Source organism: Cornus florida, unplaced genomic scaffold, assembly GCF_030987335.1.
Source record: "Cornus florida cultivar Cherokee Brave unplaced genomic scaffold, ASM3098733v1 CherokeeBrave_3.0.0_Hap2_Chr01, whole genome shotgun sequence".
Classification (NCBI taxonomy): domain Eukaryota; kingdom Viridiplantae; phylum Streptophyta; class Magnoliopsida; order Cornales; family Cornaceae; genus Cornus; species Cornus florida.
This window is the reverse complement of record NW_026775571.1, coordinates 65160113-65232201: the sequence shown is the minus strand read 5'-3', so window position 1 is coordinate 65232201 and position 72089 is coordinate 65160113. Positions and strand designations below refer to the sequence as shown.

Here is a 72089-nt window from a genome sequence, read left to right as displayed (position 1 = left end):
TTCAAAACCCTAGAACCCAATATTTCTGTCTAGAAATATCTTCCCCAAAATGTGATATATGATAATGATGGTATAATTCAGGAAAATAAAATAAAATAAAATGATGGTATATGGAGTATATATCTCCAAATGTGTGGTCAAGGAGCTCCAAAATCGTGCACCAAGGGCTTGCAACCAGATCCATAATTTTAGGGGTCAAAGTTGCTTTTCAACAATCTTTTCAATTAAGCTTCTTAAAGTCGTACGACTGGTCGCCCATGGGTGACAACTGGTCGTCGCATGTCAAGGCCTTTGCTGCACACGCTGTGGCTTCTTGTGCGGCAATGAGTAACCGGTCACCCTTAGGGACGTTCGGTCAGCGAGATAGGGAACTTTTGTTTTGGGGCTCAACTTCTGGGATTAATGAGGGCAACCGGTCATCGCCAATAAGCTGTGACTGGCGATTGGTCATAGGTTGATGGATGGCCCTCTTTGCTCTTGGGCTTGGATTGAGCTTTGGCCAGTCTTTAATTAGGTCCAGAATTGACCATGGTCTTGGTCCAAGTAACTTAAAGTCTTCATTGGAAATTGGCTTGAATAGAGGCATCATTTGACGGCTCGGAATTCCCGCTTTACTTGATTTGAGGATGCTTACCTGAAAATAGCAAAAACACGGAAATGACATAAAAGCATAAAATAAATCTAGGGTAAAGTACAATGACACCTCCTGAGGTTTGGGGTAAGGACAGATAGATACAAGTTGGTCTATTTTTGGACAATGACACCCCCTAATGAGATTTGTAATCCAAACAGAGCCTAAAAACATGTGAAAAGTCTACTTTACCCTTCATTTGATTAATTTTAATGGTAAGATATCAAAATAATTAGAGGACCAAATTACCCTTTTCCTATATATATATATTATACGCTGGACAAAAACAACCACACTAGACCATGCCTCATCATAAAACATATGGGCACTAATGTATAATCTTAAAGCACTGCCCCCAATCTGAATTCCCAAAACCCAATTTCATCTCTCTCAACATTTTCTCTCTCTGCTCTAAATCATCGTAACTATGGGGATGGCGGCGGTGGTTGTCTGCTATGGGTGGAGGTGGTTGTCAACTATGGGGATAGCGATTGTTAATAGGGATGATGGTTGTGGTGGTGGGGAATGGCAGTGGCGAAGGCGACGATTGCAACCCCACGACATTAGGGCCGTACCCTTCATTCTATGTTGACCCCGCTCGGGCTAGCTTTTTGGGAAGCCCGTTCGCACCGCGGTCACGGCCCAGCTGGCCTGCCAACAGTAGTGGGAATTCCCTCGTTCCCTTGTAAAAGACTTGGTTGGATGCGAGATCTACTCCATGAGGAGCGGTACAGACGTAGATGATATCATCACGACCTCTCTTTTCATACCGCTAGGGATGCTTAACGCCATTTCGCCAACTGGTGTTCCACCGAAAGACATCAACATGACGCCGACGCCATCGTTAACGGCCTTCTCCACCGCCATCAGTTGTCGGACCTGAAACAGCCTTCGACCTAGCATCCCTTGAAATGGAAACCCTTGTGCGCGTCACCAAAGTACCCAACGGAAAGCTTCGGTAACCCTCAGTTTCAATTCCGGCGACCCATCTCAGTTCTTCAATCTCCACCTCCATGCTATCTTCGATGACCCTTGCTCGTGATCGAACCCCAAAGATCCCTCAGAAATTTTGCTCGCCCCTTCATTGCCGTACACTCTTGCTCGTCAGAACTGCTAAGGGGCACTTTTGTGGTCGATCCGTGCGTGTGGATTTGATCAGCCTCCATTTTTTTGGTGGCGGTGGCAGCTCTCTCATCGTCGTGGTGGCGGCAATAGTGAAGACACAATGGTGGGTGGTTTTGGGGATGGAGACGATGGCGGGTTTGAGGGAGAGGCAATGGTGGCTTGTTTGGGCTAGGGTTAGTGTTTGGGCTAGGGGAAAGAGAAGAAGAGAGTGAGGAGAGAGAAAAAATGGGGTTTTCAGATGGGTTGTACCCGGCAACCCATTTACACCTATTAGATCCAAGGGTATTTATGTCAATTGAAAATGGTTGTATTCCTTACCCCAAACTTCAGGGGGTGTCATTGTACTTTACCCATAAATCTAACTAGAGAGCTAACATATGCAAATAAAAGGGCTTGAATGCACAACATTCGGCACTTATCACATGGAGTGGGCTTCAGCCCAACCCAAGAATAGGCACTAGACATGGTTTTAAAAGGAAAGATGGCATGCAGCAGATGGGCCAATGGTTTGATGCTCAGGTGAGTGAACCTAGCAATGAACATTCTTCCTTCCTCACATCTTCCATTGGCCTGTCGGCGGCGACTTCAGGAGTAGGCAATTCTGTGGAGCTTGTTGCCAGGGTGATCGACCACTGTCGATATTGGCGGAGGGCAGTAAAATCCCGTTTTCCACTCTGACAGCAACTTCCAGCTCATTTTTGACCAAGTTAGAGCTGGGTTCACAAAAATTAGTGAACTTCAAACTTAAGCTACTCTGAATCGTCTTTGCAGGTCTTCAAATGGGAGCTCTATCTGATTTTTCAGTCAAAAGTTACAGCCAAATGAATGTGACAGCTCTGATATTGTCTTTCCAGATTTTTGTGTTTTGCTGTCCATTTCCCAATTAATTTTGACCCATTTAGAGTTTGATTCATGAAATGCACAAAACTACAAAGTTATAGTTCTCTAAGTCTTCTTTCACATATATAATTTTCTCATCAATCTGATTTCTGAGTTGAAAGTTATGGCCAAACAACTGTAACAGCTTTGATGTTGAGTTCCAGATTTGTCTATTTTTCTGCTTCCAGCTAATATTTGACCAATTTGGAGCCGGATTCATGAAATTGACAAAACTACAAAGTTGTTGTTCATTGAATCAGCTTTCCAGGGATATAAAGTACAGCTCAATCAGACATATGTAGCAACTGACTTCACTACTACTATTAGGGTGATAATATTGCAACTGAGGCTGAATGCGGTCTTCGATTACTCTGTTAAATATGTTTTTCCTCAATTAAATAAGATTCAATGTGCTCAGATATGTGAAAGATTTTGAGATGCAATTGTCTGGAAAGTAAGTGAATATGGTTTTTCTCTTTTAGATACAGTTATCAGAAATTGGCGAGCTTTTGGGAAAATTAATTTACCTGGACTAGTGGTTACACTTCTTATATTCTAGGAAGTGCCTTTCATCGCATGGTTGGAGTGAAGGATAAATGTTGGAGGGTGGATTATTTGAGAAGTAGAACATAGTCTATGCTGATTATTTGTGAATCATTTTTTGCACTGGTAGTAGTGTGGATCTTTTGTCAATATTTAAGAATTTTTGGGTGAGGCGTAAAACGGTTTTTGATATTATTCTTGTGTCTGAGCCTTGGTTTGGTCAATAAGTACTTGAAGGGTATGGGTGGAGACCCTCATACCCCCTGCCGGAGCATTTGGAAGGAGTGGAATAGAAGAATATTTGAAGATAAGGACCTTTTGCAGTTCCAAGTTTCCAACTGAAATACTCATTTGGAAACTTTTTTTCCTTTCAGTATCTTTTAAGTTGAGAATAGCCGCACCTCAATGGAGCTCTTTAATTCTCAGTGTGTGTGTGTGTGTGGTCTGTTTTTTTGCTTCTCTTTGGCTCTTTTGTTTTACCTTTCAAGAAAGGATTCTGGGGCATGCTTAAACAAATCCATGGTGTGGAGCAAGAATGAAACCTGCTTTCATCCATTTTATAATTCGGTGCTCCAGTTTCATTGATCAGCCTATCTATCTTCCCTCAATAATAGTTTTAAAACTGGTGAACAAAATTATCTCATAGCTTTTTCCAGCCTGATAAGGTGGTGGTTGACAGTGTGTCTGTGATTGAGAAAGTTTTGAAAATCATGCAATGTCATAGATTTTTGGCTTCATAGTTCATAATCTCATAATTGAATTCATAATATATTTTGCTTGTGAAAAAAAAAGAAAACCTCATAATGGGATTTGTAATTTCTGCTTTAGCACCAGATATTTTGATATAATCTGTTGAGATAATAATAATAATTTGAATAATAGATATATCTGGCTGAGACTTCATATATCAATTGCTCTCATAATTTCTTACTTCAGAAAGTTCTAGGACCATAGGTTGCAAATATATAGTTTTGAAAATTTTCAAGAGGCCTTGGAAGTTCCATTATTTGGTATTTTATAGTTTATGCAAATTCATATTATATCTTATTTACGCCAATCTTCTGTCAAGTTACTGTTGGAGGTTAATGCGTGAGATAGAAGCCAACATTTATCCTTTCTGTTTCTCTTACTGCAGTGCATATCGAGCATTGTACATTTTAAACTGGATTTATCGATACTTCACTGAGCCTCATTATATACATTGGATAAGTAAGTATCTCTCTCTCTCTCTCTCTTGTTTGTGCGTGCATGCATTGCATTGTGTGCTCATGCTCACGCATTTAATGCTAACTTGATGAATCTCTATGTTTCATTTAATGCATCTAAGTATTTATTCATTTATGTAATGGTTCTGCTATTGCAGCTTGGATATCAGGGCTTATTCAGACATTACTTTATGCTGATTTCTTCTACTATTACTTCCAAAGGTATACGCTTTGATGTTCGAAAGTAAATGGAAGCATAAATTTTTTCTTTGCATAAAACATGACTCGTTTTATTGTAATGGTTTGCAGCTGGAAGAACAATGTTAAGCTTCAGTTACCAGCTTGAGCTTGTATTTTGACAAGTTGGCAGGCTAAGGATTCCAAGAAGCATGCAAGACTATGAATTTTTTGTATCACAGGTGCTTGGTTTTCTGGTCTTATCACCCCATCATTTTGAGTGCTCTAATTGGCATGTTAAGCACAACATGTGTTGCTGCTACTACTATTATTTTTTTCATCAAGCGGGGTTTTTTTTCACCCCTTATATCAGATGTTTGATTTACTGTGTAGCCTAGCAGGGATTTTAGGGTTTTCTTTATTTGAAAATTTGGTATTGGAAGTACAACAAATTCATATGGTTATGTTGATTCTCTGTTAAGACTGGTATTCCTTGTTATTTGATACAGAATTGATGTATTGACTTAGAAGGACGGTCCAAATTTTTTGATAGTTTTGAGACAAGAAGTTGCAGCTTCCATTGCAAGCTGGGTTAACCCCTTTGCGCAGATCGACAAGTTCCTTTGCAGTGAATTGTGTGTGTGTGTGTGTGTGTGAGAGAGAGAGAGAGAGAGAGAGAGGGAGAGAGAGAGTGAGAGAGAGAGATTGGTGTCTATAGTTCAAACAAAAGACATGACATTAACTCCCATTGGAAGTGTATTTGTATGGACTAAAGACTTGCATGCTAGCCTCATAACAAGTCCTAAATTTGAGCTCCATAGAACCACTTGGTCCACTTTCTTAGGCTTGAGCTCCATAGAACCACTTTCTTAGGGCTAGCAAAGATTGTGTATGGCACATCAGGCTTATGTCTAGGTCATGACATGTAGGGAATAATCAGTTTACCTACCTACCCAGTAATTTCTGCTAATCAGTTCCTACCATTAATTTTGTAAAAAATCTTAGCTATCCTGCCATCAAGCCTTTTCATTTTTGGCTGTTTAAGAGTATTTTTGGCTGTTTGAGGAGAAATTTTTACATAGTCCCCCTAAGCCAATCACTAACAGACAAGCAAGTTAATGTGTCAAGACTTTGTTCAATTTTGTTTTGCTCAATTTTGGTCGGGACTCTGCAATAATTGCTCAATTTTGAAAATTTTATGACTTGCAATTGATATTTTTCATTACTTGATAAAACTATCTTGTCAGTATCAGTATAAACAATGTTTCTCTCGTGTTCGGCTATAGCTAGAGCCCCTGAATCTAGAGCCGCTTGGCGTTCCAACCCAGTTCCAAATCCTCCTATTTTAAATCCAAGATTAGTGGAGTGCTAGTTTCTGGTACTCTTGTATTATTCTTGCTTGGACAAACGTATTGATCTTTAGGTATGTGATTTGATTTTCAAAGCATATCGTCAAAAATTATTTCTTTTAAATTGGATTGGTGATGTTTATATGCTTGTGATTGGCCACCATCCCTTCCAAGTACCGAGAATTGTTAAAATTTGAAGTCTTGGTCACCAAGGCATTGTTAATGTACTTCCAATGATGACCCAAGTACTCCTTATACCATACACGATAGTTTAGTTGATTCACAATTTGTATGAGGAGTTCACATCATCACATTTTGTTCGTGTGAGGAGTTCACATCATCACATTTTGTTCGTGCAAGTGCTTTGTCTTGCTGTTGTAGTGAGTGCCTATTCATCAAAAGAGGCAAATATTTTGTTTGTTTGACCATGGTCCAATGAAAATGAATCTATTGTACATATAAAATAATATAAATATGGGTTTTAAATATTATGTAGTATTATATTATTATAAAGTAAAAAATAAATTTTCTGTTGCCATCCTTGGGAACTCCAATTCCAATTGTTAAAATAAGTGTGTCACATATAAATTGTGTTCCGTTCCTATATAAGAAAAAAATAAATAAACAAAAGTCCTGCTTAATAGCAAGAGAAGAATGAATGAGCAAATACCTGAACCAGTCATTCCAAATGCCCTTGGTGTTGATGTTGGTGGTGTTGCTGCACGTAACAATGTCGATTGGCCAGTGCTAGTAATCGAATTTTGCTTCCAATGGGCAGTTGCAGTCGCTCTTCAATCCTTCCAAACTATTGCCCCGATCTCACTGTCTGTGAGCTTCCACTTGCTATGTCTCGCAATGGTGGTCGCTGTGGCTGCGCTGTTTGTGTCCAAGTACATCTCTCCCAAGTTCCCGAATCGAGCCCGAGTGCTAGAGCATGTTGGGGTCCTATTTGGTGTCACGGCCGCCTTCTTAGCCATCACTGTACCTTTCCCGCTCGGCCTTAAGCTCATTTACTGGACCATCTATGCTCTTTCTCTGCTAGTCATTTTCCTCTGTATTCACAATTAGCTTTGTGTTTTCTTGTCTCAATTACTTTCATTAGGCACCAAGGTTTATGACGATACTTTCTCGCGTAGGTCGAGGGTTGAAGTCCCCATAGGAGCAATTGGAAGTGAGTAAAAAAGTTAGGGCAAGTCAATGAAAAATGTATAGTTTATAATTAAATGAAAATGAAAAATGTCTAGTTTATAATTAAATGAAAATGAAAAATTAAATGAAGCATGATTTCTTTAATATTTTCTAAAATGAACAGTACCAGTTACAATATAGTCTTAGGGAGGGAGGACTCGAGATAGATAGACCCAACCTTGGGTATTTCACAACATGGCTACTCAAGGCTTGAATTTTGAATCGATCCTTTGAATTTGGAATTTAAAAACATTCAATGCTCCCGAACACAAACATTATCGATTTTTATTATTTTCATTTATGTTAAACCATATGGTATCTCTCAAATGGGAAACTGATATTGGCTATAATTATGTTCTTGACATAAAATGGTAAAATGAATTTAGGAAAGGGGTGCAGATTATATCATGGTTTTCTAATTCTCTTTTAATATGGAGACAGAAAATGGTGTGTTTATACGTTTGGCGGCATCGAATCAAAGCCTTGAATTTGGGATTGAAAAAGCATGACACGAGATACAAATATTTAAGTTCCACTCCAAATTCTAAATGCCATTATATTTATTGAAAAATAAATAAATAAATAAATAACACTCTAAGCGCCTTATATACTGAAGTATAAGAGAATACCAAATAGAGTTTGCAACCTGTATGCGAAAAATGAGTTAAAAAATATTATTGGGTTGCGAAACAATAATTCCCGCCACAACATCACATGAATGTATTTTATGCGATTAAGAGCTAGTACACATTTGTTTAAACACTAAAATGATTCACCAAAAAGCATCAAGTGTATATATAATCAAACTCTCCAGTTGAATGAGTTTCCTAAGTCCTACCAGCACAAAGAATTGAGCATACCCTCCGGATCAAACTCTCTTTGCATGTCTCTAATAGTTGGTGACCTGATGATATATACTATATACACCATCTGTCTCTCTCTCTCACTCTATGTCTCTATATATAGAGAGAGAGACACAGAGAGAGAGAGGGAGAGAGAGGGGAGGAAGTTGTTGGAATAGCTCTACATTTCTCACAAATTAACAATTCAAGTCATGGGTTTGCATCTACTGAGCTTCTTTATGATAGTTCTGGTGGGGAAAATACTAGCACAACAGTCCAGCTAGGATGAAAACTACAATGTTGCATTTGGAGCTGATCGTGTCTGGTCTCAACACGAGGGCAAGGATGTTCAGCTCTCCCTTGACCAATCCTCTGGTCATTCTTAATTCCCTACCTTCCACCTCTCTTATTTATATGTTCTTTTTCCCCGAAAGTTCAAGCAAACGCGCACACACCCACAATATTGCCCCTTGTAGGGCTCAACTTATACCATTTTGAGCTAATGCCCATTGGTTCTTATTTATATGTATTTCATTTATGGTTTTTTCTTCTTTTTTTTTTTTTCTTTTTTTTTTCAGGGCATTTTATCATTTACAAGAATCATATTTCTTGTAGTAACTTTTTCTATTAGAAACTCTGTCAATGCTTAGTGTACCATACACCATATGATCCAATAAAGAAAGCTTCAATAATCAATAAGGCTTTATGGCAACAAAAATGAAATTACAAGAAAAGGCCTAAGTTTGATTATATATATTGCAGTTTCACCAATCATACATTAAAGAGTTTTATAGTGCTTGAAACTATAAGACCATATTAGACTCTCTATTTGGCATGATAGTTCTAGTGGGATTCAATTTTCATTGATGTTCGATGGTGAACAGGATCTGGAATTCAATCCAAGATGAGTTATAGCTCTGGGTTCTTCCATTTCAGGATAAAGTTACCTGACAAAGACTCTGCAGGCGTCGTAACAGCTTTCTATGTAAGATAGTATGTGATTTTATGCCATAAAAGAATAACCATTCGAGAGTTGAAGTAGTGACTGAAACTAATGCTATTTTTTTATCTTTTGGCAGATGACTTCGCACAATGGCGACGAATTGGACTTTAAGATTCTGGGTAACAGAGAAGGGAAGCCCTACTTAGTCCAGACTAATGTCTTTACAAATGGAGTAGGAGGTAGAGAGCAGAGGATCCATCTATGGTTTGATCCCACTGCAAGCTTCCATACTTACAGAATCTTATGGAACCAACACCAGATAGTGTAAGATAACACTACTTACTACTAATTTCAAATCATGAGTTCACATGGCCTATGTTCCAAACTTCCAACTTTCTTGAACCTAAATAGTACTAAACAAACAAACAAAGAAGTAAAATGGTATACACTAATTCATCTTCTTCTCATGGTACAACAAAACAACAAAACAATGTTTTAAGAACTCAATATGGTTTTTTACATGCCCCGCGGCACCCGCCGGGCGGGGGGGGGGGGGGGGGTGGGCGGGGGCGCGTTATTGTTGAGTTTTGGCTGCAAACATAATTCATTATAATTCTTGAAACTTTTTACCTACTGATTTTGAAGGCGATTAAAATGAGCCAAATGATTAGTTACTGTATGTTTCCAGAAAATGTAAAAGAATAAGGAAAGCCTGGTGTAATTGTAATGAGAATCATTGCATTACTGGATTCACTGCTTCTTTTCTGGCTCCCATCGAGCAATAAGGCATCTAGGGTATTAAACGAGGGGAAGAGGAATTGGGGTGAGATGTAATGACCCGGTCATTTTCATTCCTTTCATTTTCTTAGATTTTCACGATTTTTTTTTTTTTTTTCGTTGATCTTTTCCTTTCTGAGTTCGGTTTCTCGTTACTTAGTGTCATCTTGAGTGTTCGGGGATGGTTTCCAAGACTCTTTTCCGTGGATTAACGACTTCCTTTGAGAACCGAGTCATTTTCACATTTTCACTTTTGTGACACTTTTCACTTTTCGTCTTTTTCTCGGTTGTCACTTTGTTGGCATAACCTCACTTTTCGTGTTCGGATTTGATTCCGGTTTTGCATGCATCCACAATATTTAAATTCCATGCTATGTGTATTTTTATTTTTGTAGAAAAGTATGCTAATTGTGTACTTTCTTCCTTGGGGGGGGGGGGGGGGGGGGGGGGGGGGCTTATTTTCTTTTGTTATTGTTGAGTTTTGGTTGCAAACATAATTCATTATAATTCTTGAAACTTTTTACCTACTGATTTTCAAGGCGATTAAAATGAGCCAAATGATTAGTTATTGTATTTTTCCAGAAAATGTAAAAGAATAAGGAAAGCCTTGTGTAATTGTAGTGAGAGTCATTGCATTACTGGATTCACTGCTTCTTTTCTGGCTCCCATGGAGCAATGAGGCATCTAGGGTATTAAACGAGGGGAAGAGGAATTGGGGTGAGGTATAATGACCCGGTCATTTTCATTCCTTTCATTTTCTCAGATTTTCACGATTTTTTTTTTTTTTTTCGTTGATCTTTTCCTTTCTGAGTTCGGTTTCTCGTTACTTAGTGTCATCTTGAGTGTTCGGGGATGGTTTCCAAGACTTTTTTCCGTGGATCGACGACTTCCTTTGAGAACCGAGTCATTTTCACATTTTCACTTTTGTGACACTTTTCACTTTTCGTCTTTTTCTCAGTTGTCACTTTGTTGGCATAACCTCACTTTTCGTGTTTGGATTTGATTCCGGTTTTGCATGCATCCACGATATTTAAATTCCATGCTATGTGTATTTTTATTTTTGTAGAAAAGCATGCTAGTTGTGTACTTTCTTCCTTAAGGGGTGGGGGCTTATTTTCTTTTGTTATTGTTGAGTTTTGGCTGCAAACATAATTCATTATAATTCTTGAAACTTTTTACCTACTGATTTTGAAGGCGATTAAAATGAGCCAAATGATTAGTTACTGTATGTTTCCAAAAAATGTAAAAGAATAAGGAAAGCCTTGTGTAATTGTAATGAGAGTCATTGCATTACTGGATTCACTGCTTCTTTTCTGGCTCCCATCGAGCAATGAGGCATCTAGGGTATTAAACGAGGGGAAGAGGAATTGGGGTGAGGTGTAATGACCCTGTCATTTTCATTCCTTTCATTTTCTCAGATTTTCACGATTTTTTTTTTTTTTTCGTTGATCTTTTCCTTTCTGAGTTCGGTTTCTCATTACTTAGTGTCATCTTGAGTGTTCGGGGATGGTTTCTAAGACTCTTTTCCATAGATCGACGACTTCCTTTGAGAACCGAGTCATTTTCACATTTTCACTTTTGTGACACTTTTCACTTTTCGTCTTTTTCTCGGTTGTCACTTTGTTGGCATAACCTCACTTTTCGTATTCGGATTTGATTCCGATTTTGCATGCATCCACGATATTTAAATTCCATGCTATGTGTATTTTTATTTTTGTAGAAAAGCATGCTAGTTGTGTACTTTCTTCCTTAGGAGTGTGGATGCACATTTCTTTGGAATTTTCCTTTCTTTTGGGGTCATTTGTGTAATTACTGTAAAGTAATTATTTTTCGTCTTAGGGACCATTTTGTAATTTAATCTGGAAGATATTTTCGAAAGGACCTTTTTGCAATTTTCGGAAAGTGTGACAAGTGTCACACTTTCATTGGTCCACTTGTTGACATTTGTGTGGAAACACTTTGATGCCTTGGATGACGACATGTGGAGGGTGGAGATTCACTCACTTGTTGACCTAGGATAGGTGCACTTATTAGCTTAGATGGTTGACAAGTGTAGGCTTGAGATTAAGCCTAGGAAGGAACCTTGGATTTGTGACAAGTGTAGGTTCACAATTAAGTCTTGCAATTAATTTTTGGGCCACTTTGGGATTATGGTTTTAAAGAAGGGTTTTTGTGCAATTGACCATAGATGTGTGTGTTGACCATGGTGTAGGATCACCTAGTGAGTGGAGGATTTCTAATTCCTCCACTCACACTTTTTCACATTATGTCATTAGCTTCCTTACCACAAACCCTAGCCTCCATGGATGGAGCTTAAAGCCTTAAGCTTTGACCTTGATTTTTGATAGCCTTCCATTGATTTCCAAGATTATCCTTGGGAATACTTTTTGTTCCCCTCATCCTTCTCTTCATAACCCTTGAAGGGTTTGCCATCTTGTGTTGATTTGCCTTGGATTCTAGAGAGACACTTCTCTAGTGAGGTAGGGGGTGCTATAATTTATTTTCCAAGTTGTTTTACTTGCTCTTGTATAAAATATAAGTTGTATGCATGACTTTTGTTAATTTGAGAAATTAGTGATTTATCATAACTTGCATATAACTCATTTTAGACTTGGTAAATGGCATGGCCATGAGTTGATCTTTGATATATATTAATTTGGGATGATTTAGATGAGTTTTCAAATCTAAAGATTAAATGGATTTTATTTGATTTAAATTCTAGTAAATTGTGTTTGGCTTGTATTCCATTTTAGACTTGATATATGGTATGACCATGACTTAGTGCTTGATATATATTAATTTGAGATCATTTGAATAACTTTTGAAATCTAGAGATTTAATTGATTAAATTAATTAAATTTTATTTGATGATATCTTGCTCATCTTACACTTTCGTTTTGATATATGTAAAGACCATGATATGTTGCTTAACATATATTAATTTGAGGTTATTTGAAATCTAGAGAATTTAATCATCTTGTTTAATTAAATTCTATCTAATGGCTCCATGGATCTATTTGTGTTTTAGAAGTTGTTTCTATATTCAAATCATGGACTTGGACTTGATGTGTATTCACTTAGTTGTGTTTGGAGCATTTGATAACATTGTTGTTATATTTATATACATGAGAACATGTTTTCTTTATAAAATATATTGTTGCCTTGCGTAAGGAATTGCACACTTTATAATTGACATTATGTATGCTATTTTAGAATTGAAACTCTAAGGCATGGATTGTATAGTTTCAACCTACTTGTGCATGGAAGGTGGTTTCGTGCATTATATAAATTATGTATTAGTTATGAACTTATTTGGTTTATTTTGGAGTCTTGGGACATTGTTACAAGTGATATGGTTAGAGTTTGGCTTTAGTGCGGGAGGTATGAGTTCTCCCCAATTGAGATAGTGCACACTAGGGTGGTCTTCCCAGCGGGTTAATGCCCGGAATAACCATTTTGATCTTGGTTTAGTCCGAGACGTGATGTCCAAGTTTTCCACTATTTGATTTCGCATTCAATTCTATTGATAATCATGTTTAATTGTGACTTGTGGTTTTGGCTATTGGCGAATTGATGTTGTTAAGTACATCTATGCTAAATTGTTATATTTAGTTGTTTTTCGCACTTTTAGATTTCAAGTCGATAACTTTAAGAATCTATGTCTTGATGTGTTGTGTTAAAAATTCTAATTATGCTAAATTGTTATATTTAGTTGTTTTTCGCACTTTTAGATTTCAAGTCGATAACTTTGAGATTCTATGTCTTGATGCGTTTTGTTAGAAATTCTAATTATGCTAAATTGTTATATTTGGTTGTTTTTGTATTTTAGATTTCAAGTTGATAATTTTGAGAATCTATATCTTATTGCTTTGTATATCATGTTCTTATGTTGTTTAGAATTGCATGCATGATGTGATTTATGTTAGAAATGTTCAAATGTAGCTTAGGAATGATCCTATAGATTCATTTGGAACATAGATGTTAGGTGGCATGACCCACTTTTGTCGTTTTCGTATTTTAGATTTCAAGTTGATAACCTTGAGAATCTATATCTTGTTGCTTTGTATAGCATGTCCTTATGTTGTTTGGAATTGCATGAAGGGTGTGAGTTATGCTAGAAATGAGCTAAGGTAGCTTAGGATGCTCCCTAAATCTCACATTCGACATAGACGTTAGGTGGCATGATCCTTTTGAACTGTTTCATGTTAGTCTAAAAATCTCTAAAGAAATCGAGTCTATGCATGCTCATTCTCTACGAGTAAACTTGTTTACTCACCCCGAAGTTACTGGGGGGCTGTTTCAGGTACGAAGACTTGGTGCGTGATGTTCATCATTGCTTGGATGATAGTTGACTTGAAGGCTTTAATTTTTTTTGTAAAGGTTGGCTTGAAATGCCACTTGTAGCCTCAGTTGTCAAAATGTGTATATTTGATTCCATATATGTAGTGTGTACATGAGTACACTTTTTACAATGTATTTGACATGTATGAGATGAGGCCGGAGGCCAATGATATGTATTTTGTATCCTATGTAATTTATGACTTCATGAAATATTATGAAATTATTGAAAAATGTTAAGTTATTGTCTCCCTATGTTTGCATCAGGTGTGGGAATTCCATTTTAATTCTTCCGTAGGATCTCATTAGTCATGTATGAGGTGTGGCCAAGGGACAAACAGTCATTTGATGTTATTTGTTACTTTTGGATTTCAAAATTTCCATTTCAAGTTCATTTTCGCCTTTTTGGCCGTTAAAGGGGTCGGATTTTGACCCGGCCATTTCCGGGAGCTGCGGATCATTCCTGCGCGTTCAAAATCACTATTTACGTTTGCGTGCATGATAGTTTTCATGAAAACCCTTTCGTTTCTGTTTTGAGCCTCCTATGGACTCATTTCACCCATTTGTTAAAAAATCTGAACTTAAGGGCATTTTGGGAATTTCCTTTGGGAAATAAATTCCGTTCTCAACTCCGTCACATAAAAAATGTGATTTTAGGGGGAGTTTCTTCTTCGTGTTTTTCCGAAAAATGTCATCTTGACCTCATAAACCGCGCTCCAAGTTCAATTTTCTACTAAAAACACTGTTTTTGCATTTTTGGATGTTCCAGCCCACGCCATTGCCGCATTTGGCAGGCCCCCGCAGTTTTTGGGTGGGCGCCCATGGGTTTCTGCCATAATTGGCGGGCCCCCGCAGCTTTTGGGCGGGCGCCCACGAGTACTGTTCCTGCTCTAGATACCTTTTTTCAATGGGCCATATCTTACTCGTTTTAACTCCGAATTGGTCCATTCTTGAGTCTAAACTAACCGTGTCAAAATAAGCTTTCCAATGGTACCAATTAGAGCTTTAGATTCCATTTTTAGCTCAAGTTATTAATGTTTTACTGAAGTAGTGTAAGGATTTGGTTCGAACTGGGATAGGGTTTTCCTTCCTTTGACTTCGGGACTTGATATCTTTTCCGTCCGGACTTTGAATTAGGTGATTCTTGAGTCTAAATTCATTAATTTTTTGTTGTCTTTCCAATGGTATGCTTGGTTGCATCCATTTCTCTATGAAATGATCATTTTGCCCCAGGTTCATTCTTATCCGTTTTTTAAACGTCGCTTCCGCATTTGTTATCTTTGGGTTTCGTGAACTCATTGAGGATCACATTGGTGTCCTAGAGATGTGTTGCATCTCTAGAGACCATGGTTTTATCTTTTGCTTCCACATTCTGTATTCATCAACAGGTCTGTGTTCGGTTCATCACAAGACGCACTAGCCGAAAAACTAGGGTCGTCACATGAGGCATTGTTGAAGCTCGACGTGTGGCCTCTCAGGGTAGGGTGCTCTAGTATAATGAAGAAAAGGAATGAGAGATGTATCTTGCTTTATGGGTTACCCCTACACTTAATGGTGTCAAGAGCTATTTGTAGTAGTGGGGGATTTGTGTGGGGAATATCAAAGTGTGGAGGCTGACGAGCTTCTGGATTCGGAGGAAGTTGTCACCACCATCGCAGATTATGGAGAGGTCTCGAGATATGGTCTTGTCAAAGACAATTAGGTGTTACAAGGTGGCTCTGTAAGAGGAATGGGCATCAGAACTTGTACTGACAATTGAATCCCTTGTTAGTAGGGATAAAGAAACCCTAATCCAGGAGGATTAGTGGTGGAGGTGATGTGAGGAGACTGGAAGGAATATCTAGGAGAGGAGAGAACACATCCCGGAATTACAGGAGTGGTTAACCCAAAAGGAAGAGGGGGACGACGAGAGCCTGAGGTCCGATGAGAGGGGTGATGGAACTAGGAGGACACGTGGTGTAATAACAATATTTGACCTTTCGGAGTAGGAGACAACTATTAGGGGATATGGCAGAAGGGGGTGGGTCATACCAAGGGCTGGTCATGTAATAGAAGGAAAGGTAATTCACATGTTGGTGGGTTGCGCTTTGAGCTTATGTTAATAATGAAGTTAGTGGCCTAAGTGGCCTAGATAAGAGGGACGGGCCCAATTCTAAGAGAATGGGAGGTAATATTCGAATGGCTGGGCTAAATAAAAAAAGCCCTAGACCAAACGACGGTGCATATAAAGGAAGATCCAGATTTTCTCAACTCGCCGTAAAACTAATTAGGCCAAGATTGAAAAAGTGGGCCAAGGTCGAAATGACCCACCCCCTTCTGCCATATTAGGGGATATGGCAAAAGGGGGTGGGTCATACTAAGGGCTGGTCACATCATGAATGGAAAGGTACATTAAATGTTGGTGAGTTGAGCTTTAAGCTTATGTTAATAATGAAGTTGGTGGCCCAAGTGGCCTATATAAGAGGGATGGGCCCAATTCTAAGAGAATGGGAGGTAGTATTCAAATGGTTGGGTTGAATAAACAAAGCCCTGGACCAAACGAAGGTGTATATAAAGGAGGATCCAGATTTTCTCAACTCGCCCTAAAACTAATTAGGCCAAGATTGAAAAAGTGGGCCAAGTTTGAGGAGTGACCACATTAAACATGGAGGGAGTTTTCAAGACAAAATCGGGCCTACTAGCTCCGAGGCTGACGTGCAAAGTATAGACCAGGGTAGTTATGGATGGCAAAGAAGTATGGTGATGTGTAAAAATGTTTTTCTCTTTTTCCAATAATAAAACCACTCACAATAGCATGAGTCCTTGTAGGATAAAGCTATGTAAAGAGTATCGAACCACGAAGACTGCGAAGTTTATGGCCGTTAAATTTTTAAGATTACTTCTGGTTTAATTCGAAAATGGAGGATTGTTTGTTTTTCACATAGGTCTTAAAGGCTCAAGGCGCACAAAAGTGCAAAGACCTCTTGGAGCCTGAGGCGCAAGGCGAGGCGAGCGCCCGACTGAAGCAAGGCTCACGTTGAAAAAAAAAAAAAAAAAAAAAAATACCACCCAATAAAGATGCAATAGAATGTAAAAGTCAACTAAATCAATTATTTAAGTTCAATATGCAACATAAACATGCCAAAGCCAACTAAATCAAGTACTTGAGTTCAACATTAAATAATCCTCTGAATATTGCAATTTGATTGAATTTATTTAATTTTTAGTGATTCAATAATTTCAATGAACACTTGAATTTTATAAATTGATATATGTAGTAAAGCACTTATATTCTCTAGTCAACCAGTTTTTCTCAATGACTGCAAATTTTTTTTTTATAAAAAAATTAGTTATATTTTCCTCAAAACATATAAAAAAACTAATATGGTAAGAAAAATAATGTTCAAATTTCAATTGATTAATTTAATATAACTTTTAAAAATTTCAATTACACAATTTGAAAAATAATGTTTAATTGATTAATTTGATTTATAATTTTTTTAAAATTTCAGTTACACAATAATTTTTTAAAATTTTAGTTACACAATAATTTTTTAAAATTTGAAAATAATGTTCAATTGATTAATTTGATTTATAATTTTTTAAAATTTCAGCTACACAATTTTAGTTTGGCTACAAAGTACAAACACGTGTGCCGTCAATATATATATTAAATGTGTCCTCATTAAATTCAAAACAAAAGTCCAAAGGCATACACAATTACACACCCTAAACTGGGAACCAAAAAAGAGAGAGAAAGGAAGAGAGAGAAAAGAAAAGTCCAAAGGCATACACAATTGCATACCCAAAACTGGGAACCAAAAAAGAGAGAAAAAAGAAAAGAATTCTGCCGAGATTCCAGAGAGCCGAGAGAAGATAGAAGAGAGAAGAAAGAAGAAGAAAAGAAAAGGAAGAAAAGAAAAGAATTCTGCCGAGACTCTAGAGAGCCGAGAGAAGAGAGAAGAAGAAAAGAAGAAAAGAAGAAGAAGAGAGAGAAAAAGATGCCGAGGGAAGAGAAGAGAGAAGAAGAAGTGAGAGAAGAAGGAGAGAAGAAGAAGAGAAGAAGAACATACCGTGAGTTGGCAGATCCGGCAGATCCGAGATTACTACGCCTTCGCTGCGGTTCGCAAGCCTTAGCCCCTCTTTCTTTTTGCTCTTTTGCTTTTCTTTTCTTTTTTTTCTTTTGTAAGTTTTCTAAAGTAATATAAAAAGTAATAATAAAATAGTACTTACCAAAAATAATAATAATAAACAATACGAACCAAAAATAATACCAAAACAAGTAAAAAAAAAAGCCTTTTCAAGCAGGCGCGCCTTTTATGTGCCTGTGGCCTTGCGCCTTCGTAGCAGAGGCACGCTCCCACTTCAAGCCAGTCGCCTTAAATAACATACAGGCGACATGATGGCGCCTTCGGTGCCTTTGACAACTAAGGTTTTTTAACCTAAAGGAAATGTAATTAACTACTTAAAGCGGAAATGTAATAAAAATGATGAAGGTAATGAGAGATAATTGGCTAGGAAATTGACTTCGTGATGAGCACAGAAAAATGCGCAATTAAACCCTTAGGCTTAGGTATTCTAGGACTTTTATCTATTTTACTTTCCCGTTTTAGATTAATTTCATGTTATTACCCTTTTCAGGCACTTATCCCAAAAATAAGTTAATTCAGCCAAATAAGAACATTAAAGAAGCTAACTCAAGCTGGATAGAAGAAAGGAGCAAAGTGGAAGCAGAATAAAGCAAAGTGTGGAAATCAGCAAGTTCAATCGATCTCAACATCACTTCGATCGATCGAAGCAACATCGATCTGGGCACTTCAATATCCAAGCCCTTGTTCTTATCTAAAAGAATCCACCATGTTCGATCGATCCAACCATTCTTCCATCGATCGAACATATTCGATCTTTTCCACACCTACCACCCCACCTACCACTTTTGTCTCATGGCGCAATCATTGAGAGGAGCCCTTGTGCACGAGTCCAGACCATTGGGTGTGACACTTGAGCTACCTATATAAAGATTTGAGCTACTTTTTACACATAGACTTACACATATACTTAGATACACTTCGAAACATTCTTAGAGAAGAAAAAAAAAGAGGAGGAGGGCTAGAGATACATTTTTGGGAGTTCTTCCATTCTTCTAGGGTTTTCATCAAGAAGGAGGTCATTCCTACCATGGAGATAGCCCTTGAGGGTTGGATGACTACTTCAATGAGTGGCTAAACATCTTCTTGGGGCTAGAGTTAGCCCTAAGCATGCCTTCTAGACTCTAATGCTTTGTATTTTGAGGGGATTTGTGTTGTAATCTTGTCTTGACACTTATTTTATATATGAATCTTGTTTATTCAATAATTTGTGTGGTTTAATACTTCCAATTGATTATTTCATTCTATCTATATGTTTATGTATGCTAGAATAGATGTTCATGTGTTTATCTCTAGTTTTTGTGTTATTGATGCATGTCTATGTGTGTTGATGCTATGGATCTAGAGATTGTCAAGGCATAGTGCTTAATAGAATACTATTGTGGTTTATTTGATGCTTCATACTCATGTCTTGATGGATTGTGCCTCTCCCTTAGTTTCTTTAGTTTAATTTTCATGCCCTTAACTTAGTTATAGTGTAGTTGCCTTAGTTGTTAGATGGGAGGATAATCCATGCTTGTTGTTTGATATTACATGTTTATGAATGTAAGTAGTATTATTCTCTAACCATGTGATGTGTTTCGATTGTGAGCTTACAAGAAGGATTAATGGCTTAGTTTGATGTATTGTGCTATTCACTAGGTTGCTTAGACAATATGTGTTTAATTGGCCATCCATGCTTATTGAAACAATCAATCACACACTCTCAAATTGCAACACATGTTTCCCCTCATTAATTATACATTGAATGTCTAGAATGGTGATGTTTAGTGGTGACCTCTAGACCTCAAGACCTCACTATTGTTTTCTCTAAATTTCATTTAAATTGCTTATTTTACATTGAACTTGTTTAGTTTAGTTTATAGTCTAATCAATCAAACACACCATCTCTTGATCACTCGACCTACTAACCCTATACATTGTTTCCATTGCTAGTGTACCCACAATCCCTTGGGATGATCCCTACTCACCCTAACTGTATTTTTAGTTAGAGGTAGTAGTGGCATTTATAAATTTAAAACTTGGCTACACTATTTTGCACAAATTTGGTTGTACCCGCGACTAACCACCAAGTTTTTGGCGCCGTTGCCGGGGACTGAGTTGGCAATGCCGTGTTTTGGAAACAAATAGAAATTTGTATTCTTTTGATCGTGTCTTTACTTTATTTTCTTTTTAGTTACTTATTATGTTTGTTTTTATTTGATTAGGTGAATTGAGTAAGGAATTGAGCAAAGGAAGCCAAGTGAAGCTAAGCAAAAGCAAAAAAGAGCTCAAATCAAAAAAATTACAAAGCATAGCAAGGCTTGAAAATTGAAAATGAATTGAAGTTGCTTAAGGACCCTTTGTGAGATCTTTCTAACTTAATTCTAGTTAAATCGTCGGCCCGCGTGATGGCAATCTACTTTTCTTTGCATGTTGTTCAAGCATGAGAGTATAGGATCATTGTATGTGGAGATTTGTTGATTAATTTATTGCGGGGGCGAAGTGATTGTTTTGATTTTTGTGCGGTCTTAACCCACCCTTCATCATTCTAATGGAAAATCTAGAGGGTCATCTTGGTTATTTAGACCCGAATTTCATGGAACACCCGCCTTTCAACCAATTTCCTCCTGGGGTTCAAGCTCTAATTCCTCCAATGGTCCTTCGTGATCATTATAATATCCATGAATACCATGCACCAATTTGTATCATGCTTCCTAATTTTGGAGCCGATCAATATGAGATTATGCCTGAGACTATTTAAATGTGTCCACTCTTTCATGGCTTAGATGGTGAGGAACCATATAAACATCTTGATGAATTCCTTGAAATATGCTCTACCATGAGGTACATGAATGTCCCGGAAGAAATTCTTAGGTTACTTCTCTTCCCTTTCACTCTTAAAAATAAGGCTAAGCATTGGTTCAACAACTTGGGGGCAAATTCAATAACTTCTTGGGTACAAATGCAAAATGAATTTTTGAAGAAATTTTACCCCGTGAGTTTGACCAATGTTATGCTAACTTCTATTCGTGAATTTTCTCAAAGGGAAGGAGAACTTTTGCTTGAGGCTTAGGAAAGATTGAATGACTTGTTAAGGAAATGCCCATACCATGGCATTCCTAAATAACAAGTAGTTCAATATTTCTATGAAAGTCTATCCGACATTCACAAGGATATAGTTGATACCTCATGTGGAGGATCATATTTTGGGAAACATGAAGATGATGTTTGGCACCTTTTTGAGAAAATGAGTGAAAATTCATTACATAAGTCTCACACTTCTCGGTTAAGTCATGATTCTATTAACAAAAAGAGAAATTTGAAAGTGTGTCAAATCGAAAGTCCAATGGAGATTGTTGCCGAGGTCAAAACTCTCACTCAAAAACTTGATCAATTTTTATTGAGTCAAAAACTGGCAAATCAATCATCTCCTCTTCTTAATCATCGTCTTCATCATTCTTGTGAGCTATGCATGAATTATTCAAGTGTACTGCATACTACTTTCAATTGTCCCCATGGACATGTGCTTGATGAACACTATGAACAAGTCAATGCCACATTTAATCACTCTCTTTCAAATGCTTATGTTCCGGTGTGAAGTGAACATTCAAATCCATTTCAAGCTAAAAAATTTCAAAACTGATATATTCCTCCTCATGAAAGAAATAAAGGTTAAAAAGGATTTGTCTCACCTTCTTCTTTTTATCATCAAAGCATGAATCATTTTTCTCATCCTCGAGCTTATAATTCTCAAAGTAGCTCTAATCATCCTCATGCACATTCTAGCAACCCCACATTTGAAGATAAGGTCCTAGTGGCTTTGGATAGTTTGGAAATGAATACAAATTTATTGCATTCTCATTCTCAATCGATATCAAAGCTTGAATCCCAAATATGGATGATAGCTAATGCATTAAATGCGAGAGAAATTCGTAAATTACCTAGCCAACCCGAAAGGAACCACAAAGCCTAACATTTTGTGGTAGCAAACTCTACATCAGGGTGTCCTTCCCAAGAATAGGTGCAAGCAATCACCATTTTGAGAAGTGGTAGGCAAGTTGACAATAAGGTTGAACAACCAAGTGAAGATAGTGAACCGGTGCAACCAAAAGTTGACACCCATCCCGTTTCCAATCCTATTCCTATTTCCTTGGATGAAAATGGCCCTAGAGGGAATTCTCAACCTTCTTCATCACCCCCTCAAGTTGCAAGGTCTTATGAGCCAAAAGCTCCATTTCCTTATGCTTTAAAAGAAACTTCGCCTTTCGGGAGGCAAGAAGGAAAAATCCATGACATGATGGAAGTCTTCAAAGAAGTCAACATAAATCTTCCCCTCTTGGATGGAATTAGGCAAATTCCGCTTTATGCAAAATTCTTGAAAGATCTTTGCACACAAAAAAGGAAGAGCAAGGGACAATGCCCTAAAAAAGTGTTTCTCACGGAGCAAGTGAGCTCCATCATCCAACATAACACTCCACCTAAGTTCAAAGATCCAGGTGCTCCGACCATCTCATGTGTAATTGGAACCCATGAAGTTCGTAGAGCTCTTCTTAACTTAGGAGCGATTGTTAATTTGATTCCCTACTCCGTGTATGTCCAACTAGGATTGAATGAATTAAAGCCAACCATGCTGGTGCTTCAATTAGCCGATAGATCTATCAAAACACCTAGGGGCATGATTGAGGACATACTCATCAAGGTTGACAAGTTCTACTTCCCGGTCAATTTTGTGATTCTTGATACCAAACCGGTTGCTAATCCCATCAATCACATCCCAATTATCTTAGGAAGGCCATTTCTTACTACCGCAAATGTTACCATTAACTTTAGATCCGGTGTCATGGACCTTTCTTTTGGTAATATGATGGTTAAGCTTAATGTTTTCAATGCAAGTCGGCATCCCATAGATGAAGACGAGTGCTGTCTCATAGATGTCTTGGATGAGGTTGTTTTGGAATCTATCCCTACCATGGTCATGAAACAACCAACCAAGGACAATCTTTCATCTCTTTTAGCCGAGGATCCTCTTGCATCTTGTCTCCTCAAAATGTATGAAAGTTATGGATTTGGTAATGAAGGATCAATGAATGAGGTTAATGATCTAATGGAATCCGTTGCAAGTTTAGACTTTCCACCTTGGAAAGATCCAAAAGAACCTCTTCCTCCACTCTCTAGCACTCCACCGGTCCCATCTCTAGTCTCTTTACCTACTCTTGAGCTTAAAACTCTCCCTCCCAATCTTAAGTATGCCTTCCTAGGCCCGAAAGAGACTCTTCTGGTCATTATCTCTTCCAATCTTGAAAAAGATCAAGAGAATTCTCTTTTAAATGTGCTTAAGGAAAATAAGGAAGCTATTGGGTAGAGTGTAGCGGATCTAAAGGGAATTGACCATTTCATTTGTATGCATCGCATTCTTATGGAAGAAGATGCAAAACCCTTTAGAGACGCCCAAAGGAGATTGAATCCCAACATGAAAGAAGTGGTTAAAAAGGAAGTTGTTAAGCTCTTAGATGCCGGTATCATTTTTCCAATCTTTGATAGCAAGTGGGTGAGCCCAACTCAAGTAGTTCCCAAGAAATTGGAGATTATGGTGGTTGAAAATGCAAATTAAGGTGAGGCAATTTCTAAGCGTACCGCCAATTCATGGCGTGTATGCATTGATTACCGCAAATTAAATGCCGCCACTAGAAAAGATCATTTCCCTTTGCCATTCATTGATTAAATTCTAGAGAGATTGGCTGGACAACAATATTATTGCTGCCTTGATGGCTATTCGGGTTACAATCAAGTAACCCTTAACCCCTTAGACCAAGAGAAAACCACATTACGGATGCCATTTGGTTTGTGCAATGCCCCTGCCACATTTCAAAGGTGTATGATGTCAATTTTTTCGAACATGGTGGAAGAGTATCTAGAGGTCTTTATGTATGATTTTTCTGTCTTTGGGTCTTCATTTGATGCATGCCTCAAAAATCTAAATTTGGTGCTTAAAAGATGTCTTAAAACAAACCTTGTTATTAGTTGGGAAAAGAGCCATATCATGGTTCAAGAAGGTATTTTTTTGGGTCACGTCATCTCAAAAAGGGGAATTGAGGTAGATAAAGCGAAAGTTGAGCTCATTTCTGAATTGCCTCCACCTTCTACGGTGAGAGAGGTTCGATTCTTTTTAGGTTATGCCGGCTTCTATCGCCGTTTCATCAAAGACTTTAGCAAAATTGCTAGACACTTATGCAATCTTCTCGCCAAGGAAACTCTTTTTGTCTTTAATCAAGCATGTCTTGTTGTTTTTCATAAATTGCGTGACTTATTGTCATCTGCTCCTATTATGCAACCTCCCAATTGGTCATTACCCTTTAAAATCATGTGTGATGCTTCTGATTATGCCATGGGAGCAGTTTTGGGGAAAGGGTAGGAAAACTTCCATGCGCTGTATACTATGCAAGCAAAACCCTCTCGGGAGCTCAATTGAATTACTCCACAACTGAGAAGGAATTACTTGCCGTAGTGTACGCTCTTGATAAATTTCGGTCCTACCTTTTAGGGTCAAAAGTCATTGTCTATTCTGATCATGCTGCTTTAAGGCATCTTTTGACCAAGAAAGAAATAAAGCCTTGTTTGATAAGATGGATCTTACTTCTTCAAGAATTCGACTTTGAAATCAAAGATAAGAAAGGCACCGAAAATGTGGTTGCCGATCATCTTTCAAGATTATTAGTAGAATCTTCCTTGAGTCCACCAATTCATGATTCATTTTCGGATGAACAACTATTCCAAGTTTCTAGTGACAAATGCCTTGGTTTGCCGACATTGTGAATTTTCTGGCAATTGACAAACTTCCGACCAATTGGTCAAAGCAAGCGAAGAAGGGTTTCTTTGCTGACATCCGGAATTACTATTGGGAAGATCCTATTTTGTTCCGATATTGTCCTGATCAAATTATAAGAAGATGTATTCCAGAAAGTGATATTCCAAGTGTGCTTATGTTTTGCCATACCCTTGCATGTGGTGGGTATTTTAGTGCGAAAAAGACCGCTTTGAAGGTGCTTCAAAGTGGGCTATTTTGGCCCACCATCCATAGAGATGCCTACAATTTTTTCAAGCAATTTGAGAAATGTCAAAAAATGGGATCGATGTCGAGAAGGGACATGATACCCTTAACAAATATTCTTGTGGTTGAAATCTTTGACATTTGGGGCATTGATTTCATGGGTCCTTTTCCTATGTCCTATGGATATCAATACATTTTGCTTGCCGTTGACTATATTTCTAAGTGGGTGGAGGCTTGTGCTACCAAAACCAATGATCACTCCGTGGTTATCCAATTCATTAAATCCAACATCTTTACTCGTTTTGGTATGCCAAGAGCAATGATTAGTGATGGAGGAAAGCATTTTTGCAATTAATTTTTGAGGAAATTATTTCTTGAGTACTCCGTTACTCATAAAGTCGCCACTCCCTACCATCCTCAAACAAGTGGGCAAGTAGAAGTGTCAAACCGGGAAATTAAGCATATTCTTGAGAAAATGGTTAACATAACCTGGAAAGATTGGTCACGCAAATTGAATGATGCTTTGTGGGCTTACCGAACGGCATACAAGACTCCCATTGGCATGTCTCCCTATAGACTTGTTTATGGGAAGCCTTGCCATCTTCCGGTTGAGCTAGAACACAAAGCTATGTGGGTGGTTAAGAAGCTCAATTTTAACCTTGACAAAGCCGGAAAGAAACGTTTACTACAATTGAATGAATTAGAAGAGTTGAGACATAATGCTTATGACAATGCAAAACTTTACAAAGAAAGAACTAAGGCTTTTCATGATAAACATATTGTGAAGAAATCTTTCGAACCAGGACAAAAATCATGGCTCTTCAACTCTAGGCTTAAACTTTTTCCCGGGAAATTACGTACCAAATGGGAGGTCCGTATGAGATCATTTCTGTTGCGCCTCATGGGGCGGTTGAGATTCAAAGCCTAAAAAATGGCAACACATTCAAGGTGAATGGGCAAAGGGTGAAACCCTACATTGAGGGACAAGTTTTTTAAAGGCATATGGAAACTGCCCTTTTGGTAGATCCAATCTATAAAAAGATTTAGTAATACAATCAATGCGATGTTCAAATTTTTCCTTAATTGTTCCTGTTCGATCAATCTTGGAATAGCTTCGATTGATCGAACATCATCTCTGCATCCAATCATCTCTCAGTCCCATCGATCGAGAATTTCCTGCATATTTCAGCTCTCTGTGTATCAATCGAACTTCATTTCAGATCGATCTGAGTCTTCCAAGATCGATCGAACTTTTTCTTCGATCGATCTCAGTTCCATACTTAGAAAATTTTTAGAGCCCTGCATATTTCAGCTCTCTGTTCTATCGTTCGATGATATCTGCAGAATTTCAGAGGTTCGATCGATCGAAGCTAGATCGATCTATGCTCGATCGATCAGGATGGTTACTAAAAAAAAGAAAAACCTTTTTACCATTATACCCTTGTGTGTATTCATGCTTTCATGTTTATTGTAGGGCTTGATCTCATATCTCTCTTTCACCTTGTGTTATATTGCCTTAGCGTGCATGAATTGATCATTCTTATCCCATTTGATATTTGATGTGAGTTTGTTAGTGTGGTTATTCAAATAGGTTGTTGATTCCAAATTTGGGGGAGGCCTTTTTCATATTAGATCATTGCCGGGCTTCATATCTTTCACCACCTCGGTATACTCTTTTCATCTTTTTCATTGTTCTCATTGCACATTGAGGACAATGTGCGGTTTAAGTTTGGGGGTAAGGTGACTTTGTGGCATTCTATTTAAGTTGAGCTTTAATTGCATGATTGAGATTGGAGATCCATGTTAGCCATGACTTTGATCTTTTGAGGACTATATTGCTTAAAATTTAAAAAATTGCTTGACTTGAGGGTCCAATACTCCTTGTATGCCTTGTGGATGCCATTTTGAGTAAATTTTTCGAAAGATTGATATCTTGCTTGCACTTGTGGTCCACATCATCCTGATTTTGTGATTGTTTTGAGATTCACTCTAGGATTCTACACTAGCACAGACGTACATTAGCATTCATTTGTGGGGTACATGTTTTGTTGATTATTGATTTGGTTATATCCCAATTGGGTTAGTAGTGCATTGAAAGCTTTCATTTTGATAAAGATGGATAACAAACCCTTTTCATTGAGTAGCCGGGATTCTAGTCTCATCAAGCACTGAATTTATTGTGCTGAAAGGTGGAGGGCCCAAACTCTAGGTTAATAATTGAATGCTAAAAAAAAAGTGAGGACTTCTCCCAAAAGGTGAGAAGTGGGAAATGATTAGATGGAGGTTGTTTTGATTTGTACCCTAGTTGATTTGAGCTTGTAAGTCCTTAGGGTGTTTGAACACCTAGTGCCCTAAAGCCGTCTGGTTTGGGAGTCATTGACCTAACGCTCGACCTCATGGATCGCTAAAAAGCTTAATAGATCAACATATTGCACCATGCTTCCATCTTTGATCCTTAGGTTAAAAAAAAATGATGAGTGAAAAGAATAAGCGCCCCTAGATCAACAAAGCTTTAATAAAGGTCCACTATTTGTCTTGATGATCGATACTAGATTTGTGTGCTAGTTTGAGAGTAAGGATGTGATCATTTCTTTAGTTGGCTATGATAGCAACATATTTGATGCCGGTCCACTCAAAAATGATTCTAGTGTTGTTTTGATTTGCATGATCATTTTCTTGATGTGTGGAGGACCATACTTTCTTGCTTGATGTTAAAATTTTGGGAGATTGCTTGGAAATAGTTGAAAAATTGCATACTTGAGTTAGTTTTCTCTCAATGCTTGTTTGTAATATCGGTACCTCTTTAGCGAAAATGAGCTTAATGATTGTGGGTATCATTTCTGGAAACCCTCACGAGACTTCACTCGTCCATTAGGGGTAACCTAGGGGTTCAAAAGGTTTGTTGCATGTGCTAAATGCAATCGTGTTCCCTACGAAAGTGGTGTTATCCATTTACTGCTTTATAGATTTATAGTTGTATAGTTGTTTATTTCATTCCTTTACTTCGTAGTTCATTGCTAGGGACTAGTAATATTTAAGTTTGGGGGTGTGATTAGCACTGAAAAGTGCGCAATTAAACCCCTTAAGCCTAGGTATTCTAGGAATTTTATCTATCTTACTTTCCCGTTTTAGACTAATTTCATGTTATTGCCCTTTTCAGGCATTTATCCCAAAAATAAGTTAATTCAGCCAAATAAGAGCATTAAAGAAGCTAACTCAAGCTGGATGGAAGAAAGGAGCAAAGTGGAAGCAGAATGAAGCAAAGTGTGGAAATCAGCAAGTTTGATCGATCTCAACATCACTTCGATCGATCGAAGCAAAATTGATCTGGGCACTTCAAGATGGATCCAAGCCCTTGTCCTTATCCAAAAGAATCCACCATGTTCGATCGATCCAACCATTCTTCGATCGATCGAACATATTCGATCTTATCCACACCTACCACCCCACCTACCACTTTTGTCTCTTTCCCAAAATATCCCAAAATATCTCAGAGATTTGTCTTTATTCAAAAAGGTGCTGCCAAGGATGATCAATCTCTGTAGCATTTGATGGATCTCACTTTAAGTTCGATCGATCTCACCACAGTTTGATCGATCGAACCTCCTCAAGTCCGAAAAAAATAAGTTCCAGCTCATTAAAAGTTAGCTCATAGTGCAATCATTAAGAGGAGCCCTTGTGCACGAGTCCAGACCATTGGGTGTGACACTTAAGCTACCTATATAAAGATTTGAGCTACTTTTTACACATAGACTTACACATATACTTAGATACACTTCGAAACATTCTTAGAGAAGAAGAAAAGAGAGGAGGTTAGGCTAGAGATACATTTTTGAGAGTTCTTCCATTCTTCTAGGGTTTCCATCAAGAAGGAGGTCATTCCTACCATGGAGATAGCCCTTGAGGGTTGGATGACTACTTCAATGAGTGGCTAAACATCTTCTTGGGGCTAGAGTTAGCCCTAAGCATGTCTTCTAGACTCTAATGCTTTGTATTTTGAGGGGATTTGTGTTGTAATCTTGTCTTGACACTTATTTATATATGAATCTTGCGTATTCAATGATTTGTGTGGTTTAATACTTCCAATTGATCATTTCATTCTATCTATATGTCTATGTATGCTAGAATAGATGTTCATGTGTTTATCTCTAGTTTTTGTGTTATTGATGCATGTCTATGTGTGTTGATGCTATGGATTTAGAGATTGTCAAGGCATAGTGCTTAATAGAATACTATTGTGGTTTATTTGATGCTTCATACTCATGTCTTGATGAATTGTGCCTCTCCCTTGGTTTCTTTAGTTTAATTTTCATGCACTTAACTTAGTTATAGTGTAGTTGCCTTAGTTATTAGATGGGAGGACAATCCATACTTGTTGTTTGATGTTCCATGCTTATGAATGCAAGTAATATTATTCTCTAACCATATGATGTGTTTGGATTGTGAGCTTAAAGGAAGGATTAACGACTTAGTTTGATGTATTGTGCTATTCACTAGGTTGCTTAGACAATATATGCTTAATTGGTCATCCATGCTTGTTAAAACAATCAATCACACACTCTCAAATTGCAACACATGTTTCCCCTCATTAATTATACATTGAATGTCTAGAATGGTGATGTTTAGTGGTGACCTCTAGACCCCAAGACCTCACTCTCTTGTTTTCTCTAAATTTCATTTAAATTGCTTATTTTACATTGAACTTGTTTAGTTTAGTTTGTAGTCTAATCAACCAAACACACCATCTCTTTATCACTCGACCTACTAACCTTGTACATTATTTCCATTGCTAGTGTACCCACAATCCCTTGGGATGATCCCTACTCACCCTAACTATATTTTTAGTTAGAGGTAGTAGTGGCATTTATAAATTTAAAACTTGGCCACACTATTTTGCACAAATTTGGTTGTACCCACGACGAACCACCACTTCACCACACCCTTATAACTATGGTCAGATGTGTTTCGCATGGGGAACTTTACATAATGTATAACCATGATTCGGGTGGCATCATGCTCACAACGGAATCGCCAAGAAGATGAATGCACATACAACATACAAACTAAGAATAATCTATCTTCGGTTGGACGACTCGTCTACCTAACTATGTTACACTAGGGCGTTGGACGGCTCGTCTTCCCTAAGCATGACCTATCAAAGTTCTTTCATTGCATGCCATGAAAACCATTGCTTAAGCTTCATCCCTATTGTCACTATAAGGATGATTTTGGTTCAATCAAGACAAATAAGCTTTCTAAGACATGAAAAAGGTTTCATCAAGAATGAATATAAGCATTAAAATCAATTACTCCCTCCGTCCCAAAATAGTTGGGCGCTTCGGGAACTATTGGAGTATAAGAGAATGACAAATGTAATTTCAAGGTTAAACAACTTGTTATACACGTACATAAATTTCCCCAAATATAAACACAATTAAATCAAAGTTACTTGGAGAGGGCTACATCAACTCCCTAGTTAAGAAGTTAGTCGTTCATGGACAAGGTAGAAGCCTCCATGGTAGAAGGAACACCATCTCCAAGCTAGCTACCAATTTTCCTCTTCAAAACCCTAAAACCCAATATTACTCTCTCTAGAAATATCTTCCCCAAAATGTGATATATGATAATGATGGTATAATTCAGGAAAAAAAAAAAAACTGATGGTATATGGAGTGTATATCTCCAAATGTGTGGTCAAAGAGCTCCAAAATCGTGTACCAAGGGCTTGCAACTAGATCCATAATTTTAGGGGTCAAAGTTGTTTTTTAACAACCTTTCCAACTAAGCTTCTTAAAGTTGTACGACTGGTCGCCCATGGGCGACGACTGGTTGTCGCAGGTCAAGGCCTTTGCTGCGCGCGCCGTGGCTTCCTGTGCGACAATGGGTAACCGGTCACCCTTAGGGACGTTCGGTCGGTGAGATAGGGAACTTTTGTTTTGGGGCTCAACTTCTGGGATTAATGAAGGCAACCGGTCATCGCCAATGAGCTGTGACTGGTGACCGGTCGTAGGTTGATGGATGGCACTCTTTGCTCTTGGGCTTGGATTGAGCTTTGACCCAATACTCGCCTTCAATTACGCCCACAATTGACCATGGTCTTGGTCCAAGTACCTTAAAGTCTTCATTGGAAATTGGCTTGAATGGAGGCATCATTTGACAGCTCGGAATTCCCGCTTTACTTGATTTGGGGATACTTACCTGAAAATAGCAAAAACACGGAAATGATATAAAAGCATAAAATAAATCTAGGGTAAAGTACAATGACACCCCTTGAGGTTTGGGTTAAAGACAGATAGATACAAGTTGGTTTATTTTTGGACAATGACACCCCCTGATAAGATTTGTAATCCAAATAGAGCCTAAAAACATGTGAAAAGTCTACTTTAACCTTCATTTGATTAATTTTAATGGTAAGATATCAAAATAATTAGAGGACCGAATTACCCTTTTCCTATATATATTATACCCTGGACAAAAACAACCACACTAGACCATGCCTCATCATAAAACATATAGGCGCTAATGTAATCTTAAAGCACTGCCCCCAATCTAAACTCCCAAAACCCAATTTCGTCTCTCTCAACATTTTCTCTCTCTGCTCTAAATCACCGTAACTATAGGGATGGCGACGGTTGTTGTCTGCTATGGGTTGTGGTGGTTGTTGACTTTGGGGATGGTGGCGGTGGTTGTCAACTATGGGGATAACGATTGTTGACAGGGATGATGGCTGTGGTGGTTGTATGGTGGGAAATGGCAGTGGCGAAGCCGACAATTGCAACCCATCCCGCCACCGAAAGACATCAGCATGACGCAGACGCCGTCATCAACGCCTCCACCACCACCAGTTGTCGGACCTAAAACATCCTCCGACCTAGCATCCCTTGCAAATGGAAACCCTCACGCGTGTCACCAAAGTAGCCAACGAAAAGCTTCGGTAACCCTCATTTTCAGTTTCGATGACCCATCTCAATTCTTCAATCTCCACCTCCAAGCTATCTCCGGTGATCCTTGCTCGTGATCGAACCCCAAAGATCCCTTAGAAATCATGCTCGCCCCTACATCGTTGTTCACTCTTGCTCGTCAGAACCGCTACGGGGCACTGTTGCGGTCAATCCGTGCATGTGGATTTGATCGGCCTCCATTTTTTTGCTGGCGGTGGCAGCTCCCTCATCGTCGTGGTGGCGGCAATAGTGAATGCACAATGGTGGGTGGTTTTGGGGATGGAGACGATGGCGGGTTTGAGGGAGAGGCAGTGGTGGCTTGTTTGGGCTAGGGCTAGGGTTAGGGTTAGGGGAAAGAGAAGAAGAGTGTGAAGGGAGAGAAAAAATGGGGTTTTCAGATGGGTTGTACCCGGTAACTCATTTACACCTATTTGATCCAATGGTATTTATGTCAATTGAAAATGGTTGTATTGTTTAAATTGATAATTTAATGTGTCAAAGGGCAGTAACGTCAATTCACCATCGCCGGGTGTCTTTGTCAACTTTATCAAACTTGAGGGGATGTCATTGTTCAAAAATAGGCCAACTTATATCTATATGTCCTTACCCCAAACTTGAGGGGGTGTCATTGTACTTTACCTATAAATCTAACTAGAGAGCTAACATATGCAAATAAAAGGGCTTGAATGCACAAAATTTCGGCACTTATCACATGGATTGGGCTTCAGCCCAACCCAAGAATAGGCACTAGACATGGATTGAAAAGGAAAGATGGCATGCAGCAGATGGGCCAAGGGAAGTTTAGAATAGATCCAAAGATCAATTTGATTCTCAGGTGAGTGAACCTAACATTCTTCCTTCCTCTCATCTTCCATTGGCCTGCCGGCGGCGTCTTCAGGAGTAGGCAATTCTGCAGAGCTTGTTGCCAGGGTGATCGACCACTTTGATATTGGCGTAGGGCAGTAAAATCCCGTTTTCCACACTTCCAGCAACTTCCAGCTCATTTTTGACCAAGTTAGAGCTGGATTCACTAGTGAACTACAAACTTAAGCTACTCTGAATCGTGTTTACAGGTCTTCAAATGGGAGCTCTATCTGATTTTTCAGTCAAAAGTTACAGCCAAATGAATGTGACAGCTCTGATATTGTCTTTCCAGATTTTTGTGTTGTGCTGTCCATTTCCTGATTAATTTTGACCCATTTAGAGTTTGATTCATGAAATGCACAAAACTACAAAGTTATAGTTCTCCAAGTCTTCTTTCACATATGTAATTTTCTCATCAATCTGATTTCTGAGTTGAAAGTTCTGGCCAAACAACTATAACAGCTTTGATGTTGAGTTCCAGATTTGTCTATTTTTCTGCTTCCAGCTAATATTTGACCAATTTGGAGCCGGATTCATGAAATTGACAAAACTACAAAGTTGTTGTTCATTGAATCAGCTTTCCAGGGATATAAAGTACAGCTCAATCAGACATCTGTAGCAACTGACTGCACTACTACTATTAGAGTGATTATATTGCAACTGAGGCTGAATGCGTTCTTAGTTTACTGTGTTAAATATGTTTTTCCTTAATTAAATAAGATTCAATGTGCTCAGATATGTGAAAGATTTTGAGATGCAATTGTCTGGAAAGTAAGTGAATGTGGTTTTTCTCTGTTAGATACAGTTATCAGAAATTGGCCAGCTTTTGGGAAAATTAATTTACCTGGACTAGTGGTTACACTTCTTATATTCTAGGAAGTGCCTTTCATCACATGGTTGGAGTGACGGATAAATGTTGGAGGGCGGATTATTTGAGAAGTAGAACTTGGTCTATGCTGATTATTGGTGAATCATTTTTTGCACTGGTAGTAGTGTGGATCTTTTGTCAATATTTAAGAATTTTTGGCTGAGGCCTAAAACGGTTTTTGATATTATTCTTGTGTCTGAGCCTTGGTTTGGTCAATAAGTACTTGAAGGGTATCGTTGGAGACCCTCATGCCCCATGCCGGAGCATTTGGAAGAATATTCGAAGATAAGGAACTTCTGCAGTTCCAAGTTTCCAACTGAAACAGTCATTTGGAAACTTTTTTCCTTTCAGTATCATTTAAGTTGGGAATAGCCTCACCCCAATGGAGCTCTTTTATTCTCAGTGTGTGTGTGTGTGTGTGTGTGTGTGGTCTGTTTTTTTGCTTCTCTTTGGCTCTTTTGTTTTACCTTTCAAGAAAGGGTTCTGGGGCATGCTTAAACAAACCCAATAGTGTGGAGCAAGAATATTGAAACCTGCTTTCATCCATTTTACAATTTGGTTCTCCAGTTTCTTTGGTCAGCCTATCTATCTTCCTCAATAGTAGTTTTAAAACTGGTGAACAAAATTATCTCATAGCTTTTTCCATCCTGATAAGGTGGTGGTTGACAGTGTGTCTGTGATTGAGAAAGTTTTGAAAATCATGCAATGCCACAGATTTTTGGCTTCATAGTTGATAATCTCATAATTGAATTCATAATAAATTTTGTTTGTGAAAAAAAGGAAATCCTCATAATGGGATTCGTATTTTCTGCTTTAGCACCAGATATTTTGATATAATCTGTCGAGATAATAATAATAATTTGGATAATAGATATATCTGGCTGAGACTTCATATGTCAATTGCTCTCATAATTTCTTACTTCAGAAAGTTCTAGGACCATAGGTTGCAAATATATAGTTTTGAAAATTTTCAAGAGGCCTCGGAGGTTCCGTTATTTGGTATTTTATAGTTTATGCACATTCATATTATATTTTATTTATGCCAATCTTCTGTCAAGTTACTGTTGGAGGTTAAAGCGTGAGATAGAAGCCAACATTTATCCTTTCTGTTTCTCTTACTGCAGTGCATATCGAGCATTGTACATTTTAAACTTCACTGAGCCTCATTATATACATTGGATAAGTAAGTCTCTCTCTCTCTCTCTCTCTCTCTCTCTCTTGTTTGTGCGTGCATGCATTGCGTTGTGTGCTCATGCTCACGCATTTAATGCTAACTTGATGAATCGCTATGTTTCATTTAATGCATCTAAATATTTATTCATTTATGTAATGGTTCTGCTATTGCAGCTTGGATATCAGGGCTTATTCAGACATTACTTTATGCTGATTTCTTCTACTATTACTTCCAAAGGTATACGCTTTGATGTTCGAAAGTAAATGGAAGCATAAATTTGTTCTTTGCATAAAACATGACTCGTTTTATTGTAATAGTTTGCAGCTGGAAGAACAATGTTAAGCTTCAGTTACCAGCTTGAGCTTGTATTTTGACAAATTGTTGGCAGGCTAAGGATTCCAAGAAGCATGCAAGACTATGAATTTTTTGTATCGCAGGTGCTTGGTTTTCTGGTCTTGTCACCCCATCATTTTGAGTGCTCTAATTGGCATGTTAAGCACAACATGTGTTGCTGCTACTATTATTTTTTTCATCAAGCGGGGTTTTTTTTCACCCCATATATCGGATGTTTGATTTACTGTGTAGTCGAGCAGGGATTTTAGGGTTTTTTTTATTTGAAAATTTGGTATTGGAAGTAAAACAAATTCATGTGGTTATGTTGATTCTCTGTTAAGAGTTGTATTCCTTGTTATTTGATACAGAGTGGATGTATTGACTTAGAAGGACAGTCCAAAATTTTTTGATAGTTTTGAGACAAGAAGTTGCAGCTTCCATTGCAAGCTGGGTTAACCCCTTTGCGCAGATCGACTAGTTCCTTTGCAATGAATTGTGTGTGTGTGTGTGTGTGTGTGTGAGAGAGAGAGAGAGAGAGAGATTGGTGTCTATAGTTAAAACAAAAGCCAGGACATTAACACCCATTGGAAGTGTATTTGTATGGATTAAAGACTTGCATGCTAGCCTCATAATAAGTCCTAAATTTGAGCTCTATGGAACCACTTGGTCCACTTAGGCTTGAGCTCCATAGAACCACTTTCTTAGGGCTAACAAAGATTGTGTATGGCACATCAAGCTTATGTCTAGGTCATGACTTGTAGGGAATAATCAGTTTCCTTACCCACCCAGTAATTTCTCCTTATCAGTTCCTACCATTAATTTTGTAAACGATCTAAGCTATCCAGCCATCAAACCTTTCATTTTTGGCTGTTTATGATTATTTTTGAGAAATTTGTACATAGTCCCGAGCCAATCATTAACAGGCAAGCGAGTAAATGTGTCAGACTTTTGTTCAATTTGTTTTGCTTCGTGTCAACTTTGGCCGAAATCATATAATAATGGCTCAATTTTGAGAATTTTACGACATGCAATTGATATTTTCATCATTGGAAGCATACAAATTGTGTGTGTGTGTGTGTTGTTGTTAAAATTTGAAGTCTTGGTCACTAAGGCATTGTTAACCCTAAAAAGAATGATAATTTATACTTCCAATGATGACCCAAGTACTCCTGATCCCATACAGGATAGTTTAGTTGATCCTCAATTTGTATAAGGAGTTTACATCTTCACATTTTGTTCGTGTGAGGAGTTCACATCATCACATTTTGTCCTTCAAAGTGCTTTGTCTTGCTGTTGTAGTGAGTGCTATTTCATCAAAAGAAGCAAATATTTTGTTTGTTTGACCATGGTCCAATGATAATGAATCTATTGTAACCCATATAAAATAATATAAACATGGGTTTTAAATATTATGTACTATATTATTAATATCAAGTAAAAAATAAATTTTCTGTTGCCATCCTTGGGAACTTAATATATATATTATGCACTATTATTAATAACAATTAATATCCACAAATGCTTCATTTAATATGTAATAGTGCATAATTCATTTACCGTGACCATTATATAGTAATATTTTCTCAAATGCTTCACTTGGGAAGATCCTAATTTATACAATAGGATTAGACAGGGTTAAAACTTTTTATTATTATATATATAATATTTGCTTATAATATATTTTTAATTAATTTTAAGATTCTAATTTGTATTCTTATTAATTTTTAGAATAAAATACAGTAAACCCAAGTTGACGCGCAAAATTTTTGTGTAAGGTTTACACAAAAATTTCGTCTTCTATTAATCATTAATTGTGCTACATGCTAAATTAAGTGTGTCACATATAATTTGTGTTCCGACTTTGAATGAACAACTCATACACGAACTTAATTTTCGGAAAAAAAAAAAAAAAAACTCAGACACGAACTTTCTACGAAACTTCCGTTTATACAGTTTCCTATATAAGAAAGGGCAGCCTATTTGAGAAAAACTAAACAAAAGTCCTTTTCATCACAACCAAAATCTCCCGCCCTTTTCATCACAACCAAGCCCACCTCCTTCACCAATTATGTCTACTCTCGACCCCGAAGCTGCAATGGTTGAGCATCATCAATATCCCCAGCAAATGCCAGAACCAGCAGTAGTCATTCCTAATGCCCTTGGTGTTGATGTTGGTGGTGTTGCTGCACGTAACAATGCCCACTACAATGTAGATTGGCCGGTGCTAGTAATCGGATTTTGCTTCCAATGGGCAGTTGCAGTCGCTGTTCAATCCTTCCAAACTAGTGCCCCGATCTCACTGTCTGCGAGCTTCCACTTGCTATGTCTCGCAATGGTGGTCGCTGTGGCTGCGCTGTTTGTGTCCAAGTACATCTCTCTAAGTTCCCGAATCGAGCCCGAGTGCTTGAGCATGTTGGGGTCCTATTTGGTGTCACGGCCTTCTTTTCACCATCACTGTACCTTTCCCGCTCGGCCTTAAGCTCATTTACTGGACCATCTATGCTCTTTCTCTACTTAGTTATTTTTCTCTGTATTCACCATTAGCTTTGTGTTTTCTTGTTTCAATTACTTTCATTAGGCACTAAGGATTACGATGGTACTTTCTCACATTTCAAAGTAAAAGGTCGAAGGTTCAAGTCCCCATAGAAGTAATTGGAAGTGAGTACAAAAGTTAGGGCGAATCAGTGGAAAATGTATAGTTTATAATTAAATGAAAATGAAAAATTAAATGAAGCATGATTTCTTTAATATTTTCTAAAATGAACAGTACCAAGTTCTTATCCCGTTAGAATATAGTCTTAGGGAGGGAGGACTCGAGATAGATAGACCCAATCTTGGGTATTTCACAACATGGATACTCTATGGCTTGAATTTTGAATCGATCTTTTGGATTTGGAATTGAAAAACATACAATGCTCCCGAACACAACATTATCGATTTTTATTATTTTCATTTATGTTAAACCATACGGTATCTCTCAAATGGGAAACTGATATTGGCTATAATTATGTTCTTGACAGGAAATGGTAAAATGAATTTAGGAAAAGGGTGCAGATTATATCATGGGTTTCTAACTCCCTTTTAATATGGAGACAGGAAATGGTGTGTTTATACGCTTGGCGGCATCGAATCAACACCTTGAATTTGGGATTGAAAAAGCATGACACGAGATACAAATATTTAAGCTTCACTCAAAATTCTAAGTACCCTTATATTTACTGAAAAAAAAAAAAAAAAAAAAAAAAAAAAAAAAAACAACAACAACAACAACAAAACTCTAAGTGCCCTTATATACTGAATCATAAGAGAATACCAAACAGAGTTTACAACATGTATGCAAAAAATGAGTTAAAAAATATTATTGGGTTACGAAACAATAATTCCCGACAAAATACGTCAATTGTTTGTATGGGAAAACCTCGTGAACTATTCAGTCTAAAGTGAACCGATCCACTATGTTTGAAACAAAGTACACCGAACTTTGACTCTGGCTCACACCCTATCGTTCTACCAAACACTAATTGCTGACAATTCTCTGATTTTGCGACTCCCCGTCCAACACCAACTTGACCTCAGGCTTATGCTTTATATTTGTAGAAAAGTAGTAAGTAGACCAGACAACACTCCTTGAATGCTCTAACCCTTTCAAAGTATGATCGATTTTACTTATGTTCTTTAAGATCTGAACTCGATGTAGAAAAATTAAATCATGCTCTTTATTCGGAATCTCTGAATCTTCAATATAGCTCCAATTCCGATGAGATAGAGAACAACATAACTATATCACTCATGAATATATTTGTGTGCCCTCAAAAATAAATTCAGAATAATTAGATTTGATTTTTTGAATTTTTCTCTCTCTAAAGGCTTTCTCAAAATATATAATTGTTTTCCCTAAAGCCATCAAATAAACCTAGATGACTACCAAGGTTTATATAGAGTTTAATATGTCCTATTCCCTTTAAAAATATGAAAAATTTCGTGTATAGGACTTGGAAAGAAGTTGGGATCAAAAAGGAAACAATCAGAAGAAGAAACTGAAAGTTCTAATGCTATCAGGACTCTTGGTACCGGTTCCCAATTTTGGTTCTGGTTCAAGAAGTCAGAAACCTTTCTGACGCACTTTGGCCACCGATTCCCAACTATGGTACCAGTTCAAGAAGGGCAGTAAACAAACCTGTTGTGGACTAAGGTTTGCAACCGGTTCAAGGATTCTCCTACTAGTTCCGAATGGATCTATGTTTCCTTCAACCTTCTAAACTCTCTAAAGTGTCCTCACTCACTCACATACCTTCCTAAAGCATTGTTCTTATCATCTCAAAGTGTAGTAAATCATGAACACTTGAACTTCTTCAAATTTGCAATCGATCTTCTTCAATCTTGAATTTTAGAACTGAAAAATAACAACTCGATCGGACTTGTTTTGACAACGAAATTAGCCAATTATAAAATATATCTCACAATCTCCCCCTTTGGCAATTTCATGACAAAACCCTAAAAACAATCCAACAATCTACCCAAGTAGGAAAGTAAATTACAATGATTGTTAAATGAAATAAACCGCGAAAATTTCTTGAACCTTATGAAGCTTCAACACATGTAGCAATCTGTAATATGCACATTAATCAGAAAATAAACACAAGTATAAAATAACCATGCTAATAATGCCTGAATATCAATGCAATGAACAATGATTCTCCCCCTCAATGCAAAAAGTTCTCCCTATTAATGCAAAAAGTATCTCAACTCTCTCCCCCTTTTTGTTACAAATTAATAAGGGTCTCAAGGATGAAATATCCTAGAAGAAGGAAGCAACCAACTATATAAATCTTGTAAATTAAAACCAATGAGAATGTAGACTCCACAATAATATATATATCAGCAGAAATAACTAAGATCAATTCTTTTAAGTTCCACAAACTTAGTAAGTGTAGTAAAATCACCACCAAGTTCCAAAAACATATGATCTATTAATTGCTCAGATTTCAAATAATAAATCAATGATATCACATATCGTTAGAAATCAAATAATCAACATGTGCAAAAGATAATTTTTTTTTTCTCTTTGTACTCCATTTTTCTTTTTGCACATTGGCAGCTTTCACACTTATGGGAAACCAGCTCTTTCCCTTATTCCCATTTGTTTCGAGTCAAGGTTGTAATATTTCTGATTTTTACCCTTTTTCATTTTTTGGAATTTTTCATTTTTACAGGGGCATTTTTGTCTTTTCATGTTTAACGTGCTGGATACCGTGGGGTGTGTCGAGTGTGTTTGAGAGTTGGTTGGGGGCATTCTATTGAGTTTAGGACTCTTGGAAATGCAAGGGTTTCTATTTCGACATTTTTCTATTTTTTGGGCCGGATGATCCTGTGTGGGACCCGCCATCGAAATTATCGCATAAGGAGGTATCGGTTGGTTCCATTTGCATTTCATTAATCTTATTTAATGTGTTTTATGTAGTATTTGTATTGTTTGTGTGCATATCTATAATTGTGGTGGGAAATAAAAGTTAAAAGGAAAAGTCAAAATGGAAATTTAGTGGTGGAACCCATCACTTATACAATTGTGTGGCCAAGAGGCCATTTTGGCCTCAAACTCTTCTTTCTCTTCTTGGCACTACACCTTTCTCTCTCTATTTCTTGCATTTTTCTTTTCTTTTTCACTCAAAATATCAAACTACAATTACTCTCTCATCTTTTGGAATTTTTGGTGCCGTTTGTAGCAAATCGAAGACCTCGGTGAGATCTTCAAGTCTATGTAAGCAATTTCAGCTTTGGCCATCCCAAGGGTTTTCAAAATTTTGGGCTCATTTTGGGGGTTTTCATCTTCTTGAAGGTAGGGGTCTCTAATCCATACATTCTTGTACCTTTGTGAGTTAATTCTATGTGAATTGTTGTCAAGCATGCTTAATTTGTGTGATTACCCTTAAAATGATCTAATTATTATGTAAGAAGCTTATGATTATGTGTATTACTTGATTTATATGAAAAGCACGCTTAAGCATTAATTTTCTATACCTATTGTGTCCAATAATTTGTTGGAATTTGCTATAAGGATGCATGTTGATATTTTGAATTATAAGTTCCCTATTGTCATGGTATTGGAAAGCATGAGATATTCATGCATATCATTAGGTAAGAAATGGGAAAAATAGCTTTGAAATGAAAAACGGAGTTTTGGAAAAAAGTTTTGATAAAGGGTTTGTGAAAAACCCGGTCGCCTAGGAGTTGCCTAGGGGTCGTGGCGTTAATGTGACCTAGAGGGAATTAGGGAAAACTCCTAGTGTGATTAAGTTATCTGGGACCGAATGACGCCATGGAGTTGCCATAGGTCAGGGATAGTGGCCAATCCTTCTCTCGTGCCGCCATGCAGTTGCCATGGGATAGGTTATGTTAATGGTTTGAAAGTAATGAATGGAATGGATTTTAAAAATGGGGAGCGACATTGCATGGCATTGCATTCCATTGTATACGACTTTGATCCACTATTGTTAGTTTGCTGCTAAGTTTCCCTAACATAATATGATCTCGTCACCTTTATTCCTATTCATTATTTAGATTCACAGGGTTACAAGAGATGTGTTTTAGGCACCACCTACTGAGCTATTTGCTCATCCCTTTTATAATAATATTTTTCAGGTCACGGAAAGGAAGTGGCAGACGACAACCCACCACAACCTTAGCTTAGATTAGAAGACTATTTTGACTACCTTTTGTAATTAGATCCCATTTTGCAAGCTTGTATAACATGCTATAAATTTTGTAGCTTGTGGTTGTAACTATAATTTCATGATAGCAAATGTTGTAAAACTTAAGACAATGTTGATGCAATACATGTAAATCATGTTGGGATCATATATTGGGTGTGTAGAACTTGTATTTTAATTGAATGGAATGTGGAAAGCCATCTTATAGCTTGTTAGAGCAGGTTTTAATCTGTTTGCAGTTCCTGCATAGGCTTGTTGCACTCTTTCAAACTTACAGCAATTCAATAATAGGTACAAAGCTCTCAGAACCATTTCGGCCGACCGAAATGCCATTTTGGTCTACCGATCCATTGCATAGCCTTGGGACTTTTACTGTGTGAACAACCAGCCGACTGAAATGTCTATTTCAACCGACTAAAATGTCTATTTCGATCGACCGGTATAAAGAGGACTATTTCGGCTGACCGAACCCATTTCGGTTGACCGGAATGAATCTGCTTTGGTGCACTTAGTTCCTTTTCTTGTATAATTAACCCCCAAGTCTCAGAATGTTATTTAGTGTCCTCTTGATGTACATTTATTGTATAATAATGATGAATGAACACTAAACATGGATGTGTTTGACTTAGGTGACCTCAGGTCCAGGTAAGGACCCGTTTAACGGTTCAAACCTACGGGTTCGGTTCGTTACAAAGTTGGTATCAAAGCGAAGTTTGAAAACCATTAGGAAGACGGGTAGAGGCCAACCTAGGGTTGCATGGGAAGGCATTTGCATTGATTATGTGATTACTTGTTAAAGTGTTTAATTATTTGCAAAAGTATGCTTAACTGACTACTTGATTACGTGTTTATGTGCTTATATGCTTATGTTGATGTGCTTATGTGCTTATATGCTTATGTTTATCCTTATGCCAAGCCTAAGTAAGTGGACCAAGTGCTTATGAGATTGGTATCTATAGTTCAAACAAAAGCCAGGACATTAACACCCATTGGAAGTGTATTTGTATGGATTAAAGACTTACATGCTAGCCTCATAATAAGTCCTAAATTTGAGCTCCATGGAACCACTTGGTCCACTTACTTAGGCTTGAGCACCATAGAACCACTTTATTAGGGCTAGCAAAGATTGTGTATGGCACATCAAGCTTATGTCTAGGTCATAACATGTAGGGAATAATCAATTTCCCTACCTATCCAGTAATTTCTCCTAATCAGTTCCTACCATTAATTTTGTAAAAGATCTTAGCTATCCTGCCATCAAGCCTTTCATTTTTGGCTGTTTAAGGATTATTTTTCTAGAGAAATTTTTACATAGTCCCGAGCCAATCACTGACCATGTAATAATTGTTCAATTTTGATAATTTTATGACTTGCAATTGATATTTTCATTACATGATAAAACTATCTTGTCAGTATCGGTATAAATAATCTTTCTAGCCAGAGCCCTTAAATCTAGAGCCGCTTAGCGTTCCAACCCAATTCCAAATTCTCCTATTTCAAATCCAAGATTAGTGGAGTGCAAAGTTTCTGGTACTCTTATAGTATTTTGATCATTTATTGCTCTTGCTTGGACAAACATATTGATTTTAGGTATGTGATTTGATTTTCAAAGCATTTCATCAAAGATTATTTCTTGTAAATTGGACTGGTGATGTTTATTTGCTTGTGATTATTGGTCATCATCCCTTCAAAGTACTGACAGTTGTTAAAATTTGACCTTGGTCACAAAGGCACTTGTAGGTGCAAAATTTCGCCCAACCAATAATGATTCAGAGAAATAAAACAACTCACTCAACAAACAATAAAAATAAACAAGAACAGTATATAGAGAAGCGTAGAATTGTCTGATCCTTTTATTGGAGGTTTGGGCCTCTATTTATACACAAAAGATTGGTTAAATTATGGTAGGACTCACATTGTTTGTCCTCTAATTCTTTCCTTACAAAAATTCTTTACAAATAGAGCTCATTCCTTTGTATAATTTTCCTTGTGTAGTAGTTTCTTTCTTTGCTGTATCCTTCTTCTAATAGGACTAATTCCTTTCAATGGATTTGGACTATAAGTAACCTGATCCATGTGACATTGCTAACGGGCTAGATCTCTTGTTTCGGGCTTGAACAATGCTACAGAGATCAATTAGATGTGACCTTGGGCTAGTGTCTTATGATTTTAGGCTGTCAACGAGCTTGGACTGGGCTTTGAGCAGGATGGGCCTCTGACATTTGTGATGGGTATTTATATTGCGATCACGTGTACAGTTCTCATTAGAGGGAGATTTTCCCTCCATCATTTGCCCCAATTCCCTCTTTAATTGGATTGCGACTCCTATTAAAAAGGGAATTAAAGTTGCACGGTTGTCTATTTTATAAAAAGACGGTTCGAAGATTGCCCATTGCCATTCTGCCTTAAAAGATTCCATAAGGGTTACTTTTGTTCTCACTGCGTTTCTTGCGTTCTTCATTCCGTCGTCTTATCAGGTTAGTTCTTCATCTTTTTCTCTTCGATCTTGCATCATGAGTACTTCAACTACTCCTGAACACATAGAAATCGTGGATTCTGAGTCCACGCCTTCATCGTCCCCTACACTTATTAGGGTTCCTCCTCCTAGGGTTCCCAATCTTACTGGTTTTGCAAAGATTTTGACCAATCAATCAAACGTCCCTCTACCTCAAACCGAAACATCCACTTCTGGGTCTGATTATATCTTCACTAAAGAAGAGAGAGATGCAATTTTGTCTGTTCGGCGGATTGAATTCTCCATTGAAGCTACAATGGATGATTTTAAGATTCCCGAGGGGGTTAAGATTGTAGAATACCCTGAGGGTGCCAATTTTTGTGCTAGTGAGGGTGTTGGAGATGACAAGTTGCTTCTTTTAGTTGGGCATCTTAATGCTCTTCGGTCCAGCCTTCACCCTTTCTATCACTTAGTTTTTAATAAGTTAGGTATTTCACCCCTTTAAGTGAACCCCAACTTCTTCCGAATAATCTCGGCACTCTTAGTTCGCCGAAGGCTGGAGAGTCTTGATCTGACTCTTGCTAACTTGCTGATTACTTATACTATTTCTAAGCATGGGACCGAACCTGGTCGTTTTTTCTTTACCTCTCCCTTGCATTAGAGGATATGCACAAATCTCCCTTCCTCTGAAAAGAAGTGGAAAAAGAGAATGATAATCGTTAGAGGGAAATGGGTTGTGGCTCAATCGAGCAAGCTCCCAATCCCACGTAAATTAGGGAAATTAGGTATAGAATATGCCCCCTCTTTACATAAAAATTATTCTGGTTGTTTCCTATGTCAAGTTTTACTCTTCCGGTATACTTATGAATTTCTTAGTCTTGTTTCAGTGACATTCCCTTCCTTTGTTGCCAAGAAGAGACTTTCCTTTCTTGAAAAGAAAATTTGGTGCGAGCCCCCTTCTATTGAGGATTTGCTTACCTCGGTAAACCTTAAGGAAATCGCATCCAGAGCTGAAGTTGCAGACCTCATGGATTTGTCTCTTCCGACCTTCGATAGCTTCCCAATGACTGAGGAAGAAAAACAGAGGGCTGAGGCCCTAAAGAAGAAAGCTGCTGAAGACCGGCCCTTAGCAGTTATCAGGTCGAATGAGCATGAGACAGAGGTTGATGAGCCTCCTCTGAAGAAGACTAGGCCCAATCCATCTTCCTCTGGCAGGAGTAAGACTCCCTCTAAGAGTAAGGAGAAAAAGGCTGAAGAGACTGAGCCAGAGGATGAAGTCAGAGCATATGTTCTGGCTGAAACTGGGACTCCTTTGGCACCTTCCTTTTCTAAGGCTGATAAATCGGTTCTAAACTCTGGTGATTCTATGATCACCGATCCATCAGCTGCACTAGCAGTTGCCCGAGGAATGTGGCTCCCTAAAGACGAGGAGATTATCGGTAGAATGGGACTCAAACAGTTACTTCCATCTGCCCCCGTTCGCGCCATAGAGGTATGTTCCTTTTTCCTTCCCTACTCTTTTAATTCTTGTTTCCACTATACTTACATTGTTATCTCTGTTGTTTGATGATATAGGTATCTGTATCATACTATGGCCCTGTGTGCCACTGCTGAGGCGCAATCTCTCCCAATCAAGAAGCTAGAGAAAGACCTTGGTAATGCTGAGAAGAAAGCCTTGAATGCATCCCTGAATGCGAAGATTGCTTCTAAAGCAAAGGATGTCTACAAGAAGCGCTTGGCTGAGTCTGTAACTAAGGTGGAGACGTTGGAGGCTGAAGTCCAGCGCTTAACCGAGTCAATTTAAACTTGTGTCACTGCTGGGAGACAGATGCAAGGCGTTACTCCACTTTAGTGCGCTTGTCGAGTGTAAAAGCTTACCAGTCTGGCTTCAATCAAGGTTCAGGCCCCAAAACGATGGATCATGATGCCTTTGATGCAAACATGGGGCTGTTATTCCCTTACAATGAGGGTCCGAAGGCTCAGGAGGCTGAAGTGTTTTTTGATGAAATGGTGAAGGCTCACCCAGAAGATCCTCCAATCTCATCAACTCCTATAACTCCTGGTCCTTCAATTCCTCCAACCTCAAGCTCTACTATAGTGGATGCTTTTGATTCTACTCCCTTCAATCCAAAGAGGAAGTAGAATCATGTAATTTATTTTTATTAACAATATTTTTGGGATTATGTAACTTTTCCAGGCCTTAATTTTGCGTTAACTGAGTGTTCATGAATGCCATTAATATTGCACACACTTTGCAGGATGTTAATGTTTGAAGTATATTATCTTGTTTGAGAGCTCCTCATTTAATCTGAAGCAAAAGTAGGCAGGATATAAGGAATGGATCTTCTTTGACAATTTACCTGATATTTGAGGATTGCTTCTTCCTCTAGTGTTTTAACTGTCAAGGGAACCTTTCTTGCTATGGAGTTGTATGGAGTATATATGTATATACTTGTTATTTCTTGTGTGTTTTCGCTGTGGGACCAATGTATAACGGGCCTTACACTAACGTGAGGGCATGTGAAGGAAATACCCATGAAGTATTTTCCTCAGCGTTGATCATGAGAGAGGAGATACTCTGAACCGGATACTTAGGGTCTGAAGCTTTTTGAACCGAACACCTAGGGTCCGAAGCGAATTATTCCCCGGCGTTGAGCCTGAGTGGGAATGTGCTGAGCCAGACACTTAGGGTCTGAAGCGTCTTATTCCTTGGCGCTGAACCTGAGAGGAAGCTTTGTTGAACCAGACACTTTGGGTCCGAAGCGATTTCATTCCTCGACGTTGAGCCTGAGAGGAAACTTTGCTGAGCCGGACACTTTGGGTCCGAAGCATTTTATTCCTCGGCGCTGAGCCTAAGAAGAAGTATGTTGAGCTGGACACTTTGGGTTCGAAGCGTTTTATTTCTCAGCGCTGAGCCTGAGAGGAAATATGCTGATCTGGACACTTAGGGTCCGGAGCGTTTTATTCCTCGGCGCTGAGCCTGAGAGGAAATATGCTGATCCGGACACTTAGGGTTCAGAGCATTTTCTTCCTCGACGCTGAGCCTGAGAGGAAGTACGCTGGGCCGGACACTTTGGGTCCGGAGCATTTTCTTCCTTGGCGCTAAGCCTGAGAAGAAGTATGTTGAGCCGGACACTTTGGGTCCGAATCATTTTCTTCCTCGGCGCTGAGCCTGAGAGGAAGTATGCTGAGCCGGACACTTAGGGTCCGAAGGGTTTTCTTCCTCGGCGCTGAGCCTGAGAGGAAGTATGCTGAGCCGGACACTTTGGGTCCGGAGCGTTTTATTCCTCAGCGCTGAGCCTAAAAGGATATGTATTAAGCTAGACACTTAGGGTCCGAAGCGTAGACTAGGAAGAATTCCATGCACTTGAAGAGTATCTTGCAGTAGGTGAGGCCGAGGACTCAAAAATGATAGGAGGCCACAAAAAAGAGTCACCGTGACTGGGATGTCTCCCATTCATTTGCTTGGGAGACTTTCCTCCACGAAGACTCTCTTCGTGGCGTTTTGATGTATGAAATCATGCATATATTAATTGCATATTCTTTCTATTTCTAATCGATGTAGGATAATAGTAACGGTAAATGTTGCCGCACGTAAGTTACTTATGAAAGAAGAGATTCCGAACACAAGAAATTATTGAAACATGCCTTTGGTTTTCTTTGCATAAAAATGCATAAAAATTGTAAAATCGTAGGGTACAAGTATAGCCCCCCTTTTTATGGAAAGAAAGAAATATATGAAGCAAAATTGTATCCCACATCGAATAGGATAAAAGTATTGTCTCCATTAAGGAAAGAAAAATATGTCGCGTTTGATGGCGGCGATGTAGATAATTTTCATGTAATTATACACACCGGCACTCTTTGTGCTTTGGAGGAGTTTACATGAAAGTTTAACCTTCGACGTATTTGAGTTCGAGGTAATTTTCATGTAATTTTATTTATCGGCACTGTTTTGTACCTTAAAGAATTTTTTCATGAAAATTTAACCTTTGATGTATCTGAGGTAATTTTCATGAAATTTTATTCCTGTTGCAGCTCATTATGCGTTAAAGGAATTTTGAAGTCCTCGAACTCTTGAGGTCCGAAGATAAATTTTATTCCTCTTTGCAGCTCGTTATGCGTTAGAGGAATTTTTAAGTCCTCTGACTCTTGAGGTCCGAAGATAAATTTTATTCCTCTTTGTAGCTCGTTATGCGTTAGAGGAATTTTGAAGTCCTCGGACTCCTGAGGTCCGAAGATGAATTTTATTCTTCTTTGCAGCTCGTTATGCGTTAGAGGAATTTTGAGGTTCTCGGACTCTTGAGATCCGAAGACGAATTTTATTCTTCGGCAGCTCGTTGTGCCTTAGAGGAAACTTTAAGTCCTCGGACTCTTGAGGTCCGAAGATGAATTTTCTTCCTTGGCAGCTCGTTGTGCCTTTAGAGGAAATTTGAAGTCCTTGGACTCTTGAGGTTCGAAGATGAATTTTCTTCCTCTGTAGCTCGTTGTGCCTTAGAGGAAATTTGAAGTCCTCGGACTCTTGAGGTCCGAAAATAAATTTTCTTCCTCGGCAGCTCGTTGTGCCTTAGAGGAAATTTGAAGTCCTCGGACTCTTGAGGTCCGAAGATGAATTTTCTTCCTCGGCAGCTCGTTGTGCCTTAGAAGAAATTTTTTTTTTTGGTATCTGGTATCTATAGACTCTTAAAGTCCAAGACTTTTTGTGGTTAAGCTTGCCCCCACTTTTTAGCGCTCTGACGCCACATATAGTATAATTGTATAGTTGGACTATTCGCCACTTCACTTGGGGATCGATCTTTATTGCAATGCGCATAAATCAAACCCAAACATTAACTAACCTACGAACACAGAGCAAATACAAAGTTATTCGTAAGCAAAGTTATCAAAAGCATGTAAAAATGATTACACGTAGCATATAGCAACTGATTTATAGAAAGTAAGAATTTTAAGAACCTTTTATGTATCACAATTGAATTTGTAATTAGAAATTCTAATTAGCAACAAGTATTTACTCGTTCTTGTTTATCAAGTACATTGAAGTTACTCAATGTATTAAACATTTTAGGACTTCAAGTAATAGATCAAATAGCACAGCTCGTGCATTCAATACTGCCTTTGGCCTCGGATCTTTATTTAATAACAAATTTCAGAAGTCAATGTAGAGGGTCAAAATCTTCTTGTAGTTGAGTATTGATGAAATAGTGCATCCCTCTGAAGAGTCTGAACCAACAATATCAAGTGTTGTGGTTCTAAGGTTCTGATCAATTATCAACCTTCAGTGAACAACTAATGGATATAATCTAAAAGTCTGATCAAAGTCAATCGTGAGCGAATCAGCTAGTGGATATGACTGAAATTGTAATGCTAAAAATCCTCGATGAAAGAAAGAGGGATGAATTCGTAGATCTACTATAACATTGACAGTCACACACACACATATGTATATATATATGAGGAGAGATGTAAATTAAGTGTGAATAAAAGTGATTACTGATCACAACCGAAGAAGGAGAGACTAAAGAATCTGTTGAGTGTTGACAAAGACAGAAGCTTACGGTGGCCTCTCATTTATATTTTTACACAATAGAGTGTGCTGAATAAACAATTTAGTTCAAACTGAGCCATAAATCTTTATGTATAATGAGCGTCTACATGAATAACAAAATATGATTGCATCATGCGTAAATATACATATAATATTGATATATATATATATTTAATATGAATTTAATTTTTAATAAAGATTTTTATCACGAAAAGCTGAACCTTAACTGTAAAAAATCAAATTTGGGAAACTTATTTGATTAGAGAGATTTGCGTCTGATTAGAGAAATCCGGTGTCTGAAAAGGCCTGGGATGTTTGAAATGCTCGGCTGATGAGTCTGTTGAAGTTTGTGGCGTTTAGCGGCAACCCATCTTTAAAAATTTTCTGAAAGCCTTTATTTCGCCATTAGCCTTGAAAAATGAAATGCTGGGAAGAACTTTGCCGACCTAAGAGCCCGATTTCTTCGGTTCTTGGAAGACCAAGCTATCTCGAAAGATAAAGCTTTGAATGCTCCAAAATGAGTCCCCAATTCGAATCAATAATTTATTTATTTATTTATTTATTTATTTTCGAACTGGGTTACCACAGAACCAGTTCTCAAATGAGGTTACCAAGCGGGTTTAGTTCTGGACTAATCCAAAACTAGAATAGTTTTACATTTGCAGCCAAACAATGACCATTAGGCTATATATATATAAACTGATACAAGTTAGTAATTAACAGAGGAGGCGAGCAAGGAGAAGCCGTGATGGACAGCGGACGAAGATAAAGATGGCCGGGCTCGCGGCAAAGATGGACAGTTAGTGAGATGGAAACTGCCGGTGAGATAGATCCGCGAGCTTGGTGAGGACTTGCGACCGGCGATGATAGAGGCGGCGGTGCAGATGGGTAACTTGGCTGGGATGAGCTCCGATCCGATCATGAGGAAGTGGCTGTGAACTTTCGATGGTGCACCGGCGGGCTTGGCTGGTAGCGACAGTCATCTGCTCATCTCTACTGGTTAGACACTAATACTTTGCGATATAGAAGTTCAGATGTGGTTGCATCAAACTGCGCTCGGCTCAGATGTGGGTAGTTCGCGGCAGATCAGATGAGATTGACGGCGAGCACGGGCCTGATGGCGGTGCCGCGACGGCGCCTCGGTTGAACTCGGCCGGTAAGAAGGATAACGACGTGCAGCGGCTGTGGCTGGGCTTAATGGTAACTGGCTCGGATGGATTCTGTTTCAGTCATGAGGACGGCGAACTTCAACTGAACTCGCGGTGGGCTTGATGTGCAGCTGGTGATGGGTGAAGATATACAACATTATATGAAAATCGATCATCGATGAAGGCATATATCGGCTTGGAGTTGAAAAATTGAGTTCGTCGTAGGTTCACAAGACGGATTGGAATTTGCTGGAGATGAAGATCAAGAATTGGTTGAATGCTGTGAATATTACAGTGAAGATGTTGTTCAATGGAGAGAGAATTCTCTGTGATCATGTCTTTGATCGCATTGTCAGAGTCGATCAGAGAGCCCTTCCAAACTCCAATCACTAACCGCAGATCGACTCAATCTTCACATTCGAATCAACGTCCGTAGTCCGAGCACAATGTGTCATAAAATCAAAAGATACCTCATGTATGCAAGTCAATGCAGTCTTTTTGGGGGTGCTGAGCATTGCAAACTATGTTATTTAACCATGATGATACTGAAGGTCCACTCAAAATTTTGTAAAGAGTCAGATTGCAAAGTGCCGATTTGCAGGCCTTTGAAGAGTGAATTAGAAAACTTTAATTTCAGACTAAAATTCTGTGAAGGGATGCTACGACTAGTGGGGAAGCATCCAAGGTTACTGAACCAGTTGATTGTCCAAGTGTATACTTATTGATGGATTATCAACGACAGCAGTCGCTTATACTGATCAATACAATTCAATGTAGCATTGAATATATACTGACTTATTTCTTTTGACAGTTGTATAGGTTAGACTTGCAGTGAATTCATTCAAACGGTGATTCATGTGAATAAAAGGATGCTTTTTGATTATTATTCATGAATAAAAAATAAATCAGATTTTGCAGTAGATTTCATCAGTAATTCTTTCCCAATATCTAAGATCTTAATATACTGGTCCACCCAAAACCCTCTATTCATGTGATGTAATACTCAAATAATAATACGTCATCAGTAAAGCAAGACTAATTAATCACTTGTAGCTAGTGCTTATATAATAATTATGCATGTTGGATTTGTTGATCAAGAACATATATATATATAAATATTAACACGAAATCAAGATCATAACACTTATCTGATTAATTTATGGCTTGGCTTTTTGAGCTCAGATGGACATCCGATTACCAAGGCAAACACGCGTGATGCCTCTTGGGTTTTCCATTCATCAGTCTTGCTACGAATTATTGTCCGAAAGCCGAATGTTGATGGAAAGAACCTTGTGGGAGGTTCGGATGTTGGACTTTGGTCGGCTTGCTACGTGGAGACCTTCGGCCATGAGAGTTGTTGTTGTAGAGGACTTGGGTTCAAATCCTGGACTTGAAGGTTTTAATTTCAAGTCATATTGCTGGATTTGGAGATTTTAATTTGAAGTGTTGTAACTTTGGTGGGGATATATTTCTATACGTTTTTCATATACGGCGCCAAAGTGTAGGTGCAAAATTTCGCCCAACCAATAATGATTAAAAGAAATAAAACAACTCACTCAACAAACAATAAAAATAAACAAGAACAGTATATATAGAAGCGTAGAATTGCCTGATCCTTTTATTGGAGGTCTGGGCCTCTATTTATACACAAAAGATTGGTTGAATTATGGTAGGACTCGCATTGCTTGTCCTCCAATTCTTTCCCTACATAAATTCTTTACAAATAGAGCTCATTCCTTTGTATAATTTTTCTTGTGTAGTAGTTTCTTTCTTTGCTGTATCCTTCTTCTAATAGGACTAATTTCCTTTCAATGGATTTGGTCTATAAGTAACCTGATCCATGTGACATTGCTAACAGGCTGGATCTCTTGTTTCGGGCTTGAGCAATGCTACAGAGATCAATTAGCTGTGACCTTGGGCTAGTGTCTTATAATTTTGGGTTGTCAACGAGCTTGGACTGGGCTTTGAGTAGGATGGACTTCTGACATTTGTGATAGGTATTTATATTGCGATGACGTGTACAGTTCTTATTGGAGGGAGATTTTTCCCTCCACAGCACTGTTAACCCTAAAAAGAATGATAATTTACACTACTTCCTATGATGAACCAAGTCCTCCTGGTCCCATACATGATAGTTTAGTTGATTCACATTTTGTCTTCGGGGAGGAGTTTAGATCCTCTGATGTACTCGCTTTACATTATATATCTACAACACAATAATATGAAAAACAAGAATTTAATAATGGTGTTGCATCTTTGATTAATCGAGTTGAATTTTGATTTAATTTGTTACGTACAGGAAATAAATGTCTTGTAACATATGTGGTCATTCGAAAAACAATAATAATAAAAACAATCAGATTAGACATTAAATTTAATTTCATCCGCATCTTATAGATTGGAAAATTTTGATTTAATTCAATACCTACAATCCATGATCCGGCTTTTTTTTTTAAATCCACTAATTTTTTGTTTGTTTGACCATGGTCCAAAGAAAATGAATCTATTGTAACCTATACAAAATAAATGTTCTTAAGCCAAACCAATCCAATTAGAAAATAATTGTTAATGACGGAAAATGATGCGATTGTCATATAAACATGGGTTTAAAATATTATGTACTATATTATTAATATCAAGTAAAAAATTAATTTTCAGTTGCCATCCGTGGGAACTTTATGTGTGTGTGTGTGTGTGTGTGTGTATATATTATGCACTATTATTAATATCAATTAATATCCACAAATGCTTCGTTTAATATGTACTAGTGCATAATTCATTTACAGTGACCATTATATAATATTTTCTCAAATGCTTCACTTGCGAATAGGATTAGATAGGGTTAAAACTTATTATTATTATTATTATATATGTAATATTTGCTTATAATATATTTTTAATTAATAGAATCGAATTTTTAAGATCCTGACCTGAGCTGATCCTTATTGATTTTTAATTTATGAATCCGTCACCAAATTGTAGGATTAAAAATTTTCAAATTTAATTCATGAATTTGCGAATCAAATGAAGATACTAACGGATATTGCACATAGTTAAGGGCCCGTTTGGGAAATGTTGTGTAGTGTAGTGTAATGCTCTATCTTAAAACAGAACAAGTGTTTTGTGATGTAGTGTTTTGAAATGAGAACAAAACGTGTTTGGGATGAAAATTTGAAGTGAGAATTTTGGAATAGAAATTATTATTATTTTTTTTTAAAGATTAAAATAAATTAATTACAGAGCTTGATTAGCTTGCAAAACAAGAATTACAGAGCTTGATTAGTTGATTTAGAAAAAAAAATTAAAACAAAACCCATACACACAGAATTGCAGTTGCAGAGAGAGAGAGACTAGGGCAATTAGGAGGCTGAAATGATTTGCCCTAAAAATGGATTTGGAGAATAGAGATGGAGGCGTTTGGGAGACTGAAATGATTTGCTCTAAAAAAAATTAAAACAAAACCCATGCAAGTTTGCAGTTGCAGAAAGAGAGAGCAAGGATAGAGATGGAGGCGTCTGGGAGACTGAAATGATTTACCCTAAAAAAAATTAAACCAAAACCCATACACAAACAAAACTTATACAAACAAGAATTATAAAGCTTGCGAACGGTGAACCAGAACTGGAACAGCGAACCTATACACACAATATGAAAAAAAAATTATAACAAAACCCATACACACAATCTAAAACAAAATCCATACGCACAATCAAAACCCATACACACAATCAAAACCCATACAAACAAGAATTACAAAGCTTCCGAATGGCAAACTAGAATTGGAACAGCGGGCGATGGAAACTGAAAGATATGGGTTTTGATTTTTTGAACAATCTGAAATGATATGTCGATATGGGTTTTCAACTTCACAGATCTAAAGATTTTGTAGATTTTGAACTTTTGATTCTTATAGATTTTGTAGTTTGCAATTGCAGAAAGAGAGAGAGAGAGAGAGAGAGAGAGATGTGGGGGGGGGGGGGGGGGGGCTACAGATGGAGGCGGGTTTTGAACTTCGGATCCTTGTAGATTTTGTGTTTGCAGTTGGAGAGAGAGAGAGAGAGAGGGAGCAAGTTCCAAAGTTGAGAACGAGAATAGAGACGGAGGCGATTGGGAGGCTGAAATTGTTTGTCCTGAAAAAAATTTATTATTATCTCCGCTACAGTAGAAAAAAATTGGGCCTGGAACAACATAGAACACCAAATTGTTGTTCCAACTTTTGGGCCAAATTTTGGATTGGTTCCGAAAGTGTTTCACTACTGTTGAGAACAAAATAAGGCGGGCCAAACAACATGTGTTCTGAAAATGGTTACTATAGCATTGAAGGGAACAACACAGAATACTACACTGCACAAACCAAACAGGGACTAAGTGTGACGTATAAGAGATTATCCAACCTTTTTGGATGAAATCGATTTGCCCTATATGTCTTGTCTCAAGTTTAGAGTCGTTGCCACTTGGAACAATAATTTCCTATGAAAATGATACATGATGTGACTGATTAGTATCATTATTATAATCAGCTCTAATTAAATTAAATTAAATGTAAAACTCATACAAAAAGACTAAGGTTACATATTATAGATTATCCTATAAAAGGGAAATAAACAAGTCCTTGCTAGCAAGAGAAGATTGGAGGAGAACGTGCTGCAAAATCTCCCGCCCTCTTCGTCACAACCAAACTTGCCGCCTCCACCAACTATGTCTACTCTTGACCCCGAAGCCGAGCATCATCCCCGGCAAAAGCCTGAACCAGCAGTAGTCATTCCTGACAATGCCCACTGCAATCTAGATTGGCCGGTGATAGTAATGGGATTTTGCTTCTCATGGGCAGTTGCAGTCGCTCTTCAATCCTTCCAAACTGGTGCCCTGATTTCACTTTCCGTGAGCTTCCACTTGCTATGTCTTGCAATGGTAGTTGCAGTGGCTGCGCTGTTTGTGTCCAAGTACATCTCTCCCAAGTTCCCGAATCGAGCCCAAGTGCTAGAGCATGTGGGGGTCCTATTTGGTGTCACGGCCTTCTTCTTCGCCATCACTGTACCTTTCCCGCTCGGCCTTAAGCTCATTTATTGGACCATCTATGCTCTTTCTCTGCTAGTCATTTTCCTCTGTATTCGCCGTTAGTTTTGTGTTTTCTTGCTTGAATTACTTTCATTAGGCACCAAGGGTTATGATGGTACTTTCTCACCTTCCAAAGTAGAAGGTCGAGAATTCAAGTCTTCATAGGAATAAATGGAAGTGAGTAAAAAATTTACTTCCATTGGGCGAATTAGTGAAAAATGTCTGGTTTATAATTAAATGAAAATGAAAAATTAAATGAAGCATGATTTCTTTAATATTTTCTTAAATGAACAGTACCAAGTTCTAAGACCCAACCTTGGTATTTCACAACATGGCTTACTCTAAAACTTGAATTTTGAAACGATCCTTGGATTGGGAATTGAAAAAAAAATTCAATGCTCCGGAGCATAACATTATTTGTTGGCTTTTGCTCTAATACCACTCTATTGGCTTTTTCTATGATACTACTTTGTTGGAAATAGTGGCATATATACACAAAACACTCAATAATATTTTGGAAGAGAATGATATGGAAGAATACTTGGAAATTTTTTTTGTTTCACTTCTACTAATTCATTTTATTATTCTACTTACTTAAAATAGGTATAGTATATGAGTTTATATAGGCTCTAAGACATACGTAACCAATTACATTTCAATGCCCAATTACACCCAATATTCCCACTAACATGATATTTAGTAGGTATAACTCCCACTAATATAATCATTTTGTCTTAACGCTCATGACCTTTGATTTTACATAACCTTCACCATCACACTAACTCTCATATACTAATTCTCATTAAGATAATTTATTTCTACTCACTAACATGCTAAATGCCCACATACTCTATGTAAGACAAATACTTAAAATAATTAATTAAATACTAAAATCAAGTTTATTTTTCAACACCCCCTTTTTAACTTGATTTTGTAACTTGAAAAACCTTCTTATTAATCTTGGGGGCTTGATCAAAAGTTTGTTAGTTGGTCTTTAGTTCCACCTCTTTCGACTGGAACAATCTTTTTGGCCATTTCCATGGATGTATATGGCTTGTGAAAAATCTTCAATTTCTTGAATAATGTCTTCTCGTGATCAATTTTTATCTTCTTCACACAAGCACTCCATCCATCTTCTTTCTTCTTAAATTTTGTATGGCTCTTCAACTTCACATGTGCTTCTTCTTTAGAGTCAAAAAATAACTCCATATTCACCCAACCTGTGTCAATTACAAAATTCTCCAAACTATTTTTTAAAAAATAATTTAAGAATTTCTTATCATCTTGAGCTTCAGTCTCATACTCCTTTGGAGTAACTTTCTTCAAGAGAAGTTCATCATTCTCCACAACAACACAATTATCATAATATTTGATTTCGTTTTCCAATTGAGATGAATATGAAGAAATCATAATTTTATCAAATAAATCAAATATAACTTCTTTGAAGGTGAATTTTGTAACCATACCTGAAGATGTTAACTCATCAGCTTCATCAACTTTTGCCTCTTCCTTAACACTTTCTTCTTCTTTAATTTCTCTTTCCACTTCAATTTCCTCCACTTTTTCAATATCTTCTTCAACACCGTTCTTTACTTCTTCCTTATTCACCATTTCAAGTTCTTCTTCAACTTTTGAATCTTCAAAATGGTCAATTTCATTTGCATGGCATTCCTCTTCATTCTCCACAAATTTGTCTTCAAGAATTTGATAATCATCTTTCGTAAACTCATCATCCTCAAAGCATTGTACCCAATACTCTATGGATAGTGATTCACCTCTATGAATGGAAGTGACGACCTCGAGCATCTTCTAAACACAACTTGGAGTTTTGGACTCTCCAAAATACTCCCAAATTTCTTGATGTATTACTTTTTGCAACACTACCAATGTCTTTTCTTCTTTCTTTTCACGAAGCTTATTGGGCATGCCATTCTTTGGCTCCTCTCCAACAACATCCCACAACTCAAATGCTTTGAGGTATGAAGTCATAATGATTCTCATTCTCTTGTAATTAGAGAATATCATCTTCTCACTAAAAAAATACATTTTCTCCTCTTCATCGTCATCAAGGAGAAATATGGTTTTCTCAAAATGTTGAACCTTATAGGAATCAACTTTGTAAGGCCTTCAGGATCATCTAGGCTTTGAATATGAAATCTGGCTCTAATATGGAACCTGGCTCTGATACCACTTTGTTGGCTTTTGCTCTAATACCATTCTATTGGCTTTTTATCTGATACCGCTTTGTTAGAAATAGTGGCATAAATACACAAAACACTCAATAATATTTTGGAAGAGAATGATATGGAGGAATACTTGGAATTTTTTTTTATTTCACTTCTACTAATTCATCTTATTCTTCTACTCACTTAAAATAGGTATAGTACATGAGTTTATATAGGCTCTAAGACATATGTAACCAATTACATTTTAATGCCCAATTACACCCACTATTCCCACTAACATGATATTTAGTAGGTATAACTCCCACTAACATAACCAGTTAGTCTTAACTCTCATATACTAGTTCTCATTAAGATAATTTACTACTACCCACTAACATGCTAAATGCCCACATACTCTATGTAAAACAAATACTTAAAATGATTAATGAAATACTAAAATCAAGTTTATTTTTTAACATTATCGATTTTTATTACTTTCATTTACGTTAACCATATGGAATCTCTCCAATGGGAAACTGATATTGGCTATAATTATGTTCTTGACAGGAAATGGTAAAATGAATTTAGAACTATATTTAAAACACTTTATTAAAACTATATTTACAGCACTATGTGAGTGCTAACCAGAAGGATTAGACCAAACTCCTTGAAGTGGCGCAATTTTCCTATAACCTACAACAGAGTCGGGCTACCAATCATAGTCCCTTCGAGGTTGCCATCGAACATCAGCTTATGACACCTAATACCATTGCCTCCAGTTGTGATAGGAAGAGTCCGATGGTCTACAAGTTTGCTAAGAGGTGGCATGAGTAGACCGACTTAGCAAGGACATACTTGAGAAGGCAGCAAAGAAGATGAAGAAGTGGGTCGACACAAAGTAAAGTCGGGTGGATTACATGGAGGAGACCAAGTGATGGTAAAGCTACAACCCCAACAGGTCAAAACACTTCGGGTGATGCACAAGGGGTCCATTCCCTATTGTCAAATGGGTGGGAAAGGTCTCCAATGATGTGCAATTACCACCTAAGTTGAAGATCCATCCGGTCATCCGTGCATGTTAGCATGTTGAAGTCGTACCTCAGAGGCACAGAGGATCCTACTCAGTGCATATCGCAACAGACACCCATCACCGTCATCACATTCTTTGACAAGGAAGTGTATTTCATCCTTGCCAATCACGTGATGAGGAGAGGAGTGCCCAAGTATACAGATTACTTAATGAAATGGAAGAACTTATCGGATAGCAAAGCAAGCTAGGAGCATGAGGATGCACTTTGGCAGTTTGTGGAGCACATCCAATGGTTTAAGGAAGAGAGTACTACGAGAGCGTTGCGAGCTTAGGTGGGGGAGAGTGTTACGCCCTACTAAAGAAGGTTATGCCATGTAGGCACACAAACAGATGACATAGGTAGCTTGCATGGATCGAGAACTTTCTAGACTTCTCTACACAAGTGTGAATCCTTCTGAAATTCTCTAGAGTTATACAAAGTTGTCTAGACTTGTACAAATTTGTATAGATTCCTTTAGATGTATCTAGACTTGTAGAGATTATTCTTTGAAGTATTCTAGAATTCTCCCAACCGATAAATCGATGACCCCTTGCCTATATAAGAAAATGGGAGTTCATTTGCTCCTATAAGCAAAAGTGTTGTAAAGAGCTCTCAAGAAATACAAGTTTCACGCTCCCAAACTCTCTTGCTCACTTGTCTTACTACTCTTCCTTCACTACACTAGCAGGCAAGTACTTCTTTAGTCTTGGTTTCTACTAAGCTAAGTGCAGAAATTTGCAAATTAAGAATAGTCAGCAAAAATAATGCAACACAACACACACACACAAAAAAAAAAGTGCTCTACAGTATTGTTTGTCCACTAAGTTATTTCTTTGTATATATTTGTTTCCCTTCTATAACTTCACTAGTTTGTGTATTTGGAATTGTATACATCATATCAATTTCCTTTCCCCAAGAGGACTCGGATTGGTGGCATGAATCGTTTAATGCATTGGGCCGGCCCTGAATATTTGATGGGCCTGGCCTTTCCCCTCGTCCCAATCCTCTCGCCTATGGTTCGGCCTGCTCCACTTAGTTTGATGGGCGCAGTCTCAACCCATTGCTTTGCAGTGCCGCATGGTACACCTTTATTGGTTCTTCTCTTGATGGCGTGCCCTGTTTTCATCGGAGCGGAAATTTACCACCACAGTAACATTCCACACTAACATCCCGTAAATTGACTTAGCACTTCAAGGGCGCTTGAATGTGCTAAGGCTGCACGGAGCTCCGTGATACTCTAATATACTCACTTTTATTTTAAATATGTTCCAAATACTTGTACAAAAAATAATTTTTTTTTTTTGAAATAATAGTGTGTTTTTGTTTTTTTTTTTTTTTTTTTCTTTCTTTCAGTAATTAAGTAATAAAATAATGGTATTGCGTCTTCTATTAATCAAGTTGACTTTAGATTTAATTGTGCTACATGCTAAAAATAAGTGTGTTACATATAAATTGTGTTCCGACTTTGAACGAGTGGTGTTCTCATCCGTATTAGCAAATGAGAGTGAGTTTAGTCAGTGGTGTATAACAGAGGTCCCACAAACCTTCTTCTGTTCGTTTGGCTTGTAGGACTTGCCGCCACTGGAATATTTCCTAGGAAAAAACTACTTGATGATAACATTATTATAATCACCAACATTTAAATTGAGTATCAACAACTCGTACAGAAGTTTCCTGGAAACTTCCTATTTTTTTTTTTTTTCCTTAATAGGGCAGCCTATTTGAGAAAAAATAAACGTAAGTCTTAAAAGCAAGAGAAGAATGAATGAGTGTGCTGCAACCCGCCCATTTCATCACAACCAAGCCCACCACCACCTTCACCAATTATGTCTACTCTCGACCCCGAAGCTGCAATGATTGAGCATCAACATCCCCAGCAAAAGCCTGAACCAGCAGTAGTCATTCCTAACAATGCCCACTGCAATCTAGATTGGTCGGTGATAGTAATCCGATTTTGCTTCTCATGGGCAGTTGCAGTCGCTCTACAATCCTTCCAAACTTGTGCCCCGATCTCACTTTCTGTGAACTTCCACTTGCTATGTCTCGCAATGGTGGTCGCTGTGGCTGCTCTGTTTGTGTCCAAGTACATCTCTCCCAAGTTCCCGAATCAAGCCCAAGTGCTCGAGCATGTTGGGGTCCTATTTGGTGTCACGGCCTTCTTCTTCGCCATCACTGTACCTTTCCCACTCGACCTTAAGCTCATTTACTGGACCATCAATGCTCTCTCTCTGCTAGTCATTTTCGTCTGTATTCGCCATTAGCTTTGTGTTTTCTTGTTTCAATTACTTTCATTAGGCACCAAAGATTATGATGGTACTTTCTCGGGTTCAAGTCCTCAAAGGAGCAATTGGAAATGAGTAAAAAAGTTAGGGTGAATAAGTGAAAAATGTCTAGTTTATAATTAAATGAAAAAGAAAAATTAAATGAAGCATGATTTCTTTAATATTTTCTAAAATGAACAATACCAAGTTCTTATCCCGTTACAATATAGTCTTAGGGAGGGAGGACTCGTGATATATAGACCCAACCTTGGGTATTTCACAACATGGCTACTCTAAGGCTTGAATTTTGAATCGATCCTTTGGATTTGGAATTGAAAAACATTCAATGCTCCCGAACACAACATTATCGATTTTTATTCTTTTCATTTATGTTAAACCATATGGTATCTCTCAAATGGGAAACTGATATTGGCTATAATTATGTTCTTGATAGGAAATGGTAAAATGAATTTAGGAAAGGGGTGCAGATTATATCATGGTTTTCTAACTCCTTTTTAATATGGAGACAGGAAATGGTGTGTTTATACGTTTGGCGTCACCGAACCAACGCCTTGAATTTGGAATTGGAAAAGCATGACATGAGATACAAATATTTAAGCCCCACTCCAAAATCTAAGCGCCATTATATTTACTAAAAAAAATAAAAAAAAACACATCGCTAAGCACCCTTATATACTAAACTGTAAGAGAATACCAAATAGAGTTCACAACCTGTATGCGAAAAATGAGTTAAAAAATATTATTGCGAAACAACAATTCCCCCCACAACATCACATGAATGCATCTTATGCGATTAAGAGCTAGTACACATTTGTTTAAACACTAAAATGATTCCCCAAAAAGCATCAAGTGTATATATAATCAAACTTTCCAGTTGAATGAGTTTCCTAAGTCCTACCTGCACAAAGAATTGAGCATACCCTCCGGATCACAGTCTCTTTGCATGTCTCTAATAGTTGGTGATCTGATGATATATACTATATACACCATCTGTCTCTCTCTCACTCTATGTCTCTATATATAGAGAGAGAGACATAGAGAGTGAGAGAGAGAGGGGGGGGGGAGGAAGTTGTTGGAATAGTTCTACAATTCTCACAAATTAACAATTCAAGTCATGGGTTTGCATCTACTGAGCTTCTTTATGATAGTTCTGGTGGGGAAAATATTAGCACAACAGTCCAGCTATGATGAAAACTACAATGTTGCATTTGGAGCTGATCATGTCTGGTCTCAACACGAGGGCAAGGATGTTCAGCTCTCCCTTGACCAATCCTCTGGTCATTCTTAATTCCTTACCTTCCACCTCTCTTATTTATATGTTCTTTTTCCCTGAAAGTTCAAGGAAACGCGCACACACCCACAATATTGCCCCTTGCAGGGCTCGACTTATACCATTTTGAGCTAATGTCCATTGGTTCTTATTTCATTTATGGTTTTTCTTTTCCTTTCTTTTCTTTTTTCAGGGCATTTTATCATTTACAAGAAACATATTTCTTGTAGTAACTTTTTCTATTAGAAATTCTGTCAATGCTTAGTGTACCATACACTATATGATGCAATAAAGAAAGCTTCAATAATCAATAAGGCTTTATGGCAACAAAAATGAAATAACAAGAAAAAGCCTAAGTTGATTATATATATTGCAGTTTCACCAATCATACATTAAAGAGTTTTATAGTGCTTGAAACTATAAGACCATATTAGACTCTCTATTTGGCATGATAGTTCAAGTGGGATTCAATTTTCATTGATGTTCGATGGTGAACAGGATCTGGAATTCAATCCAAGATGAGTTATAGCTCTGGGTTCTTCCATTTCAGGATAAAGTTACCTGACAAAGACTCTGCAGGCGTCGTAACAGCTTTCTATGTAAGATAGTATGTGATTTTATGCCATAAAAGAATAACCATTCGAGAGTTGAAGTAGTCACTGAAACTAATGCTATTTTTTATCTTTTGGCAGATGACTTCACACAATGGCAACGAATTGGACTTTGAGTTTCTGGGTAACAGAGAAGGGAAGCCCTACTTAGTCCAGACTAATGTCTTTACAAATGGAGTAGGAGGTAGAGAGCAGAGGATCCATCTATGGTTTGATCCCACTGCAAGCTTCCATACTTACAGAATCTTATGGAACCAACACCAGATAGTGTAAGATAACACTACTTACTACTAATTTCAAATCATGAGTTCACATGGCCAATGTTCCAAACTTCCAACTTTCTTGAACCTAAATAGTACTAAACAAACAAACGAAGAAGTAAAATGGTATACACTAATTTATCTTCTTCTCATGGTACAACAAAACAACTAAACAATGTTTTAAGAACTCAATATGGTTTTTTACATGGCAAGGAAGGGGGGATGAGATGAGTCAAACCTGGGCTCCTACACGACTCAAGGGAATGCCTTGCCTCTACTAACTGGGCTACCCAACTCAATCCAATATGGTCCTTACATTACCAACCATTGAATTCTAACTTATTTTCTTTTGTTATTGTTGAGTTTTGGCCAGAATTCTTTTATCTGTCCAGGTCGCTTTGTGACGGGTTAGGGTTCGAGAGACTTGAAATCTCTTTTCTTCTTTCGATAGTGAAAACTATTCATCAATCGTCACTGTGGGCATAGGCTATAAGCGGAAGCACATTAAATGTTTTGTGTATCCGTGTGATTCGTGATTTACATTTTCTGTTATTGCTTGATTGTGTTGTGCTTTACCGGCATTTTCCATAAGAGTTATTGGTGCTGTCTTTCCAGGTTTTTCATCGACTATACTCCCATTCGGGTTTTCAAGAACAGGGGAGAGATAGGAGTTGGGTACCCAACACAACCAATGCAAGTAGAAGCAAGTATATGGGATGGAGATAATTGGGCCACAGATGGTGGGGAGACTAAAATTGATTGGAATCACGCACCATTCAGAGCTCATTTTCGAAGCTTTGGCATCGATGGATGCACCGATAACTTTGGCACAGGTTGCTATTCTTCCCAGTTTTGGTGGAACAGAGAGGAGTATTGGAGTCTATCCCGGGACCAAGAAAGCCAATATGAGACTGTGAAACAAGGATACATGAACTATGATTACTGCAATGACACACAAAGGTACCCAACAGCTCCACTTGAATGCCCACAGTGAAAACACCCCATAATGCTTTTCAGTTTAATGGTGCTACTTTTAAACTATTGTACGAAAGATCAGTATCAAATATAAACTGGCATATCATTCCTAGTGCATATTTACCTCATCTTCCAAATCTTATCAATGGAAAAGAAAAAGATTAAAAGAAAAAAAAAATCTGCATAGATTTCAAGACATTAACCATCTTCATAAGGCATCAATCGCAAAGCACTCTAATAAGCAAAGCAGCATCATAAATTCTTGATCAAATAACTACACAAGCAACAAAACCAGACCTAAGAAGAAAATAAATACAAGAACAAAAACAAAATTTATGGGAAGTTAGGTTCTGGCATAAATTAATAAAATATAACCATCTTATGGCTGGAAGAGTTCCATTCTCAAGCATTATTTTTTATTTTTTTTGACTAATTATTCAAGCTATTATGTTCCATATCTATCATTAAATTTTTACAAGTTAAAATTTCAGAAAATGGAACAATGTAACTAACTAAAGTAGAATAGGAAACAAGGAGGATTTTTCTCCATTGATTCCTCTATAACATCAAATCTTCAATAATAGGAAACAACATCAATTACTGAAAGATTTCCCTCCACTGATTTCTCCATTTAAATCTTCAATAGTTTCATTTCCCCAGTGACAAAAACCAAATGGGCTAAAAATTTGAAAAGAGAATGTAAGATTTTGGCACATAACATTGATACCAGAAAACACCTAACGAAATTAATTAACAAAAACTTGAATTTCTTTACTCTATCATTATTGGGGTACCCATTGTTTGGTCTACCATCATTGATAGGTAAATCATAAACAGGCACCAATTTGTGTGTCAAGTCATGTTAGCATTAATAACGCATAAGTTTGATTTTAAATCCACTATTTGTAACTTTATTAAGCTACATTGATATTATTATTATTATTTTTTCCCTGAATAGCTACATTGATATATTATTGTACAGTTAAATGAATGAAACTAATAATTGGGATTGGTCCACTTTTTGTTACTTTATTAAGCTACATTGATATACTGCTTTATGACATTTATGTACAGATTACATGAGTGAAGCTAGTAAGTATGAAAAAAGTGCTTATGAAGTTTGTCATAGTAGATTTTTTTATTTCTTTCACATACTTAACTGGTCTAATATTAATTTGTTGTTGCTGCTGGAATGCATCACGTATGATGGGTTTGGTTTTGTCAGGTAATTGAGAGATAGAGATGCTTAACACTGTGTTAGCAATTTCCATGTCAAAACAATGGTAACTAGGTTATTTGACAACTTATATAATTGAACACCGATTCGAAATGAAGGTTACATCTGTTTACACCCAAACAATCCCTTTTGGCCGAAATTGGTGAGTAAGCGACATGTGGTGAATCTGGTGATTATGTGTCAACTGAGGCAGCAGATGATTGGGATAGATGAGTTACCAAAAAGAAGTTAGAAGAAAGAAGCATCTTGGAAGGAGTTAGGAAGCAGTTAGAATCATCATGTTGCATGTGTCTCAAATAATAATTGGGTTGGCCTTTGTTTAGGAATGTCTTGTTAGATTTGGACCCAAAGTAATTGAAGGTACTGTTAAGAAAGTTGGTAGGAGGGCTTCACACTTGGGAGGCAAAAAACAATGGGAAGGCAAAAAACAATGGATCAAAGTAGTAAAAAATGACCACCAAAAACAGGGTGAAAAGATAAAAGGATTTTAGTAGCTGACCCAAATAACTGAATACGGTTCTTCTATGTTGAGGTCGTAGAAAAAAGTTCCCATTATGTAATTTCAAGCTAGACTATTTCATCTTTTAGTAATATCTTTTCAATTCCATTCATAAATTAGACTATGAATCAATGCAAATGAAAAAAAAAAAATGATTTTATATTAAAGCAAGTTGGATTGCACTTACAACTTTACCAGAAATCTTTGCATGAGCAAGTTCCATCCTTGAAATGATGAAATCGTTTTATATCTCTCAATACTATGTCCCTTTGACTAATCTTACTAACATATTTCATCATAGAATGGCAATCCCCGCAGATTCTTAGGTTTCTAAAAATCCTAATGGTCGTCCTAGAAGCAGTACTCACTAGCCCGAAGGCAAGAGCCAATTTCTCACTATGACTTCCCAGTGCATCTTCCTTCTCCTCTTCTTCAATATTATGAAGTACCCACTCAGTTTCAGGCATAAAACCCTGTTCCCTAGCACTTCTTGTTATCTCCTCTAATTTTAAGTTAATCTCTTCTGCACGCTCATGAGCATGAGCACCTGCTACAAAACTATGCACCTGGCCCTCCACCTCAATATAACTCCATCCAGGATCCTTCTCTACACCTCTATTATTCATTAAAGTTCTCACTCTTTCGACATCTTCCCATCTCCCTACCCCGGCATAAACATTTGACAAAAAGACATAGCTCCCAGGATGCTTAGGCTCGAGCTGCAGGAGCTTCTCTGAAACGAATTCTGCCATTTCAGTATTTCTATGAGTCCTGCAAGCACAAAATAGTGCTCCCCATATCACAAAATCAGGCTCTAATGGCATGCTTTGTATGAAAGTTAGAGCTTCATGAAGCCAACCAGCCCTTCCAAATAGATCTACAATTAATGCATAATGTTTCAAAGTTGGGTCAATGGAATAATCAAGCTTCATGCTGTCAAAGAAACTCAGTCCCTGATCTACTTGCCCAGAATGTGAACATGCGGTTAGGATGGCAAGAAAGACAACTCCATCTGGGTTTATTCCTGAAAGCATGGACATATATCAATATCTTTAAATGATCATCTGAAGGATCACAGACAAAACCACAAGACATGTACGAATCTCTAAAATGACCATATGCAGGATCACAGACAAAACCACAAGACATAGAAATTTCATATCTGCTGATCTCATTCTATCAAAGCATTCAAGAGCTAGCTCAAAACATCCATGTATTGCCCAACCCCATGTCATTACACTCGACGTACGGAGATCCTTATCTTTTGTCTCATCAAAGACTCGACTCGCAGACTCGAGGTTCCCACATTTTGCATACATATCCACCAAGGCAGTTCCAATGAATCTATTCAACTTGAAATTGTTGCTTGAGAGATAATTTTGAATCCGGTATCCAGTTTCAAGGGCTCCAATTTTTGCACAAGCAGAAAGGGCAGAAACAACAGTGAGATCATTAGGCCTCACACCCTCCTCCAGCATCCTAAAAAACATCAGCAAAGCCTTTTTGTGATCTCCATTTTGAGAAAACCCATTAACCATTGTGGTCCAAGAAACCACATTTTTCTCTGGCAGACGATCAAAAAGCTCTATTGCCCTATCCAATTCTCCGTTTCTCATAAACCCATTTATCAAACTATTCCAAGACCCACTGTTCCTCTCAGGCATTGCCTCAAATAGCTCCATGGCCTTCTTCAAGTCACCTACTTTACAACATCCATTAATAACAACATTCCATAAGAGCACACTCTGCAGCTTGTTTCTTACAGGACTTTCATCAAATACTTGCACAGCAAAACCCAACAACTCAACTTTCACATAAATATCAACCAACGAAACTCGCACAAATGAATCAAATTCAACACCCACTTTCGAGATTTGGCCATGAAGTACTCTGCCCATCTCCGGTTCAAGCAATGCCGAAGCCGACTTGAGAATGAACGGGAACGTGAGAAGATCAGGTCGAATATTCAACCTCAACATTAGTGTTAAATGGGAAATTGAGTTCTGGAAATGAGAATTCTCCGCAAGTGCACGAATCAATGCATTGAAAAGGAACGAGTTAGGATTAGCGAAGTGGCGAAAGACCAACAAAGCATAATGGACTGATTTTAGTAAAGAACATGAAGAAATTAACTGGGTTACGACCCGACTGGTCTGAGACAGGTTGTGACCGATGATCTGGGCATGGATTTGCTTGAGTTGTTGGGTGTTTTTGGAGGCGTGAATAAGAGATATGAAGTGGGCTTCAATCGGAATAATACCTCCGCGAGAGTGGGTGGTTTCCGTGAAGGATTGATCATATGAAGCAGTAGCTTTTTTGGGGAGGAGGGGGTGGTTTTGGCGGGAACGGAGTTGAATTTAGGGAGAACATGACGAGCTCTCATTTAGAATACTAACGCTTTATGGGTATTGGCAATTCGCCGCCGCTGCCGCTCTCTACTGTCCACCGTCAATACCATTAATTCCGGGTCATGAATCCCCAGGCCCCAAACCACCACTATAACACCCCTAAAAAACAGACACAGTTCAATTATTATTCATTCTCTCTCCAAAAATCTTCTCCTCTCTCTCTATAATCTATATATATATCGAGAGTCAAGGGATAGCAGTGGCCGGATAAGGAGTGGGGATGAGTAACGGCGGCGAGAGGTGGTCGATTTTGGTTGGGTTTTCATCCAGACCATTTTGTATACGAGTATTATATAAACTACTACAAATATATAAATAGAATAAATTACATTAGTACTCCGTATATTGTATACTCCTATAATCTTTACTCCTATAATCTTTACAAAAAAATTTAAGTTCATACGAGAAGGACGAGGTCTTAAGAATTTAAATTTATAGAATAGGGGACCTTTTAGAAGGGTAAAGTACATCCCCAGAAATTTGGGGGTAAGGTAGACATATACAAGTTATTTTTCAAAAATGACATTCGTGGTGAGATTTGACATTCAAACAGAGTATGTGAAATGTACTCCACCTTCCATTATTTGATTAATTTTGATGATAAGATATCAAAATAATCAGAGGATCCAATTACCTTTATATATATACACACACACACTTTACCCCATATTTGTTAGGACAAAAATAACCACACTAGAGCATTCCACGTAAGCACTAATGTAATTTTAGGACATATTTGGTGTGGTGAAATGAATTAAAATGGAATGAGAATCGAGGTGAAAATAGAATGGGAATGATGATTCTTATTTTACCGTTTGGTTGCAAACATGAAATGTGTAAAAATGAAATGCTCATTCTCATTCCTATCTTTGGTAAGAAAGTTGGAATAAAATAAATTTATATTGTTTTTTTAAATTACATCTTATTATTAGTAAAAAAAATTAATCTGCAAAAAGAAGGAAAAGAGATGATAGAAAAAAGAAATAGAGGCTCTCGAACGACTGGAAAAATAAAAAGGAAGCAGATAATAGAGAGAGAAAATAGACAAAATAGAGAGAGAAAATAGATGAGAAAAAAAAAAAAAAAAAACAAAGGGCTCTCGAACGACTGCAAAAATAAAAGGGAAAGAAATAATTTTCCAATCATCTTCTTTGGCGACATTCTCCGACGACTTTTAGCAACCTGGTCCAGATTATGCATAGTCGCCGCCGTTTCAGTCCACGTCATCACTGAATCATTCATGTCATGTGTATGTTGTTTTAGAAATTTTCCTATGAAATTGTCTGTTTCTTGCACACCCAAAAAAAAGTAATGACCCATTGCCATAAACTCATTCCAAAAGGATAGGGCGATTGCTAAATTTCTCCAATGATGGAATTAGATTCCTAAAACAACATACACATGACATTTTATTTTTATCCAACAGATGAAGACCATAATTATCATAACATTAGAGACTAAAAAATAATAAATAAATAAATAATTATTGCTAGATAATGACTAAGAAAGTTGCATAAGCTCATAGAAGTTCAATTACACTGTTTTTGTCTCATCCTTTTGTGTGTAAATCAGAGAGAAGGAACAAACTGCATATATATATATATATATATATATATATATAGAGAGAGAGAAATGGTGAGAGAAGGGATGCACGGGTTTGTATGAACACAAGGCAAATGGTCTTTTTGTCTTTAAATTACTTTATTAATTCTTGGTGGGAATGGAACTGTTTCCATCACTATTACAGAACGTACATGAGATTTTCACCTCATACGACTACTCGAGGGTCATAAATAAATCTAAGGACACATTCAATATTATTTATCTTGATATGTTTGCAGGATAGATAGAGTCAAAATCTATCCTAAGGCCCCAAATTAGAACAATGGAATTCTATCTGCTCTATTTATAATAAAAATATATATATATATATAAAAGTGCTTCTGAATTGATCTCATCTTTTAATAATTTTTCTTTTTTTGTTGTGTATGAGTAATAACTTAATCTTTCAATAAAATACTTTTTGTAGCAATATCCATACATATTTCAACCTACCATTTTCAATTACGAAAAAGAATTAGACATTACATTAGTTCATGAATCATGACAAAAAGCCCGTCTCTCTAAATATGTATATAGGAAAGAAAGAATAAAAAAAGATTTTTTCTTTTTTCTATTGCAATGAAATTCTTTCTATTTTATTTATTTTTTCGTTCCTATTCTCCTTTCTCAAAAAAGGGGGGCTTTCAAAAAAAATAAATAGAGGATTACTTCGTTCCTGATAGTTATTTACCGAATCGGTGGATAGGAGCATACTCTGGATCGGAATCGTGGGGAGTACTGCTTGTTCGTTTCTACCAACTTAAAGTCCCAATTAGAATTCCTTTTATGCAGAAATATCTTGTTGGATAACTTACATAACCTCTATTACTAATCCTTTGTGTACCTTGGTGTTCCTAACCATCCACTCATTTTTGCCTAATCCCCCATTATAATGATACATGTCTGGTAATAAATAATAAAAACCCTATCCAATTGATCTTTTGAACCCGCTTCAAGACATGATGACTAATCAACCAATCTTGGGGTAAGCAGCCTCTACTGTTTATGTTTATTTTCCCTTAACTCTTGTACATAGGAAATGAGACTCAATTTTTTTATTGCGAATTTAGAAGCTGTTTTTCTCACTCATATAACTATCTGGTTTAATTCATCAAACCCAAATGTTGAATAAAAAATATGAAAATATGTATTCAACACATTTAACTTCTTTCCTATAAAGCAAGGAAATAGGGAAAGTTTTTGTCTCAACGAATCACACGTAGAGATATTGATAACACACATAGAGTTAATGGTATTTCATAACTAATTGATTGAGCAACAGCTCGCAAACTGCCTAAAAAAGAATATTTATTATTTGATCCATATCCTGATGTAAGAAGTCTAACAGGAGCAATACTTGAAATAGCAATTCATAAAAAAACACCAATACTGAGATCGGCTAGAACAAGGCAATAGCCAAAAGGAATTACTAAATAACTTAGTAAAATTGATATAACTGCTAT

The 72089-nt window shown here is 37.5% G+C and overlaps 3 protein-coding genes and 1 long non-coding RNA gene across 4 annotated transcripts in view; 3 read left to right on the top strand and 1 right to left on the bottom strand.

The window, feature by feature from the left end:
* LOC132299093 (ER lumen protein-retaining receptor-like) overlaps positions 1-5090 on the top strand; it is an 11900-nt gene extending 6810 nt beyond the window's left edge. Inside the window, exons 4-6 of the mRNA XM_059795550.1 lie at positions 4314-4387; positions 4542-4605; positions 4693-5090. Coding sequence (XP_059651533.1) covers positions 4314-4387; positions 4542-4605; positions 4693-4729 — 175 coding nt within the window. The 3' untranslated portion in view covers positions 4730-5090. The remainder of the gene's footprint in view (positions 1-4313; positions 4388-4541; positions 4606-4692) is intronic.
* Positions 5091-34977: 29887 nt separating this feature from the next.
* On the top strand, positions 34978-35690 carry LOC132299578 (uncharacterized). Its single transcript, XR_009480151.1, has 3 exons — positions 34978-35010; positions 35175-35238; positions 35326-35690. It is a non-coding gene; the product is annotated as an uncharacterized LOC132299578 (long non-coding RNA).
* Positions 35691-62878: 27188 nt separating this feature from the next.
* On the top strand, positions 62879-64899 carry LOC132273702 (xyloglucan endotransglucosylase/hydrolase protein 2-like). The gene is made up of 4 exons (XM_059774738.1): positions 62879-63041; positions 63533-63633; positions 63727-63914; positions 64521-64899. The coding sequence occupies exons 1-4, from the start codon at positions 62879-62881 to the stop codon at positions 64897-64899; spliced, it is 831 nt and encodes a 276-aa protein (XP_059630721.1).
* Positions 64900-66754: 1855 nt separating this feature from the next.
* On the bottom strand, positions 66755-68973 carry LOC132299085 (pentatricopeptide repeat-containing protein At1g04840; the record flags this gene model as incomplete). Its single annotated transcript, XM_059795539.1, is given in 2 exon segments — positions 66755-67640; positions 67764-68973. Coding segments are annotated over 2 exon segments (2043 nt in total), but the record flags the coding sequence as incomplete, so codon positions are not given.
* Between the last annotated feature and the right edge of the window lie 3116 nt (positions 68974-72089).

Excerpts from the sequence above, each read along its gene's own strand:
- LOC132273702 (XM_059774738.1), top strand. The coding sequence starts at position 62,879 with ATGGGTTTGCATCTACTGAGCTTCTTTATGATAGTTCTGGTGGGGAAA. Across the intron at positions 63,634-63,726 it reads GCGTCGTAACAGCTTTCTAT|ATGACTTCACACAATGGCAA; the intron begins GTAAGATAGTAT and ends ATCTTTTGGCAG. Across the intron at positions 63,915-64,520 it reads TGGAACCAACACCAGATAGT|GTTTTTCATCGACTATACTC; the intron begins GTAAGATAACAC and ends CTGTCTTTCCAG.